This window comes from Rhipicephalus microplus, chromosome 2 (assembly GCF_043290135.1).
Source record: "Rhipicephalus microplus isolate Deutch F79 chromosome 2, USDA_Rmic, whole genome shotgun sequence".
NCBI classification, from domain to species: domain Eukaryota; kingdom Metazoa; phylum Arthropoda; class Arachnida; order Ixodida; family Ixodidae; genus Rhipicephalus; species Rhipicephalus microplus.
The window spans coordinates 129168398-129229345 of record NC_134701.1 but is presented as its reverse complement, the minus strand read 5'-3'; the positions used below and the strand labels follow the sequence as shown (position 1 = coordinate 129229345).

General features: G+C 44.5%; 2 protein-coding genes across 5 annotated transcripts; one reads left to right on the top strand and one right to left on the bottom strand.

Annotated features, from left to right (window-relative positions):
- Positions 1–478: 478 nt before the first annotated feature.
- LOC119170740 (lysophosphatidylserine lipase ABHD12) lies at positions 479–5950 on the bottom strand. 4 transcript variants are annotated; one of them, XM_075886794.1, is made up of 3 exons: positions 5800–5950; positions 5637–5714; positions 479–5582 (listed from the first exon to the last, which is right to left on the bottom strand). In XM_075886794.1, the coding sequence occupies exons 2-3, from the start codon at positions 5641–5643 to the stop codon at positions 4501–4503; spliced, it is 1089 nt and encodes a 362-aa protein (XP_075742909.1). In that variant the 5' UTR covers positions 5644–5714; positions 5800–5950; the 3' UTR covers positions 479–4500. The 4 variants fall into 4 exon arrangements, with proteins under 4 accessions (XP_075742909.1, XP_075742911.1, XP_075742910.1 ...); XM_075886796.1 differs by having other exon boundaries at positions 479–5579; positions 5800–5949; XM_075886795.1 differs by having other exon boundaries at positions 479–5579; positions 5637–5949.
- An 846-nt stretch (positions 5951–6796) lies between these two features.
- Positions 6797–55835, top strand: LOC119170741 (uncharacterized). The gene is made up of 4 exons (XM_037421993.2): positions 6797–7286; positions 18295–18568; positions 52119–52317; positions 53111–55835. The coding sequence occupies exons 1-4, from the start codon at positions 7119–7121 to the stop codon at positions 53550–53552; spliced, it is 1083 nt and encodes a 360-aa protein (XP_037277890.2). The 5' UTR covers positions 6797–7118; the 3' UTR covers positions 53553–55835.
- Positions 55836–60948: the final 5113 nt, after the last annotated feature.

Sequence of the window (60948 nt, the reverse complement as noted above, 5' to 3'; positions counted from 1 at the left end):
TTGCACGGAAAACTTGAGCCGGGTAGTCCTCCCCATTGCATGGGCAGAACCATAAACCTTATGAAAAAGAAAAAACACGCCAACGGCATCACTAAAAGGAAATGACAAAAAAAGGGCATTTCTAAAAATTCTAAACCGTAATCCATCACTTTCAATGCAGCACATTGGTGTAATGCGAAAAAGCACCCCTAGATTACAAATGCAACTCTAGCTGCACGCTTTCAGTCATTGCCGTCAGTGGTGGCGTGTGCACGCACACGTGACCTTCACGTTAAGTGCGCTTTTCAAGTTCTTCACGTCGAGTGCGGAGAGTGCAAGCGTAGGTTCCCTTGAGAGGCCGGAAAAACTTACCCATGTGAGCGAGCGAACACTCCATTGGTAGAAAACACTGGCGGAGAGCGCGGGCAGAGTCCTGCCACCGAACGAGTGTTCTTATGAGAAAGGCCGTGATCGAGCAAAGAAGCTGACGATTTCGACCTCAGGGTCTTCCAATTTTTATTTATTTAATTCAGTACACACAGGGCCCGAGGGCATGGCAGAGGGGAGTGGGTTACATTCGTAGTACAACATGTTTTCATAAAGAGAAAAAAATTGACAATAAACAGTGCACAGTACAAAAACAGCAAGAACATTGAATAAATACAAAGTGTAAAACAGGTACTTTAGAGTAAGGATACAAAATGAAATAGCACTGAAAGCACGAGCACGTGCTTATGAACCGAGAAATACATGTGAAAATATTGGCGCAAACAAAATAGGAACACTAAGAGGACAGTTAAAAAGGTAAATTAAAGCAATGGCACAAAAGCAATAGCTGTAACACGATAGCAGGTTAATTAAAAAAAGCAGCCTTGAACTTAGTATAATCAGCCATCTCATCTCGACTACCAATCGGTGAAGGGAGTACAAACTTGCTGTAGTACAGGGGATGAATGAATTAAAGAAATGGTTGGTTAAGCATGAGGGAATACCAACCTTGTGAGGATTGCCCATGCGGCCAGATACCTACGAAGCATGTGCTATCAATTTATTCTTCTGGATGGGATTACCATAATATCTCTTATGGAACAGGCAGAGGCATCAGATTTTTCTAAGTTCTGATAGTAGAGCCAATGACAAGCTTGTTTTCATGGAAGTGACACTGGAGGTGCGATGATAGATGGAAAGGATGGAACGAGCAGCCCAACTCTGGACAAATTCAAGCAAAGAGATAAGTGATTCTTGACTGGGGTCCCATACAGCTGCAGCATATTCCAATTTGGAGTGAACTAAAGATTTGTAAAAAAGTAATTTTTAAGAACTAGAAGAAAGGTAAAAATGGTGACGCATATAACCCAGCATGCGATTAGTGTTATTATATGATCTACATGCATTTTCAAAGACGAATCAGAAGAGATACCTACGCCTACATATTTGTAAGATGACACAGATGAGAGGTTACTATTGTTAAGATGATAGGATAGCAGTGTAGTATTGCAATGAGAAACACACATACGCTTGAATATTTAGTGTTTGATTCCATGTTACACGTGTTAGTCCAGTCACCAACGTGGTTTATATCAGATTGAAGAAGACCTATATCAGAGTCATTGTTAATAACACAATATATAATGCAGTCATCAGCAAACAGGTTAACTGATGAACATAAATTATCAGGTAAGTTGTTAATATAGATAAGAAAGAGCATAAGGGCCCCAGTACCAAGCCTTGAGACACGCCTGAATGATCAGCAGAAGCGATGGAGGAAGCGTTATTAACTGTAACAAATTGTGAGCGATGAGCGAGGAAAGAGCACAGCCATTGAAGAACTTACATGTGTGGTGTACATATCTTTTGAGACAGGTGAAATACTAACTATCGCTAAAGTGGTGCAGCGTTTTGAAGAGGACGAGACGCTACCGACCGCGTTCACAGCAACGACGCAAAGAATCCTGAAGCAGCTTGGTTTCAAGTAGAAGAAAAGCTGTCAGAAAGTATTTCTCATAGAAGTGACACAAATGTCGCCACTGCTTTCTGCGACGCTGCAACGCCAAGTTCAAGTTGTGATGAAGACTACGAGATGTGACCTCTTTCACAGGGGCTCATTGCAATCATTACGGGTGCGTACATGATGAGATCATTCAATGCTATGGCAGTGACAGCAGCAAACAGACAAAACATGGTGTTGTATTTTGGAAAAATAAAGCTTTGGATTGATTGATCCAACAATTAAAGTAAATGTTTTTTCTACAACCATGGCGTAAACATTTAAAAAAAAAGCTCTGAGGTGACATTGACTCCTAAGAACAAGTGACATTAAATAAAGATTGACAAACTGGGGCTAGTTTTCAATGAATGCCGGACCATAAAAAAATCAACAAAAAGACCAAAAAGGTGCCCACTGCCATCTACAATAAAGTTAGAAAGTTAATTAGCACAATGCAAATTTTTCCACACAGACAGAGCAACTCGTCAGATTCACGGATGCCACATTTGCGTAGGAGCACAATTATGAAGTGCTCTCTGTGATGACTGACTGATAACGGCCGTACCTTCCACTGCACTGCCAACAGCTTGTGAAACGGAGTACAGTCAAACCCCTTTATAAGAGGCACTGATGTAAGAGACGAATGGGTATAAGAGACGCTAGTGTGCCTACAGTGAAATACGGGTTGATAAAAAATTCACACATGTTATCTTGCTTATAAAAGACACCTCATATAAAAGACAAGAATTGCTGCCCAGAGCACGCGCCTCATATACATGCGTTCAACTGTATATGTTGGTGTCGTCTACAAATAATGGCTGTAGTTTATTATGCGGTCCGGACCATAGAAGAGGCAGTGCCGGTGGGTTCCTCTTCGACCGGCTCCGAAAACTCAATGTCTTTTTCTTTGTTCTAAATTTTACACCTTGGCATGTGTATGTTGCTGGTGTCAGCATTTTTGCAACTAGAGTGCCAATGAAACTATCATGAATATATGACTAAGATCTGGGGTGATTTCGACCCAATACAAGTACATTGCTTCTGGATGTAAACGTTTCCATTGCAGTTCATAAATTACATGGAGGGTATATAGCCAAAAATCTAAAAAATCCGCACACTGACATTCCACCAGTTGGCTAGCCTTGATTAGCATAACACATTTCAACATTGCACAGACTTGGTTCCAAACGTGCTCTAAAGAATATGCCAGCCTTCGTACTAACACACGAAATGCCTCTTGGTGAGACATTCAAGTTTATGCACCTTACTTCACAGCTTCAGGAGAACATTTCCTGGTGGCTTCAGAATTTCAAGCAGCTGGCTACACTCTCATACTCATAGCAGCTGTCGCTAAATCAGTAAACAAAAGTTAAAAAAAAAAAAAGAAATGAAATTGTCCCTGGGAGGATTAAGAACCCTAGAAGCAGTGAAAAATGGCGGCATTTCCTTACATTCAATGTGTAACGCACAATCTCAAGAAGATAGTAAAGGTGGCATTAGAGTATTCCGTCTGCTCCAGAAGTACTATCTAAACCTAAACTGTGGAGGAAAACTTGTCCCGTAAAAAAAAAAGCATACAGCATAAAAATAAGTATGCACCCGGTGCACAGGCTGTTTTATGTGGTCACGCCTGCGTTGGGCAGATCCAAAAGTGTAACAAAGAGTGGCACAGGGAAAATAACAAGGTGCGAAAACGTGCCGATGATCACTTGACTGTCCGCTGCAGTGACAGTGGTTGTCTACCATACTTTCATTACACTAAAATTGTTTACCACGATATAGAATTGCCAACTCGCTTGATTCCAAAGGCAGCTGAAATGAAACTAAATGACCTTGAAAGTGTAAGCATGCCAATTATATCTCTTAACAAAAAAAAACTGTTAGCTTGATGGACTCCTTGATACAGATAACAGTTGAATAATGATTGACTTGGCATGTGGGTTTCTTCTTTGGTTTCCTAGTACATATTTGTATGCACATCTCAAAAACTCAGTTTAAGTAAGCACTTCTGGTTATAAAGAAAAACGGTGCAAAATTCAGACAGACACAAGACTAAGAAGGCACGAACAGAGCTGCTGTTGGCCTGCCTCTTACAAGCATGAACTCTCTTATGCGCATGAACCAACTCACCGAAGCCACAACACTGGCACTTCTGGTTAGTTCTTTCAGTCACTAGAAAAGTTTTGCTCTACCTACAATGATTAAACCTTCACCTTTGCCCAATTAAGCATCAGATTTTTCTTATGTCCAACAAACTATGCTGCTCTGGCTCTTTATTGCCATGCACTGCTTTGAAATTGCTATGCTGCAGGCCTTCCAGGATGGCATAAGCTGTGTTTGAAAAACAACGCCAAAATATAGCATGGGTAACACTCAAAGTGCAAGCACAGAAAGAACGACTGACATTTATATGGGATCAGTAAGATTTTTTTAGTTCATCGTGTGCAGCTCCTATGACTAATACTTGTAATAACTGCCAAGCTCGCATGTGTAATGACTTCCAAATGCAAGCTTGGCAACCTAACAGGTCTGAACTACAAGTTTATGACGCTTCGAATAAAATTAGAGACTACCGATGGAAACTTGGGGTCCTTGTAAATTCGCCGATGCCCTGGTCCCACACTGTTGTCAACCTCATAAAACACTGGCGCTGGCAGATGGGCTGGCCTTTCAGCTTGCATGCGAGAAAGCAGTTTCTGACCAAGGTCATAGGGTACGAGAGGATCATCTTTGGAATGCATGATCAGAACAGGGGCACTCAGCTTGCCAACCTTTTGCTCCGACTCAAAGTTTGTATCATCATGCTGGAGTGGCTGTGCCATTCTTCTGAACAGAGGCAAGTATCGATAGGGCAGTCCCAGGGGCCATTGCAGGGCAGCTTCCACGAGGCTGTTAAACGGTGCTTCCAGTATAATGCCGGCAGGATTGTCATTTGTCTCAGTGAAGATCTCTGCAAGCTGCATCACAATACCGGTGCCCAAAGAGTGGCCCCAGACAATAATCCTCGACTTGGGCACCTTTTCTTTAACCCATCTGTAGACGGCCAGCGAATCCTCAAGTACACCACTGCGGTTGGGCATAATGTTTGTAGAGTCTCCGAAGCCACGGTAATCAAACGTCACCACATGGGCATCGACTTCACTCTCTGAAAGTCTCTTATACAGCTGAACTCGGTAGTCAGTAGCACGGGTTTCTGCATGACCATGGCAGTATATGATGACTGGCCTGTCATCCTGAAATTCGGACTCCGTCTTAACATCGGCACCAAAGCGTTTCCACTGGCTCTTCGGCACAACGTGCCAAGTCCCAATCATAACACCCTTAGCCGACTCTAGGAAGAAGGACCTCGAGTAAGGGAGCTGATAGGCGTACGTATCCGTCAAGTTCATCATGGGTGGCCAGTTTAGGTAATGACCAAAGATCAGGAACTTTCTGAACCATCCAGAGAAGTAAATGGCAGCGGGGAAGGCGCCGTACACAAGTAGAACGATACAACTCAACACGCGCATCCATGAATTGCGACGCCTAGGAAGACGTCTGCAGGCGTTGGCCCTCAGCACAGCAGACGCCGCCGGCTGCAGAATTCGCCGCCTCAACATGCCCTCCTCACGACCTGCTGGAAAAAGTGGTTTCAGTAAGCTGATAATATGGAAAGGACGTCAAAGCCTACCGTTCATTTCGACAGCAGGAAGTCCTAAAGCGCTCGTAACACCGGCCTCCAGGTATTCATGGCAGCCTATTATTGCCGCTAGTTGACGAAATCAAAACCAGGAGGTAATGCATGCGGCTGTTGACAATGCATGAGTGGGCGGACGGCTCCAGAGAACACCTACCAGTACCTACGGCTCCCCGTTATCGTGGCTTGGAGAGGTGTCAGGTCACACAAGTCAGGTGTTCCCTGGCAGCGCGTTTACATTCCCGCACCGTTGGATTGATCCATAGCCTCCATGATTGATCATGGCATGGGTAGATGGATTGATATGGCTGTACTGTGGATTGGGCGGCGGCTAACACCACCTAGCCGTAATACTTAGTGAACAAAAACTAGACTTATCTTTTTTTTTTCATTTAAATAATGAACTTAACGACTGGCATTTCAAGTGAAGAATTAAATTTTCACTCGTGCCTTGATTGTAGCCACCAATCAGAAAACCTCCTTTTAATTATTTCAGCTCCCTGTCTCTAAACCCCAGTGCTTTGAAAAACTCTGCGACATCCTCCTAATAAAGCCCTTCACAGAACATTATCAAGCGTTGGGCAGTTTTCTCCTTCTCTCCACACACACTGCATACCGTGTCTATCCCTGCGTATTGTTCCAGGCACTGCACCGTGCTTTCAACCGGGTTGCTATTCTAGTACACTGTAGGGTTGCAGAAATTAGTAGGTGCCATTCTCATTTTCCAACGCCTTTTCTAGAAAGATGCCTGAGGAATGGCTCGCGCTCCCAGCGAAGTTGGCCTGCCTTCAGTTTTAAACAAGCGCCGCGCGGTAGCACTTGCGACCGACACTATCCTCACGGCGGCGGGCGGTACCAGTCAACGCCTCCTCTAGAAAGATGGATCGGCCAACCTTTTTTCTTCCTCCGTGGATCGGCCCATAGGGGTGCATCAGTCGAGAGTTGTTTGAGACCTGCAAGTGTGCATCACTGTTTCGGAGGCTATGCAAAATGTTGCGTTGTTGCACCGTCCGCCACAAGTGATGCTAGCGACCGAGAACATTTTCAAAATGAAAGAGAGAAAGGGTGTGGCAGCTTTTTTTTTTTTTGTCATGCGGCAGGCATCTTTCTACATTAGGCGTTGCATCTTCTAACCACTACCACCGTATTGTTCCAACTTCCAGCCGGTGACTGCAGCCGTAAAGTCCCTAGATGAAGGCGCGCGAACCAAGTAGAACCTCCCTGGCGTGAACTCAGACATCCAGTGCAAACACAGAACAGCATTTTACTACCATTTCCCTAGCGCTGCGCCGACGACTGTTAGCGCTTTTTTATTTTGGTGTTGTGCGGCGGTGTGTATGGTACGATTCTAGTAACATTGGTTTAGGCTACGGAATCACGCGTCGCCGTCTGCGCCACTCTGTCCGCGTCGCCTGATTGTCGCGGAAAGACGCTTCTACGTTCGCTTGAAAATCTCGAAACGCTGAAGCGAGCGCCATGAGATGCGTTGCCGTTGGCTGCCGTACAGGTAGAAGTAGTGGTATACGCATCCATTCATTCCCGCGGGATCCCAAGCGTAGGTTGGAATGGGCCGTCAAAGTGAACATTGCAGAGAATGGCAAACTTTGGGTGCCACCCAAGGACTCCTCCTATGGTGTCTGCGAGGTAGGTTCCCCTTGGTATTTGTTCCCGTCATGCGCTACTTGTTCTGCTACTAGTGGCACTGACTGACACTCCCAGGTTTAATTCACATATATACCCAATAACAAGTGGCTGGACGGATAGCCGCCGTGGTAGCTCAGTGGTAGAGCATCGAACGCGTTATTCGAAGGTCGCAGGTTCGGTTCCTGCCCACGGCAAGTTATCTTTTTACCCACTTTTCTTACTTCACATTTACATTACAATTCGGTCTAATAACTTCCCCTATACTTTCCTTGGCATTATTGTCTGTTAGATCTCATCAATAAAAACGAGCCCTTAAGTATACGCTTCTTCACTTTGTATATATATATATATATATATATATATATATATATATATAATTTTATGATGCTACAAAGGCACCAATGCTTTAACATAGCCATGCAAAATTGTCCTTTTCCTGCACGGTTTGCAGAACGTGGTTTCTCCTTTTATTGCCCAACATGGTGGGCTAAGTGTCCATCGTCAAATAAACACACTGCTGCTGGGTCTCTTTTTGGCATGGCTTAGAAGGGCAGTTCAGGAACAAATAGCCAGACCACTAGAAAGCCAGAAGGGTCTTTTGACCTCGTATGGGCCAAGTGTAATTGCACAGGGTCAGTTTCTCCTCTTTGTGTGAACACCTTAGAAGGCCCCTCACCAGGCTTGAGAATTTCAAGTATAAGGCAGGCACGGGGCACTCACGATTACGTCTGCCAAGATTCGCAATGTTACACACCTCAAAAAGAGATAGAATGCCAGACTGAACGCCGCTTGCCCATAATCTCGGGTGCCCGCCATAACATGGAGGTAACATGCAACAAGGAATGGTCCTGCGTATGACCCAGTAGTATACAAGAAACTGTGAGAATTATTTGAGGCGACATGTGCTATTTGTGCTATCGGTTGCTTAAATAGATGAATAAAAGCTGATAGAAATATTAAAACATACAAATGCAATCGGCATGCATATTATTATTGTTTATTCAAATTGGGCAAGGTGCTAGACTAAGCTGCCTCCACTTCGTTTGCGTTCGTGTTCTCGCCGTTCTCGCATTGTGCCAGCTCCAGCCCCGATAACGCTTGGCGCATTTTCGGTTCATCGTCCTTAACAGCAGTTCCAGTGGTGCGATGCTATGTATTATGGTAAGAATAGGTGATTCATGCCAGCCTCTTCTCACTTGCACGCATAGAGGGATCCATCCCGTAGGAACAGGCACTACACTACAGAAAACGTCGAAACAAGACAACATCGCTTGTGTGAACGAACTAGCTTGGGCATGTCGTGCATGTCACCTTACGTGTGTGTGACATGTTAATGTATATGCGTTGTGTGGTCTTCCGGCTTCAATACCGAAGATGGCAGGGAAGGAATCGGTCTTGTGAAGTCTACATGGGACGAGTGGCAAATGTTTCAAGCTCACCTCCTTGCATAATGCTTTCACGGCTCTTAATGGGGCAATTAAAGAAAGCTTGTGGTACAAAGCTCTTCATTGGGTATGCAACAATTCCAGCGTCTAAAATTTCTCAAGTGACCTGGGGAAGTGCTCTCTAAGAAGTAAATTACAAACAAATTAAAAGCTACGAGCATATCTTATTTTATTTTTATTTTACCTACACTATACTTTTCTACCTTCCCCTGGCAAGACTCTACAGTTTTGCATTCGTTTTTTATCTTCCTACGGCTGTGCAGAAACATCTACTGTTCTTTGCATGCCCCCACCACCGCACCGAGGTCTTCACTCAGCTGCTTCAATTCCTTGGGCACACTGACCTTAAAAACCAGCTTTGAAAGCTGCCTGCCACATCCTCAGCAATGGACGCCACTCTTTTTTTCCTCCCCTCTTCTTTTAGCATCTTTATTTTCCCCTCCCCATTCAACCGTATATGCTGGGACATGCTTCTATTTAGGGTTGCATGAAATAGTGTCTTTTCCTCTCCTCCCACTGCTGCAACTGCTCGCGCTATGTTAGTGCAATACTGTAAGAAGGCCGGTATAACCCAGTTAACTGCATCTGGTGGTTCCTTATGGAAGTTCGTTTAACTAGAGAACTAGGTTACACCGAATAAAGTTCTGGAAGGTCAATTTTGCCCGCTAACATGAATAACGGGCTCAAACTGTACTGGAAAGCAATATTTCAGGCTAAATGGTGTTCATATGGGATTCTACTTGTTGAAGTATTGGTAATTTGGACTGTGTGTGAGGACTACCTCATCCCGCTGAACTGAAATCAGTTAGTTGCTTTGTCAAAATACTGCATGGACTGCATACTCATCTTGCTCTGATAAAGCATTCAATATTAAACACTTTTAATTATTGAACAGGTATTTCATGCATGGGACAATGTTTATGAACAGCTTAGCCTTTGTTTTGTGGAATTAGTGATTCTTTCAGTACAGTGTTTGATATTTGCATAGCTTGCAGCTGTCTTCTTAATATACAACTGGCTTTGTCGCTAGGACATGGCTGCTTTTTTAACACCAAAGTGTTGTATGCCGGGGTCCACCAAGACTTTAGTGACGTGTTTCTGTTGTGGATATGAAATAAATTATTGCAACCAAATGAGAAAGAAAAAAGAAGTGTTTCATACCTGCATGCTTTCCTGCGAATTTCGTTGAAAGACTGTAGTCTTCCTTCTGCCGGCCAAGCAGCCAGTCATGTTCTCCCTTGCCTCATACAGCGCCTTCTTTATGTTATATCGGATGCATCTGGCTGGCATTGACAAAATAGAGGAGGCGCTGTGTGAGATATGGACACTATTTGGCAGTGCCTTCGAGAAACATCAGCTTGTCCCGAAGCCAGAGCCACTACGAGGTGTCGTAGCCGAATTGTCACCAGAGTGCTTTTTTGTGCGTAGCATGGAATTTTCAGCGAAGCATAAAAAACACTATGGTCTTAACAATTATGTATCTATGTATTTATAGTAAAGTAACACGCCACATAATACTTGCATATTGATGTTGTGCATCAGATATGCGTAATATTTGCATTTTAATCAACAATTTTTAGAAGTACAAATGCAGCCACCATTTCAAAATAGCTGGCTGTTCAGCAAGTGCTTAAACTTTGGCGGGGTGGCTAAATCAGGTGACAGAGACAGACCAAATTTATTCGTTCAAGTATCCTAAAGAGGACTATAGTCTTTAAAACTTTCCCTGTTGGGCATCGAAACTCTGACTCCTCAACCCAAGACAATAAGCGTACAGTATTCTACCAACTATGTTATACCAATTCTTTCCAGAAAACTATGCCCGGAACGTCACTTGCGCCTTGGTAATGTGCCTGCGCCCAATCCCAGAGGCCATAGCTTCTTTAACGTGCTGTGACCTGCCGCCGTGTGATAATGCTTGTCTCCGTAACCCCTCAGGCTCAGTCGCATGACATCTTAGCAGCTGCTTGGAGGCAAGTGGGAGAGCTTTGCTGTGTTTGCAAAGGGCGGCCATCGGAGACGCTTGTCTACATACCGGAGGGGGAGGGTAAAATTCGAAGGTAGGGCAGCGTATTTGTAGCTAATGCTCCAGGCAGTTTTTTTATAAGAGGCAGTAAGTATCAGTAAGACTCATTACTGTGTGATCTTGCCGGAAAAGGTCTCGTGTCGGCCCCTTCGCTGGGGTGTGATTCTCGCGGTGCCCAATTCGTGGACATGTCCACTTTGGCAGAGCACGTTCAGTCACAAAAAAAAAAAAATGCTGAGTCGTGACTCACGGCGCTCTTCATGGTCGGCACATTGGGCCTGCCAGTACTAAAGGGTCTATAGCCAACACATTTCCAGTGTAAAAGAAACTAAGTAGATGAAATGTGCATTGAGACCCTTAAACTTGACAAGTGTGAACGTGTATATGAATGTGTGCATATGAAAAGATATGTGTGCGCACAGAGGGATCCATTCTACAGAAACAGGCATTACAATACAGAGGACGTCGAAACGACAGAACACTTGCTTCCGTGCAGTGCCTGGCATGTGCATGTTGTGCGAATGCACTTTACGTGCCCATGACATTCTGATGCGTCCGCGTCGTGTGATACGCCAGCTCCGAGTTTCTTTAAAACCAAATAGGGCACGGGGTGAATTGGGTTCGCGTAGTCTACATCGAGTGAGTGGCGAAAGTTCTAAGCTCACCTCCTCACATCATACTTTCTCAGCTTGTAATGAACCAATCAAAAAATTCTAGTGGTACACAGCTTTTCACTGGTCACGAACAACTTCCACTGTGTAAGTAAAATTTCTCATGTGATCTAATGAAGTGCCATTTAGGAAGTAAATGACAAATAAAACAAAAACTACATGGATATCATTTTTTTTATCTGCGCTTTAGTTTTCCTTCATAACACTCCATGGTTTTGCATTCGTTCTTCATCGTTCTGCCGCGGCACAGAAGCGCTTCCTGTTCCCTACGAAAGCAAGCAGACACCGGAGAGATGCCGAGCAGACGACACGACGCAAATGAGTACATGTTTAGAGGCGTATCGACCTTCCTATTGGCTAAAAGACCTTGTGAGCTTGACAGTGCTAAAAGTTACTTATGAGGGGGAGTATAGGTTGCACCCCACAGTGTTTCGAAACTTCAATTTCGCTGGGTAACATGAATACCGGACTCCAGCGGTACCTGAAAAGAAAATTTGAGGTTAAATAGCATTTATATATGCACCAATTTCGAAAACAGACATTTATAGGCATTTATAGGAATTTAGGCACGAACGTCCAAAACAGGCACTATAAAAACACTATAAAAACTCTTTTTACCCTCTAATTCATGCTTATATGTGAAAATGGCACAATAGGAACGCAAGAAACAAAATAGGCATTTGCCTATAATCCGATCTCTAGTGTTACCTTCCAGGAGCGTCAGGTGGCCGGCCGCGTTAAACATAATTGAAGGGCTAACGTGATCAGTGTTCATGCACGGCTTCAGAGATGTGCGTCCAAAAGCGGATCGCCGGGGGCAGCACTCGTGCCGAAACACGTTCAGTCTTTCTTACTTGTGTCGAGAGTTATGAAAGCTGAGTGGCGTCAAAATGGTGTTGCGGAGGAATGACCAGAAATGGGCGGCGCACTGCTTGCCAGCTCGACACCCCCGGAAAACATTTGAGGACTGCACACCACGTGATGTGACGTTGACGACATCACATTGCACTGACTTACTTTGACTGGACGGCTGCTCCTTCCGCGAGCGCTTGCTGTGCATGCTCCTCATGCAAGCTGCAGGCTTAGATAAGGGTGCTAGATTGCCAGGTCTGCAGGCTTTATCAGGGTGATGAGAAATTACGTCGATGAATGGCGTAAGACATATTTATTATTGACAGATGCCTCATGCATAAACATCGCAGTGCACACTGTTCTCGAACGAGACAGCTGACAGCCAGCAAAAGATCTTGCACTTGTTGCTGATAAGTTATTTCACTTATAAGAGGCCAACACAGTGTATCATATCAGAGAAATAATTGATCTTTTGTCAAAACTGGCACTGTTTGGGTTTCATTTGAATGAAATAAAACAACACATATTGAACTGCCAAAGCATGCCCAAACTTTGAAACATGAAAACATCCCGTTTATGTAGTTGGTTAGCTGAAAATATATTTTTCATTTATCACAGTTGTAGGAACACAAAAAATTACAATGTAGATTCAACACAAGTGAAAAAGTCATAATACATGAAACACAGTTGCCTAAAGTGTGAGCACCACAGTGAAATAAATGAGAAAAAAAAAACTATATGCACTGCTGCATATTATACGAAACAATATATACAATCCAACTACCACATTTGGCAATCGGACAAATCAATGAGAAAATGAATACATGTCGAAGTGCCAAGATTACTCAAAAGAGAACTGTATAAGCTATGTACCACCAATTAAACATAAAACTAACTAAAAACAAGGTTCACTGCACAAGTGGCAGAAGTATAATAAAAAAATTAGGTCAGGACTGTGAAATGAATTGGCCTCAGTGCAATTTCACTTGAATAGGGTAGCACATAGCCTGGAAAATTGCTTTCCATGAAAGATTTGGGCTTTTCTGTTTTTGCCATCTGTTCTATTTGAATGCATAAAAGGTAATTTTTTTGCCTGCGCAGATTATTCAGCATTATATTTACTGCACAGTTAGCTATCAATGAGATGAGAAGATCATACATGTGCCCATTTTTGTAGGCATCTATGTCCTCAAGCCTTGGCAGAGAGTCCAGTGCGAGTTGCCGAACGACATTTCTTTGTTGTGGCCTGAGTAGAGTAGCTTGGCATCATAAACTTTCTTACTTCAACCTCTGTGAACAATACTACTGTTATCGCAAGGGCAGAGGAAAATTGGAGGCCACTTCGAACCAGTTTTGTGGTTTAAGAGTGGCTGTCCTCTTCTGTTTTGGCCTCATTAACAGCAGTGACCAAGTGTCCTTGGCAGCTCTTGCACTTAAGAACTTTGTAGCATGCGCACAGTAGCCAGCAACCTAAGCAATCACTGGCATTTGAGCCTTGAGCTGCACAAGGTCAGCATTATGAACAACACAAAAGCAAGTTCCAACATTTTTCTGATTAGGCCAGTTATTGCATATGCATTTAAACAAATCCACAGCATCTACCACGTAAATTTACCCCCGTAAATCTACCACCTGGTATTCACCTCCAAGCAACCCCGTGCTCTCGCTGCCTACGCTTCGGCTATCTGCACAACATGCGGGCAATGCGGAGAAGACACTACTTCCGGCCGCCATGACTAGGGCTATGTACACATGTGTGTGCCTCTGCGTGATACTAAATTGAGCCGTTTTTTGCAGCCATCATATATTATCACGTTTAATTGTGCTGTATTTGTGTGAAGCCATCGCACAAAAATGGAAGGGGGGCGAGCCTTAAAACACAAATCCGGTAAAATTTTATTCCTTGCCGAAAATTATTCGCGGTCATGTAGCCGTACACTGTGGGTTGCAGTGAAGCGTCGTGGCGAGTGATTAGTCGTTTTCTCCGGGTTGATTTTAACAAGCCTGTGGGGTGAGTGCTTGAGAGTGCTTCACCTGCGAATGGAAATTGTATGAGTTTGGTTTGTGACAGCTTTGAGTAATTCAGATGCAAACGAAACACGAAAATAAAGAAATCGCAATAACACAGTAAATGCAAACAGTTTCAATGCTCTGGCAGAGCCATCTGCGAAAAGCACAACAGGGGAGTACTCAACATTGGACTATTCATATTAATACATGCGCGGTACACTGCGAGCTTAAATGAAAGGCAAACGCTTTTGTTCCCCTCCCTAATGTGACCTGGCTCAGTACACTTGGGTCAAAGCACAGGTGCTTGTAACCTTGGTATAGTGAATAATTTATTGCTCTAGATAATTTTCATTCGATTGATCAAAGCTGTGGGTGAGCCAACCATGTCGAAATTTTAGTCTCGTATGCACTTTATCATAATCTAATCTGCCCCATGCTATGGTGTTTTCACGTGCAAGTTTGTTAAGCCCGCCACTTCAACTATATTTGTAAAACATCGCACTAGTATTAAATTCATGGGTAAACTCGACTTTAGCGCTTTCAGATAAAATATAACTTCAGATTATCTTTGTGCCCACAGCGACACAGTCACCGTGTCTTTTCAGTGAAGGTTAGTGGACAAACTCACTTGTCGAGCATCCAACAGGTTTCTTGGCTTTGAGTCGTTCGTGCGCCACAAAACTTCTCGTATATGCACCAAGCAATCCTTTATGTCCCAGAGTTCCACCTTTGAAATAAGTCTGGTGTCAAATGCGCTCTCCTCGCTCGTCAGAATGAGTGGTTCAACGCATACTGCAGAGAGCCGCTTTGTTGGTGTATCGCTGTTTAGCATCAGCGTCCAATTTCACGACGTACATGCTCAAGCGAGCCGAGCAGGCATTGCCCACGGCTGCAGCAGCTTCGCAAATGGTAAATCTCGTACCTTCTAAATCCAAATAAAATAAAACAAGAGCAACGTGCCTGCAGTAACTTGTGCGCACCTGTTGGAACCGCCGGACTCAACTTCCGGGATGCCGCCGGCTGCCTCTATGGTGGCCTTCAAAATGGTGGCCATGCAGTTACCAGCACAGCTGGCGCACTTTTGGCTGCCGCGCCCTCCAAGCTGACATCACGTGAATACAACCTATTGTTCGCCGCTATGAACTTGAATTCAAGTGGAGTCAATGACCTGCTGGCGAAAAAGTTTGTACCATGGTGGTGCGAGGTATTAACAAACCTCTGTCTCTCACGCTGCTTGAGTGCAGAGTGGTAGTGTATGTATAAGAGCAGCCACGGGCGTAGGTTACCCTACTACTCAGAAGAGCACACCATGCCGTTTCTGACGATTCCTTGAAGACGTGTACATCGATTGAAGACGTGTACATCGAGTACCAGTTTTTATTATAGCCTGTCTGATGTCATCTTTGTGTGGGAGTAATAATATATCACTAACCCCGCCGCGGTGGTCTAGTGGCTAAGGTACTCGGCTGTTGACCCGCAAGTCGCGGGTTCAAATCCCGGCTGCGGTGGCTGCATTTCCGATGGAGGCGGAAATGTTGTAGGCCCGTGTGCTCAGATTTGGGTGCACGTTAAAGAACCCCAGGTAGTCAAAATTTCCGGAGCCCTCCACTACGGCGTCTCTCATAATCAAATGGTGGTTTTGGGATGTTAAACCCCACAAATCAATCAATCAATAATATATGACTAAAAAAAATCGAGTATTTGGGAAGTGTTTCTGCTACACAACGCTACACAACAATAATCATCATCTAATTCGAGTACTTTCCTCGCACTATCACCATGGTTCCGGTAGTTTGCGGTCCCGAGTGGCGCGCGCGTTATAAGTGTGACAGAGCATTCCTGACAGGAAAGTGGCCAGCACCGCATTTTTGATAAAGGAAATGCGAGCAAGTCAGATGACGATTGTTGTTGTGCAGTAGAACTACCCCCAGAAGTCAGTTTTTTCTTGGAGTGCATGCTGTGTCCAGGAGTGCTATGCACAGGATTCATGCGGGTCCTTGAAACCTTGGAAAACCCTGTATTTGAAGGTTGTTTTCGAGGCCTTTTGTTGAAATTTTCACGAATACTTAAAAATTTTTGAATTCCGTTTTTTAATATATATTATTGCACATTTCACAGTTCATTATTTGTGATGCCGTAAATATAGCAGGCGGAATATATAATGTGCCCATCATTATGCAATGAAGAATTTACCAGGAACAAACACTGTGCATTTTTAATTATAATATTACTCGGAGTTTTACGTCCCAAAACCAAGAGGTAATTATGACAGGGAGTATAGTGGAAGGCTCCGGAAATTTCGAGCATCTGTTGTTCTCTAATATGCACTGACATCACTCACTACACAGGCCTTTATTATTTCTCCTCTATCGAAAAGTTACTGCCGCAGCCGCCGTTGAACTCCTGACCATCGAGTCTACAGTCGAGCACCATACAACTACCCCACGCCGGTGAACAACACTGCATATTTAGAAACTCGCAAAAGGCAGGAGCAGGGGTTTGAGAAAAAGAAATGTTAGATTGAGGAGCAAGTCGAGTGCTTACAAAAAAGCAAATTAAACTAGAAGTCACTGTTAAAAAACTAACTGCTACATCAGACTCGTATGTAGAAGAGGCGGAGGCAACTAGTGACCTGACAGGCATCATTAAGTCACACAGTCCTAAGAAGACTGCCTACAACAAGCAGCAGGAGATATTTGACATTGATATGAAAATTCAGGAAAAGCAGCAAGGAGTGGCATATTGAATAGTAAATGTTTGCATCTTGCATCATACTGAAAGAGATTATCTATGCAACTCTGAGAAACTGTGATTGAATGTTGTCTAGAAAAAAAATTTATCGGAGCCATGCTCACTATGTTTGTTCTAATGATGTTACCTTTTTCGATTAATCTAGTTATTTCAAGCCTCCATCGTCCCCTGCAGATGTGTCAATTGGGTTTCTAATAGACAATGTGGACCTTCAAAATTCACACATATAGCCTTGAAAGTTCTTCAAAACCTTCCACTTTTTGCCATGTAAGCGAACATGAGCTCTGTAAGCAGGATGGCTTGAGCTTCTCGGGCAGACAAGTTTGTTCCAAGATTGCTCTACGATGGCCATCGCACGAAGACAAAGTGTGGAACGCGTGATAGCACCACTGATAAAATAGGCTCCAAGAGTGCACGGGGCGTCGGAAACTGCTTGTCTGCTTTGAAGGGAAGATTGTGTCAGCTCTGTCTTAATCTTGCTTATATAATGAGCTAGGGCTTAATAAACATAACACTGAACAGTTTTGTTTTGATTGCTAAGCTTTCAATTAAAATGGCAATAATTATTTATGATTCATTTAACAATGTAATAGTTTGTATGAAGGCATTTGAATTATAATTAGCACGGTCCTAATTATCATATAAGTAGAGTCTAATTAACATGGTTTTACTTACATTCTCATGATTAACATTGCATTAGTTTGCATGGTTTAGTTAGCACATCAATTAGCATGCTCTATTTAGCACAGTCCTAGATTTACATGGCTTTATTAGCATGGTCTTATTAAGATGTGGCATAATTACCTCTGTCTTACCATGACTTGGCTTAATTAGCTTGGCCATAGCATGTCCTGGCCTAACTAGCAAGTATGCCACCCAGCCAAATAGCTGGCACAATGTATATTGGCACTTTATCTCAACCCAGCTATTTTAAGAAACACCGTGGAAGCTGTCAGTGGTGCTAGATGTCACACGATGATGTCTCCTTAAATATACTCCATCTTCTGTGCTTTCTTGTTGAAGTTGTCCACAGCAGGTTTTCTGCATTTACTTGACCTTCGCCAGTGCAAGGGCTGCCTTCACTAGGATATCGCTCTAGAAGCAGGAGCTGTTTATTGAGAGTAGATGAACCCTCAGGGTGCTGACATGGAGATATCTGAAGGTGTTTAGGCTTTCTGTTGTTGGGTAGTCTGTAGTTTTCATTTGCGAAGGTAAACTTATCGATTGTTCGGTTCTGTCATAATATTTTGCAGGCTCACTTCGATGAGGACCAGTATGAGCCGAGACGTACGGACCGCAAACTAAAGCCATTTGCTGTGCCTACGCTGTTCAGCCACCGCAAAGCTCCGAAACGGCGCCGGAAGCTTGTACGATGTCAACCCACGAGTACAAGTGTTCCCACCACTGCTGCGGAGGCGATTACTGTCGTCTCAACAGCCACAGGCATCACAAATGCTACAGCTTCTGTCGTGGCACCTAAGGTTGCATCAACAGTGGCAAAGAGTCAGACTTCCTTTCTGCGACCAGGTAGATATGTCATTCTTTTACATTGCAGTGATTCGGACTCTTTTAAAGGCCCAGTCAACAGGCTCCAACTTTTTTTTTTACGCCCCCCCCCCCCCCCAACAAGCTCAGTAATTTGTAGAGTAGACCATAGCGATTACGTTTTCTGAATATTACAGAGCTGTCCGCCGTGTAGAGCCTCCATTTCGAAAAACCATTCCCGCGCTTCTTTCCTACGCCTGTCTGACGCTTCTTGCACGCACAATGACAGCAACTCGACGATCGGCGACGTGACGCAGTGTGCAGCTCATCGATTGGTCAAAACCAGGTCTCAACAAACAGTAGTGAAGTCAACGACACTTCCTGTTCCCGCCCAAGGCTACGACAGAGCTATTCAATCATACGAGTTGCGAAACTCCCCATAGGCTTCAAACATCGAAATGAGGACGCTTCGCTGACCCAATTTTCGGGAGTGAGCAGATTGTTGCGCCACCTGTTGATCAGTATACCCACTATAAGGTCCATTATTTGTGTTTTGTCCTGCTGCTCCCAGATGGTGGGACAGTCTGCTCCCAAAAAATTAAACTCTAGAAAAATCGGGCCAACTTCATGTCCGGGTTTGGAAACGCAGTTTTGCTGCAAATCGTTGTCGGCTGCAAATCGTGTGATTGGGCTGAGGAGAAGCATCGACAAACAGTAAACAACCAGGCATCGCAGCAAGCGGAAGTGCGTTGCGGCTGATTGAGTTCGCCGATGAGGTCAATCGCTGATGTCTTGTAACATTGCCGAAGTGGGGCCAAGTGGGCCTTGCCCTCCCTTTGAAGGTGAAGGGTGGCGAGGCCATGCGAAAATTTTAAACCAGCTGAACGCGATGTTCTAGCCCCTGTAACTTTCTTAATATAGCACGTACTTGCAAAATTCTTGCAGCAGCATTGCAGAGACTGCTGCACCGCACGACGCATGAGCCACCCCCACATAAAAACGGCCGCTGCGCTGCACGGAAGTGCAGTCATGAACTTTTTTGATTAGGCGCTTTGTTTAAAAATAGTCTGAGTGTTTAGCGGTACGTCTAGACGTAATGATAGAAGCAGTAAAAGTTATGTTCAAACGTAAAAGTAAAACAAAATGTTACTTAGGTCCAGCATGGCAACAATACAGAACCGGCCTGTTAATAGTTCCAACCCGATTGGCAGCTGTGGCGTAGTAGGTTAAAGCGGCACAATAAATACTGGTGAGGTTGGTGGTTCAAGCCTCATTGAAGTTTTCGTTACTTTTTCTTTTTTTTGTCTGCGAATATATTGTTTTAACATTTGCCCCTCCTCATCAGCCTCTCGTCAGCCCAACTGCTGCTGGTGGTGGTCCTATCCACAGGGCGTTTAATATTGGGTGTCTGATGACTCTCGCAGAATTGGCTATATTTACTATGATAAAGAGTTTTGAAAATTATTGCTCCTAAGCGGCAAGACACAAAAGGACACAAAAAACTCAAATGCAGCTGGCTGCATTGGTTTCTCCAGCACACGTGTCAGGAATGTTGAGGTCCATGGTTTATCAAAGCTTTGATGATAGAAAGGCGCACTGCAAGGTAGTCTCAGAAAACTTTTTTATGTCGCTCAGTGTACCATCACCTGACGAGGTAAGCGGAAGGCCGCTTCAAAATACTGACGTGCCACCGCAATGGTCTAGGCGATCACCACTTGATAAACGATGCCCAAGGGGAAGTGCCGACGGCGTTAGCCCATCTAACAACAAAACAGCTTGTCTGCCTTGCTGAATAACACGCACGGCCTGTGACAACACAGGAGCATTTACGAAGCAAAGGATGAGAATGGCTGTACGTGTTCGCACTTGACAAAACAGCCGGCAATGCAGTAGCTTTGGCCTTCGGAGATCACAGGCTTCGTAAGAACACTACAATAAAGTTGTATCCATCCATCGTAAGAACACTTCGCGGACGCGCTGTGATTTCACGCATGTGCGTCCGGTCAGTCACACATGTGAACTGTGCAAAAGCATTTATTTCATCGTTGACCTTGCCCTTCGCGACAAGCGAAACTTGGCAGCAAGGACACATTCACTTTTGACAACACCATGCTTGGCATTGCAATCTAGAAAATGCAGTTTGTCCAACAACAATAATCCGCACTTCATACTGAGAAACTTTATGGCGCACACACTCAGATAAAGCGGCGGTGCAGTAGATGGCCGTGCTAGCTCCAACCTCCAGGTTTAACTGGACATCCAGCAATCACATGAAGCAGCGACGACACAGGGTCTCCTGTCCTCCTTGGGGGTGGTCTAGGCCCTGGCCACGATTTTGCCGGAGTTTTCACCACCAACACACATCGCAGGCAACTACCATCTCGCACTGTTTACCTTTTGCAGCCGCAGTGCCCAAGGCGTCTCCTGTATTTAAAATACTTGTAATATCTGTTTATTTGCAAATATAAGCTGATTGACTCGTCACACACCTGCTTAGTAAAATTTCTGTAGGTTTAATGCATTATACATTAATAATTTTTATATATAAATAGCTCTAGGTAATAATTTTTTAGGTGACGTCACTTCCGTGCGGCGCAGCCACTTCTGTGTGGGGTTGCTGCTGCACCGCGTGGTGCAGGAGACGCTGCCGAAATGAAACTCCAGAAAAATCGGGCCAACTTCATGTCCGTGTTAGGAAATAGTTTTGCTGAAAATCGTTGTCGGCTGCAAATCGTGTGACTGGGCTGTGGAGAAGCATCGGCAAACAGTAAACAACCAGGCATCGCAGCAAGCGGAAGTGCGTTGCGACTGATTGAGTTCGCCGATGAGGTCAATCGCTGACGTCTTGTAACATTGCCGAAGTGGGGCGAAGTGGGCCATCCCCTCCCTCTAAAGGAGAAGGGTGGCGAGGCCGTGCAAAAATTTTAAACCAGCTGAACGCGATGTTCTAGTCCCTGTAACTTCCTTAATATAGCATGTACTCGCAAAATTCTTGCGGCAGCATGTTCACGAAGTAAAAGTGCACATGTTTCTTTTTACAACGATTTTCAGACCTAGGGGTTGTTTACTGGCCCTTTAAAGTATGCCACAAGGACTTCGTCAGGAATGAGGGCTAAGAAAAATCATTCTTGGAGACCTATGGCTATTGAAGGATTTCCCGAGGTTAACTGGTGGAGAGAGGCTTCTTTGTAACAGCAGAAACAATTAACGAAAGCTTGTTTTCACTTTCCTAAGCAAGCAGAGACAAGACCCCTTGTTTTTATTGAGCTTGTGGTGTACACGTATCCCGAAGGAGCGCGGCCACCAGCGTGGGTCCGGTCTTAGCGAGCCGCAAAGCACGCGTTAACCGTCGCCGTGGCGAGAACACGATACTGCTCAAAGTCGCAACACTTTATTGTGGCAACACCAAACGCAGTACAGCCCGTTGCAAAGGCGCGGCGGGAAAGCAAGTAGGCTTATCCACGCCACGGGCACGAAGTACTACACAGGTTGCCACGAGCACGTCTCCGCGGTAAAGGTGATCCACGGAGACACCGGGACCAAGGCCCGGTTGCTCGAGCGAGGGCAAAGGCGCTCGCGTTTGCTTCGGAGGGAGACGGGTCGGCGTAGCTAGGCCACGCACTAGGACACCGTACCGTCCTTCGGCCGTGAGTACGCTGTGGGGCAACAAAAAGTGAGCGTTCGCATCGGGCGCGAGGCGCCGTCAGTGAAGTCCGACGAGCCCCGAGCGACGGGAGTCGACGGACGGAAAAGATTGCGTGGCTCACCGTTTGCTGTCCCGGAGAGTCTGCCCCTGACGCAGCGCGCGAAAGCCTCTCGGGAGGCTCCACGCGCGGCGCCACAGTCAACATCCGCTACCGGGTGAGTGAGTTAAACGTCACTCCGCTCTCTCAGCGTGGCAGACAGCAAAGGAGGGCAGACATGTCGGGACATGAGAACGGCAGAAAAGGCGGCAAAGCCCGCTCAAAGGCAGCGGGCTAGCCTCAATTCCCACAAGCTATGATAACTAAAATTATATCTTAATGACATTCCTTGTCCCATATAATGTCAGTGGTTGGAGCAGTAGGGCACCTGCTTGTAGCAAAACCCAGAGCAAGCTCACCCCACTTACGGTGAAGAATAATCGGACAAAATTTTGGGGGGGAGGGGGTGTCCTTTGCTTGGTCGCAGTCCAAGATTCAAGATGACATTAGAAGAGCCTGTGAGGCAACTCCTGCTGAAGGATTCTAATGTGGAGAACAGGCTGGGAAAAAAAATGCGGGAAGCGAGGGGCATTCACTTGGTCATCGGCACATATTTCTGAACTCCCAAAAACAGGAGCCAGCTTGCTCGGGTAGGGGTGCTTGCTCAGGGTCTTTAAATATTAACAGGACAATGTGGTCATGAATGGCAGATTAGTATAAAATTAAGTTGAAATACTGACTAAGGCATATGTTCGCCTGTTTACATATTATTCTACAATTGTGTCTTCCTTTAGTCACACTTCCTCTTTAAAAGCTCTTAGATCAGTTACATATATGTTCGTTTTCTTGTTATGACTAACATATTTGTAACTGAATGGTTTGATTACTTATTATTTAATTATGTTAATAGGGTGTCAGCATGTTCCCAGAGCCATGATAACGAGTGGGTTACAATTCTAATAATATCCAGCTATGTACAACAATGCCATCATGCTTTACAGAATGCATGCAACTATGTTACAACAATACATCTTTAGGCTAACCCAGTGTTGTCAGTGACACGTTTCAAGTAATGGCACTGCTAGTAACGCATTACTTTTTTGGGTAACATAGTAAATATTCGTTACCGTCTTGGAACTGTAACTGGTAACATTTATACTTATGTTAACATCTTTCGGTAATGTGAGGTCTAGAATTTCTCGTTAATTTTTATTTCAATTATTGTGGGAGTTTCACGCAAAACTCTTTCATCTCGCCACTTAAGCATAAATCCCCTGACATTCTATTGTTGTAGGGTCGGACTGCTGGCGGCCCTTCAGTCAATAAAGGGACACTAAAAAGCTAAATTGACATATGCATGTTGGGAGGTCAGCTCAAGATCAAGATATATAACAGCTGCATCTTGCTCGCACTTACCTATGGAGCAGATACCTGGATGCTTACAAAGAGGGTTGAGCTTAAATTGAGGACGACGCAGCGAGCGATGGGAAGGAAAATAATAGGTGTAACCTTACGAGACAAGAAGAGAGCAGAGTGGATCAGATACCGAACCAGGGTTAAGGATATCATAGTGGAAGAAAAAAAAATGGACAAGGGCCAGGCATGTAGCGTGTAGACAGCATAACCGCTGGTCATTAAGGATAACTGACTAGATCAACAGAGAAGGCAAGCTGGCTAGGGGAAACAGAAAGTTAGGTGGGCAGAAGAGATTAAGAAGTTTGCGGGTATAAAGTGGCAGCAGCAAGCACAGGTCTGAGTTGACTGACGGAGCATGGGAGAGGCCTTGGTTCTGCAGTGGACGTAGTCAGATTGATCATGATGGTGATAAAAGAGCAAGACGCTTTTCCACGTAAAAGTACAATTTCACAATCCCTAAAACACCACTCTTATTGTGACTTGGTAAGCAAGAAAACCCGCGAAAAGAAAATGCGGGTAGAAACGCCGCCTTGAGATTCCCGCATCAAACACTGTGATGTCATAAATTTTGAAGGCATCTACTGGGTCCTATGTAGCTTCTAATCAGTAAAATTGTAAAATGGAAGCTCGTTGTTATCTGTAGGTGCCATAAGTTTAGCATACGAAGTTTCCGAAAATTTTATCGAGCAAATGTCACGAAAATACAAAAAACACAGTGGAATTTCTTACGTCATGCGCGGGGATTACGACGCGAAGTTCAAAAATGAAACTTTAACCTTGATTTTCTCCACTCATGATGAACCTATGACATTAAAGCATATGGCATTAGAGTTCTCAGAGTGCAGTTTATCAATCTAAAACAACTCATTGTTTCTCGTTAGTGTCTCTTTATGAGTAACACCTACTGCATCCGTTGCATGCCCATTTAGTGTAGTTGTGGATATATACATTGTGACACAAGGCAAACTGCGCAAATGTAATTGTTGCTCAGATTTGACAACACGTAATTGAGAAAACTTTCCTTTTCTTCTTTTCCGAACGAAATTTCTTCTTTCTGTCAGCTACTGCGGGGATGCACTTTTTATAGTTACTGAATTTTTGACTGAACGAGGCTGACGTTGAATATCATTACGTAAACACTGGCAATTGTTTAGGAAAGTATACAAATTAGAGAAGTTGAGTACCATGTTCAAATGTTTTTCTTCGGAACTAAGCGGCCGAACTATTTCACTTTGACAACAATATTTGAGCATTTGTCTTGTGTGTAGAGGCACCACCAGAACTATGGAAAATTTTTCGAGAGTTGAGTGATGTTTCCTTTCCGAAGAGCATTGAGGATGGAATCTCATTTTGTGCGTAATGTCACGCTGAGCAAAATGGCTTTACCATGTGCCATAGAGTTATCATGTGTCACAACAAACAACGTGATAGGCCACTTTTGTATTCCTGGTGTGATGCATAACTTTTTTTTTCTAGGTAACATTGGTCAGTAACACTTCCTTTTTTTTGTTAGTGTAACAAGTAATCTACTTACTTTGTTTCGGTAATGCATACAGCACTAGGGTAACCTAATGAGCTCTACATGTGGTACAATCAATGAACCTGAATTAGAAGCACTTCAGCCTTCTTGTTCTTCTTCTTTAAAACTTTATTTTTTATTGTGTACATGACGCGAATGCGTCAGCCTGGCTATTACGATGACGGAACAGGGAGATCGAGCCTCCTGGCTCTTTCGTGGGCGTACTAGACAGCCAGCATTTGATTGTCATGAGCTGGTGGTCTGGTGAGCCTTTCAAAGCGTTCACGCATTATACCAGGCCCCTGTGAACCGCAGTCCCAGAGAATGTGGTCTAATGTGCATTCATTTTCGTTGCAGGCTTTGCATGTAATTTCTTTTTCTTCCGCTCCATACCACTCCCTGATTTGAACCAGTGAATAGTACGAGTTTGTTTGTAGTAGTCCAAGTGTTATGGCTTGTGCTTTATTTAAGTTTGTGTGGGGGTGCGGATAAATTCTTCTGTTCAAATAGAATTGATTAGTGATTTCATTGTACGTGATGAGTTAATTTTTGTGTTGTGGAATCAATCCAGCATAGTCAGGGCCATTTGTATAAACATGCTAGTCGGTGAGATCGCGGGCGACGCTGCTGGCTGACTCGTTTAGATTGACTCGTAGGCCTTTGATTCTTCCTATGTGTCCGGGGAACCAGTAAATGTACTTAATATCCATGTTTTTTATCGCACTGACCACTCTGGCCGCCTGTGGAGCCACCCTTACCCTGCTAAACGCAGTGATTGCCTGCCTGGTGTTTCAATAAATTAACGTAAAATTCTTGTTCGTCGCTGCCATTGCTATAGCTACTTGCTCTGCGATCTAGGTTTTATTGGTGTTAATTTATGCAGCATTGGTGCAGTCTTCTTTGTGATTTACTACGACTGCAGAGTAGCTGGGTCAGCCCCTGTACTCTGCAGCATCCACAAAGCAGTCACCCTTTCCTGCTCTGTCTAGTCTCTGGATCGAAGCTTTAGCGCGAGCCACCCTCCTTCCATTATTATATAAAGGGTGCATGTTTCTAAGTAGCGGAGCAACCACTATATTATTTCTAATTTGTTCCTGTAATTGAATGTAGCTTTCAGTTGCTATTGTGAGTGATCGTAATTTTATCAAAATGTCCTAGCCTGTTTTAGTTCAAGAAAATTGCATTAGTTGTGACGTTCTTTGTGCTTCCCCCATTTCAGTTAAGGTATTGTGAATACCCAGGTCTAACAGGCTGCTTGTACTAGTGTGCATAGCTAGGCCAAGCGCTTCCTTGACTACTTTCCTGATAGCAGCGTCCAACTTTTGTGCTTGGTTTTGCGACCAGTTATACATTGCCGCTGAATATATGACATGACTGAGGATGAAGCAGTTGACAAGCCGGAGGAGATTGTCTTCCTTCATCTCTTTATGTTTTCCAGCAACTCTTTTGATTATTCCGTACGCATTCTCTGTTTTGAGCATGATCTTTTCAAGTGCTATGTTGTTCCCTTTTTTAGCGTCAATAAAATGTCCCAAGACTCTAATCTCATTCACTCTGGGGATTTCGCCCCCATTGGTTGTGCATAATTTGATCTTGCATTCAGACAGTGGTTGCCAACCTTGTGGTCTTCCCCTTTTTCTTTCTGGTATAACAGTAGCTTTAATTTGTGCGAGGAGCATCTTAGTCTCGTGGACTTTAGATATTCCTTCACCGTCCTGACTGCATGATCTTGTGGGGTCTCGACTTGGCGAGCACCACCCCTAGGCTCTTAGAGTGAAAGGACACAGTCAGCACCCCCACAATCTAATGCTCTTAGAGGGAAAGGACACAGTCAGCACCCCCACAATCTAATGCATCCTGTATTTGACCTTCGCTTCCGTGTGAGCACCAGATGGTGAGATCGTCAGCATAAATAGCGTGTTCAATATTCTGTATCTTATTCAAAGCTCTGGACAGACCGATCGTGCATACATTAAAGAGTACTGGAGAAAGAACGGAACCCTCTGGAGTGCCTTTATCTCCGAGTTGTATCCATTCCGTTTCATAGTCTCCCACTCTAAGCTTCGCAGTACGGTTCCAAAGAAAATACTTTACGTATTCATATAGCCTCTCCTCATGTCCCAGATGCATGATTGTGGATAAAATATATTCATGTTTGATGTTATCAAAAGCTTTTTTTCCAAGTAAAGACCTAGAATGTCCTTGGTGATCCTGGAGTGTCCGTCCAATATGCGATGCTTGAGTTGTATCATAAAATCCTGGGTGGACAGGGCTGGCCTAAAGCCAATAATATTGGGTGTGTATATTTGTTTATTCTCTACATGGTTTTCAGCTTGTTTAAGGGGTTGAGCCCTGCTTTCGGATATTAATAAAGTTCTTTGTCTGCCTGCCTTCCTTTTTAGCAAATAATAATAAAATAATAAATAAAAATAATAAATAATAATATAAAATAATAAATAATAATATAAAAATAATAAATAAAATAATAAATAATAAAATAAAAAATAATAATTAATAAAAATAATAAAGTTCAGCTACTTTACCTACGCACAATGTATGGAAATCGGTCACAGGTTATCTAAGGTCGGTGGTTTTCCTGGCTTTGGGATTAAGATAACATGCGATGCTTTCCACTTCTCTGGCACTGTGCTAGTAGTCCATGCCTCGTTTATGAACTCTGTTAGCCGCTTGATCGAGGGTTCATCTAGGTCTCTAAGTACATTGTTTGCTACACCGTCTGGATCTGGGGCGGATCTTGTGTTTAAATAATTTAATGCTCTTCTTACCTCTGCAGTCGTGAAAGGTCTGTCTAAATCTGGCTGTGGAGTACCTTTGTATATAACTGTACAGTTGCTCATTTCACTCTTGTTCAACGAAAGATACTTCCGTATGAGTTCTGCCATGACCGTCCCCATGTTCTTGCTTTTCAGAGCGATATGTATGGCCCTTACAAAGTTGTGTATTTCATTAGTCCTAGTATTTTCTTTGTCAAGATGATGTTTGACTGATTTCTATGCTTTCTTGTTTTGAAGTTGTCTGTCAATTCTTTCACAAAATTCATTCCATTGTTGTTGATTTAGATATGACCAATATTGCTCAATATCTCTGTTAAGGCTGGTAATTCATTTTCTTAGATTCCTGTTTAATCTGCATTAGTTCCAATCTTGCATTAGATTCTGCTTTTTCTCGATCATGTGCGCTAGTTTAGTGTTCATAATCTCGGTATTGGTCAGTAATAATTTTCTTTGATGCTTCTCTCATGTCATCTTTAATATGACTGGTTCATTTCTTGTGGTTTTGGGGGGTCTCACCGCCTTATCTTTGGGATCTGGATCTGCGGAACACGTCCCAGTCAACAAGCGAGAATTCTTTCGTTTTAGAACAGGCGACTTTCGTGGTGATCTGCAGTACACAATGGTCGCTCCCAAATTTTATTCCTATATTTACCCACTCAACGTTCTCTATGTTTTTGGTGAACGGGAAGTCTGGTGTAGTGTGTCTGCAGACTGCGTTGCCAATTCTAGTTAGACATGCTTTGTCGGTTATTAGCATTAAGTCGAGTTTGTTTGCACGTCTCCATAGATCCCTTCCCCTGGGCTGTGTTGTAACATAACCCCATAGCTGATGTCAAGTGTTGAAGTCACCGGCTATAATTAGTGGACTGCTACCAGCACCTTGGTTGTTCTTTCAAACAGTTTTCAGAAGTGAGACTTATATCTAGGGTTGGCTGTACTTGTTAAGAATAAAGAGGCTGTGCCCCCTTTATTCTTCCATGTTGGTATGACGATCTCTACCAAAAGGTGCTGTAAGTCTTTTGTGCTGAGTTCTAGTTCATGTGTAATATATGTGTGTTTCTTTTTGACTAGAGTGTACAGGCCCCTGCCAATACAGTGGAACCTCAATTATATGACTTTCAGGGCACCACGCAAAACCTTCGTATAATCTGGGCATTGTATAATCGAAAAACAAAGAATATAGCAATGACACTCAGTCTTGCCCCAAAAAATGGGTATAGACCGCCTGAATAAGCCCACGGCACGACCTTGTGCCTCTGCGAGAAAGGTAGATTAAATTATTCTTGCCAGCGACAGCTAATGGCAGCGTAACTTAGTTGAAAGAGGTGCGAGCGAATCTCTATTCTTATGTTTAAGAAGAATTGAATCCAACGCGCATCTTTCTACTGATAAATAAAGTCCGGAAATTGCCTGCGCGTGAACACGAAACCGAAACCATGTTGCCAATAGCCTCCCGTCAGAAGAGTCAAACACAGTGTCATCGCTGTCACATAATGGGGACCGATTACGAGTGTGCGTAGAATTCCCTCGTGTGTGACTGAGCGATGGTGGCTGGAAGGAAAGGTGTCAACATCGGCATGCCGGAGAGCTAGCGAGAATTCATACGGATGAGGTGGCGCTGCGGTCACTTTCGAGGTGCCCCTCTTCGCGCCCGCACGCCCGTATCAGTAGTTTCTTGTTGCAAATATTTCAAACTACCCTGCGGGTTATAACAAAGTCTATGTGTCACAATTCTGGCGGCACGCTGCCTGTATTGGCACTGAAAACTAGTATATTCAATTCACTTCACAGTATATCAGCTAAGAAGCTTCGAAGATAGAGAATCAAATGACTGGTCATGAGCTTGACACCAAAACAAAGTTTATGCAGTTTTCACTTTGATGCCGCAGTGTTCTTCGTGACGTCTTAATGCAGGTAAAGTTATCGGCAACTGTTTTTTTATGAATTGTACAATCAAGGTCTCATTTTACAAGCAAGTCATTTATTTCAGGAAAGCAAAAAACATGAAAAATGAACACGACATGTGCGTTAAGGTTGGAGAGAACTGCAATTTATACGAAACTCTGCTAAAGCAAGTGAATAAGGTAACTAAAAAGAACAGTAAATATACGATGATACAACGGGCATACATACACACATGACATTGAGATTTGATTGGAAAACATAGACACCGTCACAAATTAAACCAGTCCACAAAAAAATTGATTTCTGCGTATGTGAAACACTACCAGACAGTGACATCACAGTTGTTAATGGGAGATTTAAACAATGTGAACAAGACAATAGTAAAATCACAAGAAACAACATTGTGTGAGTAATGCACAATAACATGAAATAAAACCTTGTTCGCTTAGTTAACATTATGACAGTTAAGTCACACGTCTCAACTTCAAGAACTTCATTTTCTCTGTTTTTTTATTGGACGCATTTTCTCTAGCAACGAGGAAATGCATTCTGGTCAGTGTAAAGAGTCTAGTTATCTGATTTGTCACAGTTTATGGTGTTCACAGCCGACCATATTCAACCTCTTCACACAAAGGCAGGAGATGAGGCCTGTTATGCTATCACTTTTCAACTTGTAGTAGTTACTGAAGCAATAGGTGAATGCATTTTCCAATGCTTTGACGAGGTCTGTTAAGGACTCGGACGGGTACAGAAAGCCACTTCCGTCTATATAACGTGTGAGGCATGATTCTGCCAGAAGCATGCTGGAATTCTTAGAGTGAAGCAAAAACCTGCTACAATCGTTGCACTTAACCTTTTTCAGCATCTTCCGGGCCACATGGCCACTGACGTAATAAGTGATCCGGGAGTCACTTTTGCGTCCCACGAGATCAGTATGGTCAGGGAGGGCTTCACTAGCAACAATCATTTTACAAACCTCATTGAGGTGCTCCACATCTAGCAGCTGATCAAGCTTATACTGCAGTTTTATTGAATAATTGTGGATGCCAGGACATAGAAGGCTGCTCAGAACTCCGGAAGATATGTTTCCACTGGAGGGTGACTGTGCCAAACTGTAAAAAACTGAGGCAACAATTCACAGAGAGCAAAAACTGTGTTGGGGCAGGGTGATCATTTGAGCCAGACATTTGCTTCAGAATACCAGAAAGATTTTAAGCGCATCTTGGCAGAGGAAATACGTCATGAAGTATTTATTGCCCAAGGTTTTCGTGACATAGTGCAGGATGGAAAGGGTGCTAGTTAGAGTTACGTGGAGTCGTTTGGCAGTTGATACACTCAGGAACCCACCCCCCTTAGGTACAGCTTTTTCCCAAGTTTCTAAGAAACCATTGATAACATGCTTGTAGCTACGGACGATGAATCTTTCTTCGAAATGAGCTTCGCACACAACTCAGTTCTTTTCCAGTGGTTTGTCAGCGCGGGGAATCGCACCCTCCCAGGCATTGCGCCGTTCATCGTTGGCAGGAGCAGAGAAGAGAGACCCTTTCTTTCCTTGTTTGCGGGCCAAAACATATCTCGCATTTCATCCAGGTGCAAAGCAATGTCTTTGCTCTTTACTCATCACTGTGGCATGGTGACATTGGCACGTATTGGTCCCAAACAAGTCCAAATAAGCACAGTCCAGAAATTGCGACTTGCAAGCACACGAGCAAGCGACTAAAAGTGCCGCGCTAGCGGCTGGTGAGCACTCTCGACCGATCTCGGTGGCGACTTGCACGCCACCTTGTGGCGAAATGAAATACCAGCACGCCTCTTTTCGAGGCTCGGCCGGGATGATGCTGATACCTTTCCTTCTAGCCACCATAACTGAGCTATGCATGTTGATATTTGTGGCCTTGTGAAGTGCAACTAGTGATGTCCTGGTGTTAGCATGAACGTCGACGTGAAGTGAAAGTAATCTTTCACAGTGAAAACAGCTGCGTCGGGCCCTTATGCATCCACAAGCCTGTGACTGCGAGTGCGACAAAGGCAGGAGATCAGCTGTATGTCGACCAGAAAATGTTTCCATGGACTGTAAACGGGAAAATCTCAGCTTTTCGGCCGGCTGGAGCTACTTAGTGTGGATAGAGCTTGTCCAGGTAACGACCCCAGATATGTGCATATGCAGTTGCGGCGTGTGTAGAAGCGCATGAACTTCCAAGAGAATAAATTTTCTATTTTAAGAAGACATCTGTCTCGCTCTCTACTTTTCTAATTGTCAACCTAGGGGAACGCAAGTTTATATTTTGCGCTCGTGAATCTTTGGTCCACGCTTGATTTGAGTAAAGGCGTTTTTTTTTTCTTTTGGACGAAATCTGAATGTCGTAAGATGCGGGGTCGGTGTAAAACTACGTCGTTTAACGAAGGTTTTTAATACATTATCCCTTCAGGGATTTTGCCGGAACCTAACCGATTCGTCGTAAAATGCAAGTGGTCGCAAAACCGGGAGACGTATAATTGAAGTTCCACTGTAGATTGGGACATTATTGTCTTGTAGCCCGCAAGTGTAGCGGTACCGTTGCCGGTTTCTTGCAGTGCTATAATATCCAGCTTGTCAACTGATGTGCACAAGTATTGTTTGAGAGTGACTTGTTTGTTATTACAGCTCTGACAATTTCATTGCCAGATTTTGACCTCTTTTTCAGTGCACCATACTGAATACTGGTGTCTCCTGTTTCAGGGGTGAGGATGGCTGGTCTGAGCAGGAAGCGCCTGCGTTGCTCTCGAGTGTACATAGCTATGGTAATCACTTCTAGGTTCTTGATTCTTTCCACCAAGGTTCTGAGGCCCTCCTTAGGGTCATCAAGTGTTACTTGAATTTGTCCTATGGCATTGGTGAGTTGTGTGATGCTGTTCTTAGTCGTATTCATGTTTTCTGAGAAAGTTGGCAACGATTGTTTCATTTCCGCTACCTGTGTTTCATTGTTTTTTAGTCTACCTTCTAGTGCCCTGCGCTTTGCTGAAAGAACTACGTCTTCTGCAGGTGTAGGGATCGGTATTTCCTTATCGATGCTTTCGGATTGCTTTTTCTCACTATGTAGCTTCCGGAATGTGGTCGATTCCTTTAGCATATTTTAATTAATTGCCCTGAGCTCTGTATTCTCATTATTAAGTCTTTCTATCTCATGATTACGCTCTGGGATGTGCTCACAGGACCTGGTACTCACGTGAACATCCCACTTTGCCATCTTCCTTGAAGATTCGGTGATGCCTCCTGGATCCGGTTGAGCTCTATCAGTGTGGATCCCCTCCGCAGACCCTGTCTGCCCAGGAGAGTCCTAGGTTGGGTGGCTGGATGTGTACCAATGCACCTTTTGACCTTGATCAGGACTTGGATCAGGCATGGTGAAGTCTTTTCGATGAGCGTCGGCTCCTAGGTCGAGACTTGACTCGAGGTCTTGTGTCCGCGGCTCCAGTGTTGTCCTCCACCTTTTCCTATGTTTGTGGGTTATGGGCTGGTTGTGGTGTGTGACTTCTTGGATCTTGGCTTTCTGCTGAGGGCTGATTTTGGTGCTGGTGAATCTTCCGCTGGGCTTGAGTGGTTCTGAGTTCTTCGTAGTCCTCTTCTGTATCTGACAACATAAGGAACATGGAATTGGCTTCTACAGGCTCTGTCAGCAGTCGGGTGGGGCCCTCCGCACAATGGGCATTTGGGTGTACACGTGTGTGTGTCATCTGGGTCTGTGCCACAGCCTCTGTATATGCCGTTTCCAGGTGTGGGACATACGCCTGCTCTGTGGCCCAATCGCCCGCATGCATAGCAGCAATCCGCCTACCTGCAGTATAGTATCAGACTGGGATCACAGCCCATTGAAGAGATGGATGATCAAGCTCAAAGATTTTATTCTTCTGACTTCCAATACACTTAGGTTTCTTGAGTGTATTATGAAATCTCAAAGCTGATTCAGGTTCAGTTCTGGGTCGATGCCTTTAATCACACTCATGGATTTGTTGTTAGGTGCGGCCATGTATGCACAGACTTCATACATGGATTTGCTGATGGCAATGGTTTCTATTCTGGCCCATGCTTTCACATTTCTGTCATCAGGCGTGCTGGCAATCATTATATTGTCACGGGGGTGAGAGAATAAATGAAATATATTTACAAAATATACAGGGAGAGTCAGAGGCAGCTGCAGTCAAGATGGAAGAACAGCAGCAATAACAACACGAGCACAGTCGCTTTCATCGTCTTCGTCGTCTATGATGCTCTTTCGTTGCCGATGTCGTGTAACATATAACCCCCCGCTGCTGGCAGCACCGTCTCGGCGCCTAAAGGAGAGTAGGATCATATGCGGGTATGTACGGTTTGAGGCGGGTCACGTGAACGACGTCAGTAGCGGGTGCGGACGACGATGACTGACTGTCCAACAGAGCAATCTCGTATGTGACATCCGTAAGCCGGCGTAAAACCTTGTAAGGCCCCAAGTAGCGAGACAGGAGCTTCGAAGAGAGGCCAACGTGGCGGCATGGTGTCCAGAGGAGAACCAATGACCCTGGAGAGTAGGAAACTACTCTGTGATGGCTATCGTAGCGGGCCTTCTGAGAGAGCTGCGAACCAAGAAGACGTTCCCGTGCGATTTGGCGGGCCACTTGAGCCCGAGCAGTGGCATCCCGGGCGTACTCTGTAACCGTTTGCGTAGTTAATGGGAGAAGAGTCTCGAAGGGTAACGCTGGATGGCGGCCGAACAATAAATAGAAGGGGGAGAAGCCAGCGGTGTCGTGGCATGGCAAATTGTGCGCGAATGTCACATAAGGCAAAGTACTATCCCAATCAAGGTGATCTTTGGAAACGTACATGGAGAGCATTGTTGTCAATATTCAATTTAGGCGCTCGGTAAGACCATTTGTTTGTGGGTGATAGGCCGTAGTGAGCTTGTGACACGTCGAACATGAGCGAAGGATGTCACTTACCACTTTTGAAAGAAATGAGCGACCACGATCAGTCAGCAGCTGTCGAGGAGCGCCATGGTGAAGAATTACTTCATGAAGCAAGAAGTCCGCGACGTCAGGGGCACAGCTTGTCGGTAGCGCTCGTGTGATAGCGTATCTTGTGGCGTAATCAGTGGCTACGGCTATCCACTTGTTTCCAGTGAGAGAAGTAGGAAGTGGTCCAACGAGATCAAGACCGACGCGGTAGAAGGGAACGGTGGGTATGTCTATTAGTTGGAGCGGACCAGCTGGTGGCAAGGTGAAATGTTTGGAGCGCTGGCAGGATTCACATGCAGCAACGTATTGGCGCAAAGAACGGTAAAGGCCTGGCCAGAAGAATCTACGCCGTACGCGATCGTACGTGCGCGTGACCCCGAGATGTCCCGCGGTTGGGGCGTCGTGAAGCTGTTCAAGTACAGCGGAACGGAGTGTCGCAGGAACTACTACTAGTAGCTGTGGTCCTTCGGCGCTCGTGTTGCGTTGGTAAAGAATGCCATCGCGTAGAATGAACAAGTGTAGCGAAGGGTCTACGTGGGGCAAGCGTAGACTCTGCATGATAGACCGCAAGTGGACATCGCTGAGCTGCTCCTTGCATATGTCGGTGAAAGCCGACATGGCGAAGACACAAGGGTCAGAATCATGTGCTGAAAGGTCAGGTGGGTCCACGCGATGACGGAATAGACAGTCGGCATCCTGGTGCATTCGGCCAGATTTGTATGCCACGTCGAAGCTGTATTCTTGTAGTTTCAAGGCCCAACGGCCTAGTCGTCCTGTTGGATCTTTATGGGACGACAGCCAGCACAAGGCATAGTGATCTGTAATTACCGAAAAGGTGCGGCCATACAAGTATGGTCGAAATTTTCCAACTGCCCAGACTAGTGCGAGGCACTCACGCTCTGTTATGAAAAACTTGCTTTCCGAAGGAGAAAGGAGGCGACTGGCATAAGCAATGACGCGATCCTGTCCACGTTGCCGCTGGGTGAGAACAGCACCAATTCCATGTCCACTGGCATCGGTACGAACTTCAGTATGGGCTGACGGGTCGAAATGCGCCAAGATGGGTGGGGAAGTAAGTAATGTTGTAAGGGTGCTGAAGGCAGTTGCTTGGTCAGTACCCCAATAAAAAGGCATGTCCTTCTTCAGTAGCTCTGTAAGTGGTCGGGCAATGTCAGCAAAATTCTTCACGAGACATCGAAAGTAAGAACAAAGGCCGATAAAACTCCGTACATCTTTTGCGGAATGTGGTATGGGAAAATCTTTGACAACTCGAATTTTGTCAGGATCAGGTTGCACGCCTCAAGCACTGACAAGGTGGCCCAGTACAGTGATTTCCCGACGGTCAAAGCGACATTTGGAAGAGTTGAGTTAAAGTCCTGCTTTCCGGAAAACCTCAAGAACAGCCGTTAGGCGGCTAAGGTGGCTTTCGAATGTAGGTGAAAATACGATGATGTCATCGAGATAGCACAGGCACGTGGTTCATTTGTATCCACGCAGGAGAGAGTCCATCATCCTTTCAAATGTAGCTGACGCATTACACAATCCGAATGGCATAACCTTGAACTGGAAAAGTCCATCCGGTGTGATGAATGCGGTTTTCTCACGGTCTCGATGATCGACAGAAATCTGCCAGTATCCTGATCGCAAGTCAATAGATGAAAAGTAGGCAGAACCATGTAGGCAGTCGAGAGCATCGTCAATCCGCGGCAGTGGATACACGTCCTTACGTGTTACTTTGTTTAAGTGACGGTAGTCTACGCAGAAGCGCCAGCTGCCATCCTTCTTTTTGACTAGCACGACCGGCGATGCCCATGGACCGCAGGAAGGTTTGATGACGTCTTTTGTGAGCATTTTTTCAACTTCATGCTGGATAACTTGTCGCTCAGCATTAGATACGCGATAAGGACGTCGTCGGATGGGGCTGGCGTCTCCAGCGTTAATCCTATGAGTTACAAAAGATGTCTGACCCAAAGGGCGGTCATCAATATCAAAGATGTCGCGGTAGCATTTCAGCAGGTGCTGGATGTCAGCTGTCTGTGCTGGAAGAAGGTCCGGAGCGATCATCTTGTCGATGGTGGCATCCGCTGCACTCTTCGAGGATGAAAACGGAGCAGAGGACGAAGAAGATTCAGCAACGAACGCCGAAATGGCAGCATCTATAGAAAAAACTTTTGCCAAAGTCATACCATCTGGGATAGCTTGAGCGCACCAGCTGAAGTTTAAGATCGGAAGAGATGCTGTATTTCCCATGACTGTCAAAAGTGTGTGAGGCACGGCAAGATTTTTGGCCAGCAGAACGTCAGCAATAGGTGTCAACATGTAGTCACCATCGGGAACAGGAGGGACAGATCTCAGGTTCACGTAAGTAACGGCTTGAGGGGCTAGGCGAACGTGATCTGCAGAATGCAGACGGGGTTGAGCTGGTGTTGGATCGTCATGGTAACACGGTAAATCAAGTTGAAGCATGCCGGTTCCACAATCAATAAGGGCAGAGTGGGCGGATAAAAAGTCCATGCCGAGGATAAGTTCATGGGAACATTTCTCGAGCACAGCAAATAGCACTGTCGTGGAGCGATCAGCCACACTTATACGCGCGGAGCACATTCCAAGCACAGGAAACGTGCCGCCATCGGCGACCTGGATGAGTGGCACTGTGGGTGGCGTTAAAACTTTCCTAAGGCGGCAACGAAGTTCTGAATTCATCACTGATATGTGAGCCCCTGTGTCCACAAGTGCAACAACGGGTGTGTCATCTACTTCAACGTCAATAAGGTTGCGTCGAGTCGGCAGCATGGTCAGAGGATTTGGCGGGCAAGTGGTCGATGCAGCATCACCTCTGGGAGCTGCATCATCTAGTTTTCCCGCGGCAGGTGGTCAGTCGGCGACGTTAGTCGGCGAAATTGGGGCGAGCGAGACGATGGGCGACGGGAGAGTGGTGAACGGGACTGGTGAGCATGCAGAGATGGAGAGCGACGACGATATGGCGGCATAGAAGGAACGTCTTCACTGGTGGCCTGAGGTGACTCCCGGTAAGTTTGAAAGCGTCCATGATCCCTCTCTGGCCGAAAGGGGTACCCATAGGATGCCTGATGCCAATACCACCGAGTGTTACAATGGCGGGCCACGTGTCCGATACGGTGGCAGTTGAAACAAATCGGGCGATCGTCAGCAGTTCTCCACTCGGCTGGATTGCAAGGGCGCGCCGGAAGGTTTTGGCTTTGGGCATAAGAAACAGGGGGTGGACGACGGTTGATCGGCTGAGAGGGAGCTGTAGTGCACTCGGAGGCCAGTCCAGCATTGGAAAGCTCTTGTCGCACAATGGCATGTACCAGTGGCACCATCTGAGGGCTAGAGTCACAGGCACGGGAGCACGTGGACGCAGGAGACAGAGCTTCAAGTTCACGTCTGATGATCTTGGTCACGTGCTCTGCAGTTAACGGCGTCTGTAGTGCAGGCCTGTCTTCGTACGACCAGGTTACTGCTGTGTTTGGTAGTCGGGTGAAATTATGGGCGATACGTCGACTTTTTGTGGCCTCAAAACGCTGGCACTCCTTGATGATGGCATCGACCGTGTTGCAGTCCTTGCATATGAGAAGGTTGAATGCATCATCTGCAATGCCTTTCAATATGTGAGCCACTTTTTCGGTTTCTTCCATACCGTTGTCCGCTTTTCGGCAAAGGGCAAGCACGTCCTGTATGTAAGTCACGTAGGACTCTGATGACGTTTGCGCACGAGATGCCAACTCCTTCTTGGCCGCTGCCATTCTACCCACAGACTTGCAGAAAAGGGCGCGCATCTTTTCTTTGCAGGCATCCCAGCTTCCCATTTCATCTTCGTGGTTCTCGAACCAGACTTTTGCTGTTCCTTTTAATTAGAACAGGGTATTGGCTAACATAAGAGTTTCATCCCAGCGTTAATTCTTACTTGTACGTTCGTACAATGGCAACCATTCTTCGATGTCGACATCATCCGTGCCACAGAACGTGCCAGGATCTTTTAGCTGCGGAAGGACAACAGATGTTGTTGTAGTCGCCTCTGGGGGAGCCGGTCCCTGGTTTGCCATGGTGGAAAAATCCAAGCGTCGGTCACTGCGGAGCTCCGTTATATCGCGTTGTACCCAGCACCTCCACCAAATGTCACGGGGGTGAGAGAATGAATGAAATAAATATATTTACAAAATATACAGGGAGAGTCAGAGGCAGCTGCAGCCAAGATGGGAGAACAGCAGCAACAACAACACGAGCACGGTCGCTTTCATCGTCTTCTTCGTCTATGATGCTCTTTCGTTGCCGATGTCGTGTAACATATATTACATAATGTTCGAGCAGATAATGTCATCTGCCATATCATTTGCGGTAAGACCAGTCGCTACTGCTATGGCCTGGGAAGTTTTAAAATCGCCCGCCTTTTTGATGTCCAAGCCTCCTATCGGTCTGATTATCAAATCAAATCAAACTTTATTTCATCCACAAGCTTGTGTGTTGTGATAATGATAATCCTAATATGCTCTTCCGGTAGCCGCAGTAGCCGTGAAGCTTTCACGAGTTGCATCTTGATGCTGACTTCACTTCTCTGGCCTCCATGCAGGGCAGAGTTACTTGGCAGGTTGACGCGTTGCATGTTTGATTTCCCAACTTTTTGCTTGTGGATGGCAGAAGACGATCCAGCCTTTTCACTGCAGTCCTCCGGCGAGATATCTCCACCTTCAGCGGGGACTTGCATAGCGCTGGCCATGTTGCAGGGTGCACCGCACTTCCGCCCCTCACACACTTGGGCCCGCGCCGGGCAGCGTTAGGCCCAGCGTGCCGCTAGAGTGGTTGGTAACAAAAGTTTTCACTCGTAATTCACTAAATATTCCACCCACCGATAAGGTGTGGGTACACAGATGACCCTTGGAACTTCGGAATATCGGCAGAATTTCCTTTCAGTGGGCCCAATTTCCGGTCGAAATCATTTCAAGAAGTGGTCATCGCAGGAACGCCGTTTGTGAGCCGACGCGCAGCAGTGTTCAGTCTCCCACACTTCAGCCTAGTGTGCTGAAACCCGCACTTCAGCCTAGTGTGCTGGAAACGTGAACTGGGCCACGGAGTAAGACAAGACAGGAGCGCCGACTGCGCTGGTCTGGAAGGGACACACTTTGAAATGCTGTTTCATGCTTCGCTGTGTGTTAGACGGAAGGTGCTACGAACTGAGAAAAGTGGCAGAGGAAAGACACCGTCCTGTTGAGAAGCCGCGGGCAAGGGCCTCGTCCGTTGTTGCTATGGCAATGGTGCGGTCTCGCCTTGCCATGGTCGCGAGTCTGCTTGCTTATCTATTTTGTGCATGCCGTTCATCTGCTGCCAACGCCGTTTTGCAAAGGGCATAGCGATTGCAGTTTGCGGATTTATGGTGTCAGAAGAAATAACCCTTTGTATCGTTTTATTTCATTTATTAAAAAATGGCCAAGTGCATAACATTTTTAATGTGGATGGACCACATGGAAATACACAATTGTACAACAACGTACATAAACTTAACATTATTAAACTTAGTATGTAAGGCCACATGTCAAGAACATGGTATGCGAAAGTAACGTAGCAAACATGTTAGTAGTGCATTGACAAATATAATCTCAGTAGTAGATAAACTAGCATGTCAAGAAAAACTAGCAAGAGAGACCAGAATGTAATTACAAAGAAAAGAAGCTTTCAATGAAAAGGCATCGTCTGTCACTTCTTTTTTTTTTTGGCATTTATCAAGTGTGAAGATGCTTCGCTTGCTTTTTTTTTTTTCGCGACTGTTTCTGCACTACTCACCTCTTTTGTGAGCGAAATTGCCGCATTCTCATTTCAACACAGTATTGCAGAATTCTTGCTAGAATTTTTTCCTTGTGAGCTTCACAAGGGAAGATGACAGTGTTTGTTCCCAGCACATAATCAATCGTGGCCTCGTAGACATTAGTAGACTTTGCTTTACAAGAAAAGAGCTGTCGGCCACTTACAACAGTCCATACAAATGCACGTTAGGATGCATTAATAGGTGAAATTTCTTGGTGGCGGTGAGGCTGAAGGTGTCTTCTTTAACATTCCGCAAAGTTGAACCAAGTAGTCTCTGCACATCTCGCAACCAGACTTTCATCAAGATGTTCACGCCACATATCCAGCGACGAAGTATGTTATGAAGTCTATGATGGCAAGATCGTCCTCTGTCTGGGGTAAAATATCTTCACATTCACAAAGCGGGGGTGCAACATCTGCATCAATTGCGCCAATTTGATACAATTCCCTTTTGTTTTGCTCAGCTGCGCCAACACCACGAAATTTGCTAGAGTTGCGCCAAAATGCCCGACCAGCCTAAAAATTATCTCACGTGGGTTAACGTTAGCGAGAAATCGAGGCCACATTGGCCACATGAACTTTGCATCATCAATCAAACCAAGCGGCAAACCCCTTAAGGGGAGATGGAGGTCGAAAAACAAGTTTTCTTCAAAATTACCGATCTTTTATTTTTGATAAGATTAGTACCTCTACTGTTCTGGAAAAAAAATGCATGTCGAAATTCAATTGGAAATGCTTTAAAATTGCGTCTAAAGGGCACAAGGTGCCTGTTAAAGGGCCGAATGTGCAGTCTTCGAGCACCGTGCAGCCGATAATGCGCCGCTGTTCGCCATTGTTGATCGCTTGAAGTGAAGAGTCGAGCCTCACTCTTCAAATAACGACAGTTTCCTGTGCTTTACAGTGCAAGAAATAATAAAAAGAAGCACGCTTCTGCCCATTTTTCGAGCGTCGCGAATCACGTGGTACGGATCGGGGATCGCCATTGGCCGCTGCGCGCCTGTATGTGCTGTGAAGTCTACTTGCGGGGTCCATGTCTTGTCGAGCAGAGCAGCTTAACAATGCTTTTCTGGTGTATTTATCTCCGTTATGAATGAAAAAAACCCATTGCTCGCGCGTGAAAGCCGTTGTGGCGGCGCGCTCTGTAGAAATAGGCTACGAGCAGCTGGTCCGATTTGTAGCAGTTGTTGGCTTGCAAAAGCCAATGCATTAAAAGTCATTCATAGCTATCAGCCGGAAAGTTGGTGGTGCGGCAATGAATGACGTCAGTGCCAATCTTGTGAAATCGGAGGAGCTCATAGCGAGGGAACTTAGCGGGGACGACATTGCCATTATGTACGACGGTATGTGGCACAAACCTAGCTGCAAAATGGCATTGGCACTAGTGCCCCTCGACACTGAACTTACTTCAGATATCACAGTATTGTCGAACTTCTCCTTAGCATGCAGTCGGCACAAGACTCTGCCAGATAGAACGGAAGAAGTTAGGCAAGGGTTTAATGGCCCTGTCTGTAAGCAAAATGTCTGTGACAAGTCAGCTCAAAAGAGCCGCGAGAAAGAAACTCATGGTGCTGGTGCATTTTAGTGGCAGAGGCTACCACAAGAAGGATTGTTCTTTTTGATATGCAAATTTCATTGCACTTAAAGACATCTTTCATAAATAAAAATTCAATTTCTACTTTAAAACTCGTTTGTCTCAAAACACAGATTTTGCTCATTTTTTCAATGTGCCCCTCCCATTGCAGGTAAATACTTCTGTTGCTCAGATATGTATGAAATTTTGCACAAATTTCTTCCAAAGAATGATAAATACAGTTATCTAGCTTGAATTTCAATATCTCAGTTCTATAATAAAAAAATTTATGTAAACCTTTTCAAGGGTAGGAGCACTTTGGACTTTATCACGTCTTTTATTTTTCACGTCCATTACTTATTTTGTATGCGCTTTAGAAAGTTACCTGCATTCTTCACTTTTATTTGAAACTATATGAACTATTAACGGTAAAAGTTATCGAAGTTTACGAAGGAAAGAGGGGCGGTAAAAGGGTTAAAGTTTTCACTTTGTCATGTCACAGAGCTAAAAGCATGCAACTTGCAAGAAAACTAATTATATATTTGTAATCAGCATAAAAAAGTTTCATAAACACCGCAAGTTTCATTGCTCTACGGTTAATATTAAAAAAAGTGTCTGAGTAGAATCTCTTTTTAAAACACTATGTAAGTTAGGTGAGGACACTCGCGAATGGCAATCGACCAAATGAAGTATAAAATAAAGTAACAACGCCGCGCGCCCATCAGTCGGCTGACCGTAGCGGATACCTACTGGCGGGTCGACGAAACATCAAGCCAGAAATAAGCGTTTCCGCAACCACCAACCATTTGCGGGAAATATGGATTTCTCGTTCAGCAGAGGCGGGTATCGCATGTTAAGAACATATGCCACGTTTTCCGTTCGCAAACAAGGTTAATGTTTCGCGAACACCGTTATTGCCTGCCACCACGTTTGTTGCCACAGCAACGACAGATGAATAATTTTTCTGGCTTGATGTTGCGTCGTCTCGACGATCTGTCGCCAGGCCAATGGGCGCGCGCGGTTGTTACTTTTTTATCTTGTCGAACACGCTTTGCAAGAAAGCCGAGAAGTTGAGCCCCACCGTCAACGAAAGTAAAGGGGGGGGGGGGGGTGTAGCAGTTGGGAAATTTCTTGGCCCTTATTGTTCTAATCCACGCAGAACGCTGCTTAAGCCATTTTCGCCGCAGTACATTGGTGTCCTGCGGGAAAGTGTCATGATTGGAAGGGGCTGTTGGTGCTAGTCACGGAACGCAGCACATTTTGTTGAATTACACATGTGTGTATGCGTCGCGTAATTGTGAGTACTAGTGTGATCACTGGCATCTAAAAGAGTTGCTGGCAATCATTTTGAGCAGTGAAGGAACATCTGCTGCCGCCCTTCCCTCCCTCCCAAAAAAACCTTGTGCACCAGTTTTTCTTTCACTATCGCCACCCCTACTCGTGGGTTGTATGAATCTTTTTAATTTAAAGTTCACCAGCTTGGCAGAGCCACATTTGAATTCGCAGAGTCTGTCATAGGATTTCGCATACACGGAAAATGCAAATGTGGACTTCGTTGTTTTCTTAGGGGGGTAATTCAGAATACTACTTTTATTGAATTGCAGTGCTCTTGTTTACTATGCACGATTTAGGTGGGTTGAATGTTTTCTACATATATTTCTTTAAATGTAACGCTTCTTTTTCGTACTGCTCCAAATTTTGTTTTTCATAAAAAAGTTTCTTCCTGTAACCTGCTCCAAATTTGGATTTCAGTGCTCCAAAAGTAGCATTTTTCTTCTCTGATAATTGCTCCAAATTCTATTTTAGCTGTTACACTTCTGTCAAAGTAACCGAAGCATGTGTTGCGGGGCTAATTGGTTAGACATATTGGGGGCATTTGTTCTCATTCCTGCATGATCATAATTACCATCATCCGCTCGCCTCTTCCTCATGACCACTCTGTGCCATCGTCATCGTCTGTGTACTGGCTCTGCCCGTTCATTTTGCGAGGTCTTTCCTCAAATAAACGCTGTCGCAACCAAGACTACCCAGACTTCATACAAGGTGGAGGTGGATTTTTGGTCCTTTAACTTCCCGCAGCCCGCTCTACCCCCTGGAGCTTCGTTCAGGCCGCCGATTGCGCCCACTGTCAGGCAGCATGTCCCAGACCGAGCCTTTCGGCGCTGATGTCATCAACCTCGCATCGCTGCAAGCTGCCCCTCCTATTTACATACACGGACATCAGCGGGAACCCCCGTTCTTTGCTGGTCTTCGTGGAGAAGACGTAGAAGACTGGCTCGATGACTACGACCGTTTAAGTGTGGCTAATCGGTGGCATAACCTACTACTTTGACGTAACTTACAAGTCAGGCAGAAAACATCAATACACTGACGCTTTGTCTCGTTGCCCGCTTCCAACTACCAATATCAGCGTTGGTGAGAGCTCAACCGCATCATCTACCAAAGTTCATACGCTCGCATCGATAGGGCAACCATTTTTGGACGACGAGCCAACATTTATCTCATGCCAGCAATCCGATCCATACTGCAGACGCATGATGGACCACCTTTCAGGAGTTTCTCATCCACCAAACGCGCAACTTCGTCGTCAACTCCTGCACTTTAAGCTGTACAATGGGGTTCTCTACCGCCACATTTACCACCCTGACGGTCAGTGCTGGGATCCTGTACTGCCACGCTCTCTTCAACTTCAAGTGCTCGAAGCCTTCCACGATGACTTGACTGCTGGTATTCTTGGTTTTAAAAAAACTCTTGACCGCATTCGATGTCGTTATTACTGGCCTGGCCTTTCTTCTAGCACGGTACGTTGGTTCCTGCTGCCCATGCCAGCGTCGTAAACTCCCGACGTCTGCACCTGCGGGACTTCTACAGCCATTTCCGTGCCCTTCAATGCCGTTCGAGGTTGTAGGTGTCGACCTTTACGGGCCTCTCCCCATAACATCTCTGGCAAACGATGGATAGTGACTGCCGTGGACCACCTGACACGATACGCTGAGACGTCCTTTGTTATTACAGGCTCAGCTGTAAAAGTTGCAGACTTTATTCTTCACGCCATAATCCTGCGTCATGGGGCTCCTCGTGTACTGCTTAGTGACCGTGGCAAAGTGTTCCTGTCATAAATGGTAAATGAAGTACTGCGTGCTTCTGGAACTGCTCACAAGACAGCTTCAAGCTACCATCCTCAGACAAATAGTCTCACAGAAAGATTTCATCGAACACTTGCTGACATGATAGCCGTTTACGTTCAACCCGACCACAAAAACTGGGATATTCTTTACCATTCCTGACCTTCGCCTACAACACCGCCTTTCAGCGAACAACTTGCTACTCACCGTTTTACCTCGTGTACAAACGCACCCCGACTACCTTTCTCGACGTCTCCTTCCTTAACAGCCATGACAATTCATGTCAGTCTTATAGCGAAGAATACATTTCCCGCCTGGCCCAGTCTCACCATCAGGCTCGCATCAATACTGAAGTGAGACAGCACGAGCGCAAGATCATCTATGACGCATCCCATCGCGTTGCGTCTTTCCAACCTGGTGACAAGGTGCTGCTTTTGACACCAATTCGCACTCCTGGTCTCTATGATAAATTCCAACTGTGCTTCATCGGGCCATACATAATTTTAGAACAAACTTCGCCGGTCAATCATCGTGTGACACCACTTGTCGCCCGAACAGACCGCTGTTACCGCAGCACCGAGGTTGTCCACATTTCTCGCATCAAACCTTTCATGCGACGTTACCCGTCACTTTGACATACGGCGGCCAAGGTGTCGCTTCCAGGTGGGAGGAATTAGTGTGGGCGTTTGTTCTCATCCCTGAATGATCATAATCACCATCATCCGCTTGCCTCTTCCTCATGGCCACTCTGTGCCATCATCATCGTCATCGTCTGTGTACTGGCTCCGCCCGTTTGTTTTGCGAGGTCTTTTCTCAAATAAACGCTGTCGCAACCAAGACTACCAAGACTTTATAATATCTTTTAAAACTGTGCTAGGGATGATACACACGTCATATATAAAGTGCTTCCGAATGTGCCGAGCACATATTTTGTCCCTAGTTTTCATGAATCGCTTACTCTCAGGAACTTGTTGATGCCCCTGTCCAATTACTGCAGATCAGATGTGGACGCTAAGAGCAAAATTTTCTCCCACTTTTTGCCACGACCAGATTTACAGCCGGCAAGAAAACACTTCTTTGCCTCCTGTCCCATTGCAGTGTGCCTTCACACGTCACTGTAAAGGTGCCTCGTCTCTTTGAGCATGAGCATTCTGCTGATATATTATACAAAGGGCGTAATTCGAAAATGTCCTACCAACACTACCGCGAAAGACGTCCATACAAGGAAAGCAAGTGTAATTATGCTCTGCCTTTTTTTTGTTCAGCACAGTTTCTTCGTCTGCTTTCTGTAACAATATGTAGCAATGTTTCGTGCGTATGTTGAAAAACCGGTTTGATGGTGTTATTTCTCATTTAATTATTTTCATGTACACATAGGTTTGTCTTTTTGTCATATTGTGAGAGCTGAGCAAACGGATTTCTAGCAGACTACACATTCCGCATACGCCGTGCCCGGCCACCACCATCTTCCCCCAATTCACGCAGGTGTTGAATGCCGAAAGAGCGAAGGAATAAGTTAGACCACTGCGTCTGCGTTTCACAATTTGTCCCGTGCAAAAGGGTGGGATGGCAGCGGAGCCGGTGCTCCTCTCTTGTCTTGCTCCGTGACATGACCAAGGCAACCTTTGCCAACATCTCCACCATTTTCACACAGCACTACAGAATATACAGGTTTTTGTGAGTACCGGCTTAATGCTGTGTCTCACTTCATTGCAGCGTCGAACCATTCCAAATTGGCTGGGAAGGCTCACTGCACTCTCAGTTCGTCTGAAGGGTCTAGCTGAGGACACTGGAGTGTCACTCGAACACAGTTTAATGGCTCCTGTAGCATACCCGCCACCGTGGCAGTGGCAGACTATAGACTGCGATGTGTCTTTCCTAGAGGTTACAAAACATGCACCTATTGCCCATATCCGAACATACTTTCTGGAACTTCAACACAAATACACACGTCCTGAGTTCTTCACAGATGCCTCCAAGACTAACTCCTCTGTGTCCTACGCTGCTGTCGGCCCATCCTTTTCGGATGCTGGCTCTCTACATCCACGCACAAGTATCTTCACAGCGGAAGCTTACGCGATACTGGTGGCAGCTAAACACATCAAACAATTACAAATACAAAAAGCAATAATTTATACAGACTCCCTCAGTGTGGTAACGGCTCTGCACAGTCTTAAAAAACAAAAAAACCCAGTCCTTATCTCACTTTACTCCATTCTGTGCACACTCTGCACACACAAACAGCATGTTGTAGTGTGCTGGGTGCCAGGGCACCGTGAGATCCAAGGCAACGTGAGGGCGGATCAGCTCGCTGCATCCGTCCATGAGAGCACCGCCATTACATCTATATCCATCCCGGCCCTTGATCTTAAGCCGTCTCTCAAACGAAACCTCAGGGACTACTGGCAGAGCAAGTGGGATACACACACACAAAACAAACTACACGTTATCAAGCCACACCTTGGCCATTGGCCACCAGTATCAAAATCACGTCTAACAGAGGTAACACTAACAAGACTCAGGATAGGACACACATACACGACACACACACATCTTTTATCCGGTGGTGATCCACCATTGTGTGATAAATGTGGTGAGACATTAACAGTTCTTCACGTTTTAATTAAATGTAAACATTTAGACACTCTAAGAAGACACCACTTCCCACTATCCTACCGACAACATATACCTTTACACCCTGCAATGTTCGTCGGTAGGGAACCGCTTTTTAGTCACAAATCATTATTAGCGTTTTTAAAGGAAATTCATAATTTTCATATCATATACCCTGGAATACCGTAGCACGACCTCTCTAGAGAGGTTTTTGCTGCGGTGGCTACACAGGAAAGCACTTGCCTCACGGCCCTTGGACGCAAGGGTATGAACGAGTGAGGCACTTGTGCTAATGCCATACATATCCACCATCGTCTTATTATCACCAACTTTTGTCATCATTCACACCACACACATCTTTCACGGCATGGTCGTCATTTTATTACTTGTATGTTCTTACCCGCCTTATCGCGAGGAATTTCATGGCCCTTATACAGCCGCTTATCACAATCATTGTCCATATTTTTAATAAGATGAAATGGCACTCTTTGGCCAACAAGTGGCCCTTGCACCAAAAACACCATATATCATCAGGCTCACTGCACTCAAGTCACTCCGTCATCCGCAAGCAAGGTGTTGACGCCACCCATAAATACTGGGCCTGCCTTCACTGTGGCTACTTCAGGTGGCAGCGTCATCCTCATTCCTGTCACTACACATGGCAAGCAACACTACATTGTCGGCGATCCACCTGTTATGGTGGACTCGCGAACACCATCTGTTGTGGCACACACGGTTGTGTCCAATGCCTGTATGCCAAATAACACTCCCGGTTAGTGGCAATTTTTCCAGCTTTATGATAAGGATAGTAATTTTACCATATGCAGTCATCATTTGAGCTCATTTTCTAACCTTACTCGCAAATATGTGCTCGGCAAACACTATAGAGACCTCGTATCTGGATTTGTGTTCCACTTGTGTGCCATACAATTTTGCCAAATACCAAGCCAAAGCCAAATAAGGTACTGAGGGCAACTTTGGGCGCACAAAACTATAAAAAAAGCAAGTATTACGTGTCTCCTACATGACAGCTAAATAAATTTCGTTGTAATTGTGCGGGGCTTGCAGAAACAGGGATCCGGAAAGAAGGGAGCAGTACCCTTTATCTTTGTTTTTACGAACACTGTATGATCAATGATATGAATATGTACCAACTACCTCTGTTGGGAATAGCAGTTTAAAAAATGCCTAATTTTTCACTAGAAGCATTTCCACAGGTGATAGCTTTGTTGTTTAAATGTACTTTATATCAGGTCCGAAGTTTGTGACCCAATATCTCTCTCGCTCTCTCCTAATACACATCAGACACATACACAATGTGCCTAAAAAAAAAAAAAAAAAAACTTCGCTTTAGAATGGGTGCTGACACCATCTTTTTGGAAGCGTGTTCACACTGTCATTCCTGTACAGAGAAATGTCTCTGAGCAAATGTGACACTCAGCAAATGCTGGCAAGATAGTTTATTTTGATAATAAAGTCTATCTTTTCGTGGTGCACTTATTGACAAAGACAATAGCTTGACGTTGGGATACAGTACGAATTTTGCTGACCATGCACAGCCATCTGGCCAGTTGTGGTGACGTCAGGAACCAAAATTTTCAAAATGGCTGCCTGTGCGTCGCCAATGAACCACTGAGAAAAGTGGCTGTGGGAATGTCACAGTATGTTGTGCGAGCACGCGACGAGAAGCTGATACCATTTGTTGACATCAGGGTAGAGTAGGAAACGAAACAGGCTTTTAAACCCACTTTAATTACATCGTCAGGGTGCACTAACACTTAGCAGTGCGATTGCAAGGCTCTTAAGGGTTCGGTGTTTCATTTGTTGCAAAAAACAACTGAAAATTATCATGCCATCACCCCTTTAACATCTTTAGTGCGTATTGTACAATGTTCTTAGCAATTTCCCCACAAATGTGGTTCCTTCTATTTCGAATACACCATTCCCATCACTTTAATTTTTGCAAAAGCTTCCTAGAGCACACTTTCTTGGTTGGTGTGAAGGTCTGTGCTGTGGTTTGGGAAAGAGGATAAAGTCTTCTTGAGTTAGGTGCCTCAAGTGCAGTGCATTGTGGCATAATGGGAATGTGGTATTGTGCTAAGTAGTAGCTTCAGACGAAATGTGGTGCACGAGCTAACCTATTGCCAAAAGGCAACATGCAAGTGCGATTTTCTCACAATCAAGGTCTCACCATCTCTCAAATGTGATGGAATTTCCTGGTAGACTTTTTTGTTCACCATCTGACGACGTTGTGAAATTTCCTGATAAACAATGCCTTTGCACTAAAAAAGATCACAGCCAGCATCACTTCCATTTTCGACCGACTTCTGTCCTTTTTTGAACAGAGGGGCCCTTTTCCCAGCCCCGGTGACAAGCATCTTTGTTTCAACATCATAGCCATAAGCCCACGTCTTGTCTCTTATTATTTCAATCTTTGCAAAGTTTGTGTCAAAACTGCACACACACTCTCCCTCTCTTGTCATTTGAGCTCTTTCATTGTCACTTTGGTATGAATTCGATGAGCAGAATGACCACATGCTCCCTTCTGTTGCTATAGCTCGCCAGCTAAGGGTCAGAACTAAATGTGGCAAATTGCAGTTGTTGTCGAAATCTGCCTCGGCACACGCTCCCTCTGCCACTTGGTAAGCTGTTTTAAAAGTTAGATTTCTTTTTGAACGTGTCTCGTGTGTATCTGTGTCTAAAATGCAGATTTTTAGAGTACATAAAAGCAACGAGGCCATTTGTCTGCTAGGACCAGCGCTCGTGGAGTCTCTGAACATAATTTTCCGCATCGCAATTTTTATTTTTGTCTTGAAAATTTTAGTGCTTGCTATAATAACGTTGCCTGTGCACGTAAGTTCGTATCAACGAGTCTTGCTTTTTTTGTATATGTAGTGGGATTGGCTTTAATTGGTCATCACTTAGAAAAAATCACAAGTTAGATAGAAGGGAAAAGCAATGAGTGCAAGAGCAACAAATTAGGATGTTGTTTGAAGTAAGGCTAGCAGCCACTGTGGCTTAGTAAGGCAGCCGCCCCTATATAAGAAAGTGCGCCCACTACAGCATCGTGATTTCCATCAATTGACTGGAAACGCAGCACACACAGACGTCCACTAATCTGCCTAAATAGTTTTTGTCAACAGGGACAAAGTTGACTAACGAATTTTTATTCATTAGATGATTTAGTGGGCTTTAACTGCAGCAAAGTATTCTTAAGAAAGTTCATGTACGAAGATGACAGGAATTCGTCGTAGGATATTTAATAATAAAATTCGTCATTGTACAAAAAACATCCCTTGCTAATCCACTGAAAAAAGCCTCACTTGCCGATATTTGGAAGTAGAAAGAAGCCTTACAGATGGCACCAATTGTTTGACATGATATTTGCAGATTGAGTCTAAAATAGCCTCAATATTCATTATGCCAGAGCATCAGCATGCTGACTTCACAGCAGTCATTGTTCATGCAGCTCACGCATTCATAAAGTTGGGCTGTGAGGCACTATAGGCGGACACAACTTAAAAAAAATCAGTGGAGGCCCTGCCCAGACGGCCGAAGTTCGACAGCCGGTCACCTCAGCGATTAAAGAAATAGTCGATAGTCGCGCTCTTCCTCTTGACAACATTCTTTGCAGGCGGGGTCAACGGCCATCTGGCTCGTGACATCAGTCTGGAGTACAAGCCCATTGGTGCAGGCTTGTGTGCATTCGCTTGTGAGGAGGAAATTACGCTGACTTTTAAAGTTGTAATCGACCATAGTTTCGTCAAACTGCATGGCAAGCATGTATTTCTGAAGTAAGAGAAGGCACTGTCATCTTAGAAAAATGTACAAGAATCTACCTTGCATAATTGCCTTGCATAATTGCCACTGAAATAAATCTTGTGCAACAAGCTTTGCTTTAAAAGAAAACACTAAGTGCGATGCTTGTGTCATCTTTTTTTTCTTTGCATTTCATGTGCAGCACACAGTATGAACACTTGTCTACTTTGGGTGCACTCTAAAGGATATCGGGTTGTGTTTTTATTGGTGTGCCAAAGACCCTTGCTCTCAGTCTTATTCACCAGCATGGCATCTGTACCACTGTTCCTCACATTTGGCCTGTGGAATGGACAGATAAATTGTACATGCCATTAAAAGAGAGCTATAGTGGAAAGTGAAACGCAATTGTTTTTGTCTTTCAGTTCTGCCTGCAGTTACGTGCGCTCACAACACCAGCCCTATCATTCTGGTGCCTGTGAGCAAACCGAACATGCTTCCTGTGCCCAACCCAATGTTTAGCTCAAGTAGCCAGATGCCAGTCATCTTGTCAGTTGAATCGCTTGCTCCTCATGCTTCATCTCCAGTCGGCCGAACATCGGGCTTGCCACCACTCATGGCTAAGTGAGTCATTTATTTGCAGTGAGGCAGATTGTCTGCCTTGGTATTCCATTGCCCATAATGCTTATTTAGTTCTGTTTGCCTGTTTTCTTCTCAATTCTAATATATTGCAGGACATGATGCAACAAGTGTGGCTATATTAAATGAATGAGTGTGGCAAAAGCAGCTCTGGAATGCAGCTGATATGAAACAGATAATTTCGTAGGCATTGTCAAAGCCACTTGCCCTGTATAGATTGATGCACGGCATGTTGCAAACTGCTTTCGTCACTGTCAATGCAACACACTGTGACGAGCTGGTTTTGATGCACAGGGTATGCTGGGGTGCTGTGTGCTCAGCATTACTAAAACACTGAAAGCCAACATCTCAAGGGGCCCCTGTGCTAGCTTAGTGGCTAACACATTGTACTCTGCTAAACTCGTGATCATGTGTTCAATATCCAGCTACAGTGGCTGCATTTCAATAGAAGTGGAATGCAATGACACCTGTGTATTTAATATTTTGGAGCACCTTAAGAATCACTACTGGTCCAAAATAGCCGTTAGTTTCCTATGGTATGACACATTTTGTAATTATATTGTGCCACATGAAACCCGAAAATTTTTCTTCTCGAGGTTCTATTGCAGCTTTGACTTCCCAGATAAGTGGCAATGGTTTCTTCAGCCAGCACTGTGACTCGAGAATCTTGTGTTTGTATACTATGATAGTGAGGCCCGACCACTGTGTTGTTGCTGCATGGGCAGTGACCTTGTTGCCTGTAGTGACATTGTTTCACATTGTTTCCCCGCATGCGCAGGAATACAACCTATGAAAAGCTCCAAGAAGAGGCAACGGCATTACGGCAGCAGACCGATGATTTGCGGCGCGAGGTGACCGAACTGTCTCGCCAAGCAGTGCGTGTCAAAGCATCGCTGGCGCGCCAATCAGAGCGGCTGAGCCGCTTCCTTCGGATGGACCAAGTTGAGTACCTGACGAAGCTTGCTGGTGACAAGCCCACTCAGTGGACTGAGCCGACATTGCACTTCGCCCTTGATATCTATCGTTGCTCGCCCGAGGCGTATCGCAAGTTACTAGTGGCCCACTATCCATTACCACTGGAGACAGCTTTGAGGGCATTCTGCATTGAGAAGGGAGTGCGTGAAGGTGTGCCTGCCGAATTATTGCAAATGGACATGCATCTTGAAGAAAATCAGGAGGATGAAGAGGAAAATGATAATGTGAACATTGTGTGGCTGTAAAATAACCATAGTGTTACGAGGAGGGAGGCCCCCAGCGGTTCTTCTGGGAAACAAAACAAAACAAAACAAAACGTGGATGAGGAAGCCTCCGATGTTAGATGCGCCGGCCTTTTATAGGTGCCGAGACGCTGAAGGAGGAGGGGGCAGCCCTGCTGTTCGACGCGCACGTCTCTCACGGACGCCCAGTGTGTGTGGCGGATGCACGCAGTGTTCGTGATGAACGCACTCAGTGTCTCTGCAAGGGACGAAAGCACTGCACGACGTGAAACGCGTCCTACACCCTGCTGCTGGCCAGTCGTGAGGCATCTTTCAGGTAGTCTGGCTTCAGGTACAGCCTCTGGTAGCCTTACAGCTGTCGGGCCACAGCACGCTCGTAATAACCATAGACTGTCATCACTGGCTAGCTGCCGCAGGGAGGTGAATTCTCTTATAGTTTATCATGGAGAGTTATCCATAGAGAAGAAAAGGTGGCATAGAGCTGTGTTACTGTGCCCCGTCTCATTTCATATTTTTTAAAATCTAGGGGGGATGAAGAAAGGTTAATTTATTGAATATTGATATAGATATGTATGAACACCCATTCTGCAGCATTGTGTTAAATGGCTAGATCAGGCACCTTAAAGATTTTTATCCTTGTGAATGGAACTAAAAACATTCTAATTGAGAATACCTGTGCATTTATAGATTAAAGTCACATGGCAGGGTATACAGTGAGATGGTGCTAGTAATCAGTCTTTTGGTTGTTCTTGTGGTATATAGTTGTACTATTTGTTGTGTTTGTTGTCATTTATGAGCAGAAGTATTTCTGAAAAGAAAGTTTGCCTTGCTTGAAATGCAGGCTTTTTTTTTAATTTGAGTAACTCCCGAGTCTGTCTGAATCAAATAGCATTTGGAAGATTTCAAAGCTGTCGTTGCGTTTCCTTATCTTAATTTAACTTCCAAAGAGCATGGACACCTCTCACTGTGTGTGCGTGTTTGAAAGAGAGAGAAAGTAGTGCAGTGTGACAGAGAAGACAATCACAGTTCTGGGCAGTGCTTACTGATTATTTTACAGTGTATTCACACGTGCTTTCTTCATTCTCCAAGTTTTATGCAAATTAAATTTGTCAAATATTCCTGTAGCCTGGTGCCATTTGTAATGTGACAAATTTGTTCGCTTTGAATACTTGCCAACATTAAGCTCAAAGAATGGGACCAGGGGCAGACAAAGCATATAATTATGACATTTCATCTCATGGCTGTTTAAGTGTCCATTCATTTCACTTGTGGGCCCGTTTTTTTTGTTCATCAAACTATGTTATATTTTAATGCAGGGGCCGGCAACCTTTTGAAATGAGCGTGGCAGGAGCCGAACGGCTCTAGGGGAGGCCATTGCAAACAAGGAGAAAGAACTTGGCGAATTGATAACTTTGTTTGAAACTAGAGCAAGAATCTTGTTTATTTTTAAGCTGAAATGGAAATCATGTTTGTTAAATACTGAAAGAGCTTCTTCACTGCTGAGATCAGAAGTGACAATCAAGACTGGAACATTACAGTGGAGATACATATGAAGAGACGAGTGGAGGAGGAGGGTTCTGATGTCGCACTGGGGACCGCGCCTTTGTGCCCTATAAGCTGCAACTTGCTGACCCCTGTGGTAATGTAATTAAAGGGCCACCTGATACAGGTAACAGCATTGTAAATATCACGAATGGGAAGCCAAGTAATCAGACAAGTTTCTCTACACAAAATGTGTGCCACACAAGTGTTTAAGAAATTCAGCAACCACAAAAAAGAAAATTTACCAACAATAGTGACCAGAGAATTTCCATGGCTTCGCCTTACATATTTTCATTTTAAGGCCCTTCTTTTTTCTTTCTTCCAATTTTCATCATTGGCTTGGACATTACCATCAGCGACCACTCACTACAATAATGACAACAAAGGAAAAGTACAGCGAAATTTCATTTGAAATAATTTGAGGGACTTTCTAAATTGACGAAAAGCCTTCTAAATTGAGACTTCGCTGGACTGAAACAGCTATGTGCTTGTTTGTTCTCACTAGCTACAGGAAACATCAGGTGTTCAAATGAAATTTCAATCCATCTTTTTTGTCATGTTGTTTATTTGCACATAAATTTATGTTCATTGAGGATGTTGTGTAGAATGCAGTCATCTTTGGTCCACCTGTGCCTTTAGGACTGCAGTGGCCACGAATTGAGTTGCTGCATTGGTCAGCAAACTCACTCACGAGTCTACTCACTTAGACTCAGATAGGCTGATTGATTGATTTGTGGGGTTTGACGTCCCAAAACCACCATATGATTATGAGAGACACCGTAGTGGAGGGCTCCGGAAATTTAGACCACCTGGGGTTCTTTAACGTGCACCCAAATCTGAGCACACGGGCCTACAACATTTCCGCCTCCATCGGAAATGCAGCCGCCGCAGCCGACTCAGATAGGCTGCGAGTCTGTGTCTATCTGAGTGAGTCCAAGAGAATATTTTGGCGACTTCGAGTCCAAGTGGGTCCGGTTATAGAAATTCGAACAAGTCCAAAGCGCAAAATGTATTTCTTGAGTGAATCTGGGTTAGCTGAACCTTTTATTGCCAATCTATGGTATTCTCTATTCTTTCGCAAGCCCCCCTCCCCCCACATCAAGGAATAATGCGACAAGGTTTGGAAAAGGGGAGCGGGGCTTGCTCGGTCATGTATCACAATTTAAGATGGCTTCAGAAAAGCCACCAGAAATAATAAATGAACAACTGTGCTTCTAATGCGATCCTTTATTTATTAAATATGCATGCATTTAGAGTGTTCATTCACCTTTGCCAGGTTAATAAGGGCAGTGAATGAAACTGTGAAAATGGTTGGAGAAAAGAAGGGTGCGCATATTTGAAATCTCTCGAAGAAGGAAGGGGAGCACTTGCTGTGATAGGGGTGCCTGCTCTGGATTTTACGGTTCACTCAAGTCTATTCACACACACCTCAACGCACTAGCGTTCGTGCACCATCTCGATATTTATTGATCGGAGGCGCGAGTTGGAAGGGCCTACCGTGTCCTCTCCCTGTAAACTATTTCACGAAAAGATTTTGATAAATATATCTTGAGTGAGTCGTGTATTTCATACAAGTTACTTTACTGGTTTAAAACCACTACCAACTCATATTGCGAAGGTACGAGAATAATTGAAGTGTCATCACTCTCCAGTTATCTGAGTTACGACCGTTGCATAGCACTGACAGTTTGATCCAAAAATCTAATTTTACACTGACAGATTTGCGAATAGACTCATGCAGGCTGAGTGAGAAGCTGGTTGACCCGCGAGTCAGAGTCTGATGAGCCCGACTGAGTAATGTGCTGGCAAGTTTGAGTTCAGTTAAGAAAAGATTGAGTTAGTCTGACTGAGTTCGGTTGAAAAAAATTTTAGAGAGTCTAAGCCCGAGTGAGCTCAGTTGTTTTGCCGGCCAATTAGTGTGTCCAAGCTCTCGTGAACCTTCTCCAGCATATCACTCTGCTAGGCAGGAAAGAACTTCAGTTTGTCCAAGCGCCTCATTGTTTCTATGCAAAATATTCAGTTTTTTGTTAAGAAAGTTTAACATCTGTTTGGCGGTCATGATAACCAGCGCACAGTTGTATGGCAAAAGCTGCAGCTGTCACTGTGACTCCAACTGAATATATGCAGGCAGGCAGTCGCGTCAAAGGCAGTTGGGGCCAATTTTTTTTTTGTTACGGGAAAATTCTACCTACTATTGTGGCCAATGTGATTAGCACTGGTGGCAGGGCTAATTGCTGAGGTCATGGTAGAACTGTACTGCAAGGCAGTTGGGGCCAATTTTTTTTTTTTGTTAAGGGAAAATGCTACCTACTATTGTGGCCAATGTGATTAGCACTGGTGGCAGGGCTAATTGCTGAGGTCATGGTAGAACTGTACTGCAAAAGGTGTGATTTTAGTTGTTGATGTGAGCTACATGACCTGGGAGGCATTGGATGGTGTCACAGAATATGATAATAAAACTGAAATGTGCTATAAAAATTTTTTTTAAAAAGGGGAGTGAGTTCAACTTGGGTTCATTAGCCCTTGCATGTGGGTTTTTAAACAAATTCATACAACTGAATGGCTTTCTCAACTGACGCTCATTGAAGTGGTACTTCACTGTATATCAAACTAAATAGGTCGGAGAATGCAACCGCTCCTCATCATTTAGCGACCACGTAAATTCAAGGTATTGGAAAACTGTGTTGCCTCATGTTCTCTACAACCTGTGGTTTGCTGTGACTGCAACATGACAGAGATGGTGAATGATGGTTTGGCACTGACGACCTAGTGTCTGCTAAATGGTTTGTGGGTTCTTGCAAGACACGAAAGGGCATTGAGCTTGCACGTAATTGCTCGTAGAATGAAACACTACATAATACACGAGATAATTACACACTTCAGGCAGTGTGAAAAGAGAAGCAACACTGATTGTATTATCGGCGTAAAATCAAACTAGAACAGCGGCAAGCATTAGTAACCATATAGTGCACGCTGTCAAAGTCGTCTACATGAACGTACACAGTGCTGCCAAACTGGATAGCTGCGTGCTTGTGTATGGGAATGACTGGACAGTATGCACTATGTATGCCATTTGTAGTGCTTGCCACTGTTCAGGTTTTGTTTGTCACCGGTAGTTTGCGAGGGTACCACAGGCCATTTGACCCTACCAGAAAGGGCATGTCGCCAGTAAGTAGGGTACACGAAAGTCATAGGAATTCAGAGGAGCTATAAGCTGGGCTTGTTGGTGTTGATTCATCTTCAAAAGTACACTTTGTAAATACGGGCACCGGACGGAAAAATGGTACAGGATACAACGAGTGCAAATGACTGGACGGCATGCACTCGTTGCTTCTTGTACTGTGTTTTCTGGCCCGTGTCATTACGAAGCACACTTTTGAAGGGAAGATGTAGAAATTTAGATGGGCAGTAAGAGTATTCAGTTACACAAATTCACGTTAACTGTAAAAAAAAAAGAACTAATCCTTTTTTCAAAATCACAACATGGTCGTAAACTAAATTACATCTACAACTCGCTAGGCAATTACAGCTGCAGGGAGTGTTTCAGGTACATTAAAATAGGCTTGCCATCAAATGCAGCATTACAGTCGTTGCCATGTAAGAACTGATCCCATGGAATTTTATTGCATTGATAGCAGAAGGGAAGAGTTGGGCAAACTGACAAAGTAAATTTATCAGTTTTAGCAATGAAGATACATTGCCTGAAGAACAAAGCACTGCAAACAGTAAGCATGGAACAGCTCTTCAAGGCAATAACATTTGTAACCCACATTATGACTATAAATATGGAAGATTTAAATAATTTGATGCAAAGGTTCCGGAGACAAAATTTAAAGCAAGTGTTGGAATAAATAAGAGCATAGCATTTACTTATAATCCAAACCTAGCAATCCCTCCCCCCCCCCCCCCTTATAGTTGAAGTTAGAGAGGATTTGGTGGAAGGGCCCTTGCTCAGCGATGGATCGTAATTCAAGATGCCAGCGGAAGAATTGCTAATGAATAGTCATGCTTTTATTAAAATCCTTTATTGTATACTAGACTTATACGAACACTTTTAATATTCTAACAAATATTACAGTATTTGAATTCTCTTCAATTCAAATCCAAATTGCTGGAAATTGTGAAGTGTTCAAAATGAACGATTAGATGTATATTAGCCCACATGTAATCCACCCCCCCCCCCTTCCTGTGAAGGTAGTTTCACTGCAGTATGTGAGTTCTATGCTGTAAAAACATTTACATGAGGGAAGTCTGCACTGCTGCAAAACTTCACTTCAATGTTAAATGAACATGTTACCCTCACATCAATTCATTTTGCAGGTTTAAAAGCTTGTTATATTGGCTTGTATGCTCTAATATAGCAAATTTTAAGAGTTGCATCCAGTTTCCTTGAACCAAGAAGAGTGACATTTGCACAAGCCTTGTGTCAATTAAACATATATATGTATTGTGTAGGTTAGTTAAGTTGTGACAAATGGGCTCATTTTTCTTTATAATATGTGATATATACAATTCAAATTAGATTTGAAAATATTCCAACCAAATTGCTATTTCCACAAGCCAATTGAATACGCATGCATTCACTGTTTTCATATTCCCTCATCGGTACATAAAAACAATTGATGAAACTGGGAGAATAAGGGGGAGAGAAAGTTGCACATTTGAAATCTCTTGAACAAGAGAGGGGGTTTATTGCTTAGGCTGTTGAGGCAATTGTAATTATAATGTAAATAGTTATCTAATTATTGTGCAGTCAACCATGCTATATTTTCTTATATATGAAATTGAACAACCCACTAAAATTACATGCAATAGTTGTGTGCTGGCAGTGAGCTTAACTAGAGTATAAATAAGCAGATTGTTAATTGGGACTTCACTAGACTGGGAAAAATGTCCAAAGACCAAAATATCGAAAGTAGGAAAAAAACAAACAAGTGTCTATTATCTCAAGTCTCTTTTATTTTTTGAAAAATTCATAAGCCCAGTACTTTACAAAAAAGTGGCAATTTTGTCATTCGCGATGTTGTTTACAATGTGACTGTGGTTCAAGATCCTTATGTCTCAAGTCATAATGTGTTGTGTGTCCCTCCTTTATTAAATGGCGCCACCACCCTTGCCCGTGACGATGACTATTTCTCTGAAAAAATAGCTGCTGCTCCTAGTTTGTGTATCACACTGCAGCTAGTGAGTTTTATGCCAGCTTACGAAACGTGGCTGGAGCTCTTAATTTGTAACAGTCTCCACCATATTTGAGTTGTGATGAACGCTGTTTTTGCTCCTTTGCATAGCGCATTTTTTGACATTTCATGCTTTTTTCATAATGGATTTTCATACTACATAAGATGCAGTTTATGCAGCCTTTACTGTTTTAGTCAGTGTAGAGATATTTTCTAGAGTTCTGTCTTATGCCTTTCAGTATAGGCTGCAAGTTTTCTTTAGTAGCTGATTTCAACTTAGCTCTACATTACTGCATCCAAAACAAGCATGAAAAAAAAAGATACAAAGTTAAGAGTTGAAGTTTTCAGAGTACAAAAACTCTTTAGCATCAGGCAAGTGCCCCACATCGAGATATATTATGAACCAAATGTTTCCCTTTCCTGCCCATTTTTCCTTCTTTTCATGATTGCTCCCTTCTTAAAAATAGTTGGGCAGTGGCCCTCCTACTGGGTTAGCGTTCTTTATTTTACTGCTTTTGAGCAGAAAATAGGTTGTGCACGAGTGGCACAACAGTGAAAGGATGTAAACCGGGTTTGTGCCTTCTTCCATGCGATTTGCCATAGTGACTCTCTTCCCTGCATCGTTTTTTCTCCCTTGTTTGTGCACCCATGTGAAACTGCAACTTTGTGGCAGAGACGAT

Coding starts and splice junctions, on each gene's coding strand:
- LOC119170741 (XM_037421993.2), top strand. CDS start 7,119: ATGAGATGCGTTGCCGTTGGCTGCCGTACAGGTAGAAGTAGTGGTATA. Junction 7,287..18,294: donor CCTCCTATGGTGTCTGCGAG/GTAGGTTCCCCT, acceptor AATATTTTGCAG/GCTCACTTCGATGAGGACCA. Junction 52,318..53,110: donor TTGCCACCACTCATGGCTAA/GTGAGTCATTTA, acceptor CCGCATGCGCAG/GAATACAACCTATGAAAAGC.